Source organism: Microtus pennsylvanicus, chromosome 4 (genome assembly GCF_037038515.1).
Source record: "Microtus pennsylvanicus isolate mMicPen1 chromosome 4, mMicPen1.hap1, whole genome shotgun sequence".
Taxonomy (NCBI): Eukaryota; Metazoa; Chordata; class Mammalia; order Rodentia; family Cricetidae; genus Microtus; species Microtus pennsylvanicus.
In genome coordinates, this window is record NC_134582.1 from 21,304,386 (window position 1) to 21,368,785 (window position 64,400).

At 45.4% G+C, this 64,400-nt stretch overlaps 1 protein-coding gene across 1 annotated transcript; it reads left to right on the top strand.

The window, feature by feature from the left end:
- Window positions 1-5,054: 5,054 nt before the first annotated feature.
- Window positions 5,055-37,653, top strand: Fech (ferrochelatase). The gene is made up of 11 exons (XM_075968482.1): window positions 5,055-5,251; window positions 10,703-10,823; window positions 17,869-17,988; window positions 20,930-21,078; window positions 23,329-23,463; window positions 26,831-26,937; window positions 30,448-30,546; window positions 32,281-32,388; window positions 32,776-32,940; window positions 35,497-35,556; window positions 35,996-37,653. Exons 1-11 carry the CDS (start codon window positions 5,185-5,187, stop codon window positions 36,128-36,130), a joined length of 1,266 nt encoding a protein of 421 aa, XP_075824597.1. The 5' UTR covers window positions 5,055-5,184; the 3' UTR covers window positions 36,131-37,653.
- The last annotated feature ends 26,747 nt before the right edge of the window (window positions 37,654-64,400 follow it).

Genomic DNA, 64,400 nt, shown 5'->3' on the forward strand with positions numbered 1-64,400 from the left:
GCGCGACAGAATTGCGGGAAGGAGTGGAGGTAGCATCAAAGCCAGAGCTATTAGGTTAGAGTTGGGGCTGGGTAAGAACTGACCCCAGTGAAAACACTGAGGGACTTTAAGCGGAGCATCCGTAGACCAGTGCACACATCCTAAGTGTACTGCTCTGCTGCTTACAGGCGAACATATCTTCCAGGGCATCCACATAAAAGCAGGATGGTGGAGCTAGGGGACTCAGATGCCTGGCTCTTCTGTAGAAAATTCCAGAAAGCTGGCTCTCTAGCCCAAAGCAAAAGGAGCTTGGGGTTTGCACAGTTCTGGGAGGGAGTAAAAGCCTCCTGGGAAGAGGGAATTGCAAATTTACACACCTTCAAAGAGCAAGACTGAATTCAGCCAAGAAAATAACATCAGTCTGCTTAAGATTCGGGACATTCCTGGGCTGCTGGCAAGAGGACACAGACAGGCTCTGTGGACACCCTTTTGCCAGTGTGGAAATGGGGACAAAGGCACCTTACAAACAGGAGCTCACAAAAAGTGTTAAGTCGTGGGAAGAAATATTGTGTTTAGTCATGTAGTGTGTGTGGTATGTGTCTTGTTTTGTTTTGTTTCGAGGCATGGTTTCTCTACGTAGCCCTGGCTGTCCTGGAACTAGCTCTGTAGACTAGGCTGGCCACGAACTCCTAAGAGTTCTGCCTGCCTCTGCCTCAGGAGTTCTGGAACTGAAGGTGTGAGCTCCCACCTCCTGGCTTAATGTCAGTCCAGGTGCTCCCATTTTGTCCTTGTGACTGAGAAAAGGAACTCTTAGGAACTCATGTGTGTCAGTGCTGCAGGAAGGCAGTTCAGAAGGCCATGCCAAAGACCCCTCACCACCTGCAAAGTCCTGTTCCATCAAGAAGCCTTGGTTTCACCTCACCTCAAGCCTCACTCTGCTTAGGCCAAAAGACTTCCTTGCAGGTCTCTCATGACCCCTAAAAGAAGCTGATGTCCTAACTCCCAGATCCTGCATGTATGTATGTATTTGGAAATAAGCGTCTTTACCTATGTACTCAAATTGGACTATGGGGTTAGTTGGTTCCAGTATAACAGGTATTCAAAGCCTTGCCAGTCACCCCACCAGAAGATAGGGAGTGACCAGGATGGACAGGGGGCTTGTGGCCCTGTTGATACCTTAATGGAAGGTTTCTAAATTCCAGAGTTAAAAAAAACAAAAACAAAAACAGCAAAATTTTGAGACGTTGTCCCACTGACAAAGGAAACTAATGCAGGCTTCAAAGGGGTCCCCATCCTTGCTGCTCCCTTCCTCATGGAAGCTTCAGAACCCCTGCTCAGGTCTCACTTGCAGAGAGAGGTCTTCCTGTTCCTGTTTCACCTTGGCAGAATTCACGCCAGACTGCGTCTACAGAAAGTTGCAGTTCCGGCCTCTCTGCATTCCTCTGCCTTCTTTGCTTTCTTCCCTGGCCCCTAGCCATGACCTGTCTTTATGTTGTGAATTCTTGTGTTTTTCATAAGACAGCTGCCTCAGTGACCTAGAATGTTCAGAATGTTCGTTCCATGTGGGTTCCGATTATCGTTCCGTTCCGTACATTAGGTGTTTGGCAGTGGCTCTACCTTATCCTTGTCTCGTAAACGAGCTACTTGCACGTACATACAAGTTCCTTTAGAACCTTTTACACTTTTATCCCCCACATTACCTGGGGCAGCACTTTTCTCACTGTGGACACACTCCGTGAGTGTGAGCACAGGTGGACTCCGGACAGTCTTCCTTGTGGTTTAGGCAAAGCGTGCTGCAGTTTGGTCCGGATTCGGTGGCTTAGGTCTTAATTGTGAGGACAATGGCTCAGACTTCCCTGAGTGATGATTCCAGGCTCCCCATTTGTCACGTGGAACTGCTGTTTCTCTCGCGCAGAAGCCCTTCCCCCAGTCTTTTTCTGATTAAGGAGACCGAGTGGAGTTATATAAATTTAGTTTGTGTAGCTCAGAAGTGCCAATCACTGCAAATAATGAATTAGGGGAGTCCCCCCTTCCCTGAAGCACTGAGCTGAAACCAACAAATTCATTTTATTTAGAACTCCAGGCTGAACTCCAGAGTGTTGTCTGTGACAGGCGAGTGCTTATTCACTAATTAAGTCACGGGCTCAGACAAATCTTCTCCCTGGCGGCTTATCTCAGTCAACACAAAGCCTGTATCTTTCAGCCTTCTGTTTGCTAATGGAATTGGTATAGAATTTTGCTTAAAACGCAAGCTGGTGGGGGGAGGGGAAGCATATATATGCAAATCTATGTAAATCTCATTAGGGAGAGGAGAAGTATTCTATATGTATATGCAAATATCTATAAGTCTCACTTCTTTAACCTTTCAAACCCTTTGTGAAATGTTCTGTGTAACCCTGAATCCGGAGTTCACAACTTCTGGGCTAAGAACTATGTATTTTGTTTTTGGTTTCTTGAGACAGGATCTCTCTATATAGCTCTGGCTGTCCTGTCCTGGAATCACTATGTAGACCAGGCTGGCCTCAAACTCACAGAGCTCTGCCTGCCTCTGCTCCCGAGTGCTGGGATTAAAAACGCGTGCACTAGGCCCAGCAGGAACTTTTTGAAGTGTGGTAGTATGTGCTTGTAATCCCAATGCTTAAATGGTGGAAGCCAGAGGACCAATGAGTTCAGGATTGTCTCAGCTACATAGTAAGTTCAAGGCCCACGTGGCCTGGAGGAAGCACTGTCTCAAGAAAATAAAAAAGCAAAATACACCTGCTTTTTTTTTCTGTCAGCCCTGAAACTCTCTCTGTAGATCAGGCTGACCTTGAACTCAAAAGATCCACTTGCCTCTGCCTCCTGAGATCTGGGGATTAAAGGCATGCACCACCACTGCACAGCTTTACATAGAAATCATATGAAGTACATTCATTTTATCTGCTTTTATTTCATCATCATCATCATAATAATAAACCATTCACTTAGAAGCTGTTATATTTGATATAAGGGCAACCTAAAAAAATACTGTTTTTGTTACCAGAGTCAAGAATTAGCAAAAGGGCTCAGCCTGGTGACTCAGGCAGGCCTATAATTCCAGCTACTGGGGATGCCGAGGCAGAAAGGTGACAGGTTCAAGGCCTGCCTAGACACAGATTACAAAAATAGCTGAAGATCACAAAGATTTGCTTGTTTTCTGTTTCTGGTGTGTGTTCTCACTCAGTGCTGTGGTACATGTGTGGAGGACAGAGGACAGCTCTCAGGAGCTGATGTTTCCCTTCCATCGTGGATTCCAGGAATTGGAGGTGCTCGGGTTTGTACAGCCAGCACTTTACCTGCTGAACCGCTTCACACCAGCCCAAGTTTTGCCGTCTTTTTAGAACCCACGAATCCCCAATATGTCCATCAAGAAGCTTTGTGCACAGAAAATTTTGAGTTTTTTAGTCAGTAAACAAATAAAATGAAAGAAATCGTGCTCATTCATTTTTGAAATGATGTTGGATTAATGTCTGGAATAAAACATTTTTGTCAATTCTTTTCTGCTTTCTGGTCGCACATAAAATGTGGCTGTCTCAGCTGGAGATTTTGAGGGAAGTGGCAGCATTTTGTCTCATCACTAATCATTAGTGCGTCTCTGGGAGGGGCCAGAAACCCCTGTTATCTCCATCTAGCAGGAGTGCTCAGCACCCAGGGTGGCGGAATGACTCCTTCAGGGCCTCCCAGAGGTGACAGAGAGACATCTCACAGACCAGACCTGTGGCCTCGCCCTGCGTCATCCAGCACAGCATTTCCGAGTGTGTTGTGGAGCCTCCGTAGTTCATTTTCTAGATGAACTTTAGAGAAGTTCCAGCTTTAGATGACCATAAAGATCACCTTGTAATGATGGGTGTTCAGGGGTTAGGCTAGACTCGATGTTTTCTAAGAGCCCTGGGTACTCCCATTTCTGTTATTGTTTTGTCTAGATGTTTGTTCCTGTGCAGGTATTTTCCCTCACCTCTACCTTCTCATAAGAAAGGAAGCAGCCCCCTCAAGAAACCAGTCTCTGCCTTATCTGCCTCTATCCCCTAAATTTCCCGCAGGCTCTGTACAGGGCAATCTCTAGTACCATTTGATTTTTGAAATCAAAAATTGCCAAAGGACTTGGTCTGATGGCTCAGTATTGCAAGATCAGCTACTGGGGAGGCTGATGCAGGAAGATAGCAAGTTTAAGGCCTGCCCTGGCAACTTACAAAACCTTGACACAAAATGAGATGTAAAAAGAGGCAGGCCACATGCCTAGCGTGTGCGAGGCTCTGGGCTCAGTCCTCAGTCCCAAGGGGGGAATGCACACGGAGGTAATCCTGTCAGTTACATGAATTGTAATACATTTACATTTTACATCCGTCTTAGAAACACAATAAACTAGTAAAGCCAAGAGCTCAGATTTTAGCCACCAGCGGTCAGGTTTATCTGGACTCCTGTCTTCCTTCTTCATTCTCTCTCCTTCCCTTCCTCCCATCCTTCCCCTAAGCCTCCACGAGGACTTGTTCCATCGGCCTTACCCTACTGTTCTCTCTGCCTAGTGCACTCTCAGTCCTTCAAAATGTTCTGTCTGTTCTGCTTATTTTGTCTCCCCACAGCCCCTTCCTAATCGGGTCTGCATCTGCCTTCCTGACCTCCACCCTTCCTAATGCCCTCACACCAGCAATGTTAAGCTGTTCCTTTGTCTTAAACTCTGCTGCAGAAAGGTGATCGAAGAAAGCACACACACACACCCTCCCACACTCTCTCTTTCTGCTCTGGAAACAAGCTGAAAGGGTCTATACTGTGATAAAGTATTGAAGCAACCAAACTGGAAAAGGGAGGCAGAAGCCTAAGGACAGTATGGAAATGTCCAGAAAGTCTTTTTGCTGAGTCGTGGCTGCCGTTCCAGTTTCGTCCAGGATGGCAGACTGCAGACCTAGCGGGTCTCGTGATAGCACGGGGACCTAGAGGGACTCGGGTGCGCTGATCCGTGGTGGCAGGATCCAAGCCACAGTCCCTCGGCTTGTCCCAGCTTTCAGCCAGCAGCACCTGGCCAGTCGGGCCTGCAAGCCCCGCCCCTGACCACACCCCTAGGGCGGACTCCTGGTGGCCCCGCCCCTGTCGCCTGGCGAATGTGCGGGAGCGGTTGCCGAGCGCAGCCCGGTAGGCGCTCGCCGGGCCTAGCTGTTTCGCCGCTGCCGAGGATTCCTGGCCGTCCCGGAAATGCTTTCTGCCGGCGCCAACCTGGCTGCGGCCCTGCGGGCTGCGGGCTCGCTACTCCGCGAGCCGCGTAAGTGGGGTTGTGTCTGCGATCGCAAACGCTAGGAGCGGCCGGGAAGCCGCGGGTTCGAGTCGCCCGGGTCAGCTGGGGTACTCGAGTAGTAGATGGAATTAGTAGTTACCGGAGGGAAGGTCTCTGAAGGACCCGACACCTAGAGATTCAGGAGTCGTTGTCACCATTAATTACTGTTGGCATCTGCCTTGCAGTTCGCTCCCTGCTGGTGACGTTCACGGTGTCCACTGCTGCTCCGCCCAGGCCAATGCCGTGGCTTCTGGGTAGAAGGACCCACTGTGGGGACGTACGGACTAGAGTTTTGCGTGGGATATTTAGAGAATAAGTGAGATCTCAAGTGTTGCTGGTACACCTCGCTAATGTGTGTGCCCACTAGATGAGCTGGTGGGACCCTGGGTGGGACACACTCAGTTGGGCCGAATTGAGCAAGGACACTTTGAGCCAGGGTCCCAATCTCGCCAAACTCGCTTATTTGCTGTGAAGATTAGGACGCGTGTGAACTAGGCAGCAGAGAGCTCCTCGGTTAACTGATGTAAAAGACTTTGGCTTTAGACACTCATTTAACGAATTTGAATGGTGACTAGACCTGACCCATTTCAAAGGAGTTTCCTAATTTGTCAGTTTGGCATCTACTTCAGGTAGAGAAAATATACTCCGAGCATCCACACGTTATTGCAAGTGCCTTTGTTAGAAGACAGTAAGGTACATTGAAGATCAGCTCCCTTAGGACACTGGGAAACAAAAGGTATTATCTTTAAGATAAGGACGGGCCAGTGAAGGAAGTACCAAATTAATCCTTCGCCATCTTTCCTGTGGCCAAGAAAGTCTAGCAGACCCAAGACTGGAGGTCATGAAATAATAGGAGAAAAGAAATTTTTTTTGGTGTAAGTCAGAAGGAACCGAGTGAGAGGATTCAGAGACCACAATTTATCTTGGCTCCAGCTGTGTTACAGGGTCCAATGCTTTGGAAAAAAAAATAGTTTTATTCCTTGAGAACTTCATCTGTGCAAACAATTTATTTTGATCATATTCGCCTCCAGCTCTTTCCCCTAACTCCTTCCAGATTCATGCCCACTCCCCACCAACTTCCTGTCTTCTCTCCCCCACCCTTAACTTGTAAATCCAATTTATGCTACCCAAATACCCATGGGTTTGGAGTCACCCACTAGAGTAGTGGTTCTCAACTTTCCTAACTTTGCGGCCTTTAGTACAGTTCCTTATGCTGGGTGATTCCCCCCCGCCCACCCCACCGTAAAATTATTTTTGTTGCTACTTCATAACTGTAATTTTGCTACTGTTAAGAATTGCAATGTAAATATCTGTTTTCCAATGGTCTTAGGTGACCCCGTGAAAGGGTTGTTTGACTCCCAAGGGGCTGCAACCCACAGATTGAGAACCATTGCATGGTCGACCTATTAGGAGCCATTCCTTAAAAAAGAACCTAAGCCTTCCCTCTCCAGCAGCCATTGATTAGCTCCTTAGCTAGATTGGGGCTCAGGAACCCCTCCACACACCATGATGGACCGTTGACTGGCTTGATCTGGTGCAAATCTTATGCAGCAACCTCAGAGGCAATGAGGTCTGGAGGAGAGCAGTCTTGACCCATCCAGGTTTGGCCCTAGTTCTTTACAGTGTCTGGTTCTTACAGTGCTTCTGCTCCCTCTTCTGCTGTGTCCCCGCAGCTTTTGTGGGTAGGGGCTGAGATGTCACCATTTGTGGCTGTGCACTTTAGCTAGTTGTGAGTTTCTGGGTTAACTGCTCACGCGCCAGTTTTTTAAGACAGTATTACAGTACTTTTTATCATTTTGGTGGACAGGAAAAGATTAATATTAGCTAAGAGAAAACTGTGTTTTTCTGCAACTGAATTCTGAAAATGAAACTGGAAAAAACAGTTTTATGTTCTATGTTTTTACCTTTTAGAAGTAGTAAGATGCTTCCTCCAGTGTGTCATACACCACACACACACACACACACACTCACACACACTCACACACACACACACACACACACAAAGAGAGAGTTCTGTATTTTCTTATTCAAGAATTCTATTAGATTTATGCATGTTTTCTTTTTTTGGTTTTGTAATTTGGGTTTTTAAGATTTTATGCAGAAATTAAACTTTTATCTTTCATGATCACTTCTTATTTTGTCTTGTATATTTTCCAATATACAAAATTGTAGTTTATTATGCATTCAATGATTTGCTGTTCAATTTCATCTGTGTATGGGTAGTGCATATGACTACAGATTGCTGCAGAGGCCATAGGGGTCTGATCCCTTTTGGAGCTGAAGTACAGGTATTTGTGAGCTACCCAATGAGTGCTAACCAATCTTGTGTTCTCTGCAAGAGCAGCAAGTGTGTCAACCACTGAGCCATCTCTCCAAATCCCCATCTTTTTTTTAGGCTTAAGATACACATACACATCCACAACATCTTCTGCTTCTTTTTTGCAATATATATAACAGCAGCCATGCATGGAAATTTTTTCATGATATGCTCAAAGTTTTTTTTTTTTCTTTTCAAGACAGGTTTTCTCTGTTGGTTTTTGAGCCTATCCTGGAACTAGCTCCTGTGGACTAGGCTGGCCTCGAATTTACAGAGATCCGCCTGGCCTCTGCCTCCCGAGTGCTGGGATTAAAGGCATAAACCACCACCGCCTGGCTTTAAAGTTGTTTTTTTTTTTTAAATATTTATTTATTATGTGTACAATATTCTGTCTGTGTATATGCCTGCAGTCTAGAAGAGGGCACCAGACCTCATTTCAGATGGTTGTGAGCCACCATGTGGTTGCTGGGAATTGAACTCAGGACCTTTGGAAGAGCAGGCAATGCTCTTAACTGCTGAGCCATCTCTCCAGCCCCTAAAGTTGTTGTTTTTTAATTGTGTGTGGGGATATGTGCATATGAGGTACCCCAGGCATGAGATTGGAACTGGGGTACAGTTGTTTCTAAGCTACCAGATGTGGGTGCTAGGTACTGAACGCAGGTCCTCTGCAAGAGTAGCCAGTGCTATTAACCCCTGAGTTCTCCAGTCCCAATATATTTAATTTTTAATGGTTCAGAAATTGCATTGTTTCTGTAAGTTCTCCTACCGTGGCCATACAGGACAGTGTTGGGTGGGAGATGGTGACAGTCCTTTTCCTATTCTATTGGGACAACAAAAATCAGAATAACTGTCCACAACTGGAAGGCAAGTCCTCCTACTCCCACAGTCCCTGCTTCTAAGATAGTGTGGGATCCTATTTAATTTTAGTTAGTATATGTAATTTGTGCAGTTTGTATAGGTTTCTCTGTGACATATTCATACAAGCATATAACACCTTGAGCATACTCTCCTCCTCTGTAATCTTCTCTGACCACCTGCTCCTTGTGCCTTCAGTATCTCTAATAGCCCAGTCCAGAGAGGGATGTTTTAAGATGTCCTTGATAGGTATGTTAATCCTGAGTCACAGTAGGAAGGATCCCTTATCAGTACCAAAATTTGGTCAGCCAGAGACGCAAAGGCCTGACTTGTACTAGGAAACCGTAATACACTATCTAGTCCTACCCCGCCTTTCCTTTTGTTAGGTTCACAGAAAAGAATCTTATTTATGACCATCAGTTAGAATTCTATCCTCATACCCCATAGGGTCTGATGGAATTTTGTTCATGCAGGGACTTGGAGACGTTGCACGTGATTGAATCCCTGGTTAAATCTCACCGTGCAGTTCATGATTAAACTTGTCTGAAACAGGGGTGCAGGTTGTTTGAGGCTCATCTGAGTGGAACTGAGCTTCTTAACATCCGTCTTTCCACTCTGCCTTGATTTAGTAAGGCCTCCCCAGCGTAAGCTCGTGTAGTGGGCTCTGCTGGGATTGTGCGCCATCTGCTTTTATTTATTGGTTTTGTGGCAAGATCAGGCTCAAACCCCAAATGGTCTCAAACTAAAGATCCTCCTGCCTCAGCTCGCTGAGTGCTCTGGTTACAGACATGCACCAGCTTGTGAATGTGTACTATCTGGATAGAAAGAAGTCTAGGTGACCTGGGAGTCCCATTTTCTTTTATTTGGTTCCCATTTGGGTGATTTAAAGAAGTTAGAGCAGGCATGCTTGCTTTCTCTAGAAGCTTCCAAATGAAACTATTATACTAATATTGTAGTAGCCCCTGCCACATGGCAGATGCTACAGAGTGCCTCTCTTGATTTTTAAATCCTCTGAGTTCATTGTGATACAGAGGGGGAGATAAGGCTCTATAAGATCATAGTCTGACCCAGGTCACACTGCTACAAAGGGGAGAGCTGAACTTAGGTCAGACCTATTTGATCCAGCCTGAACTTTGCCCTCATCAGGGCGCTTAGAGGAGAATCCAGGCAGAAGATGACTGGTTCCAGACTAGTTTCTCACCCGGTGTTAGGAGACAGAAGGAGGAGGCCACACAGTAGCCACCACTGTCCTTATTATCTTCCTCAGTTCTAACTTGTGGTTTCAGTTTAGTTTTACAATTATGTAAGGACCAATACTTCATGTTACAACTCAGTATGGCACATGTACTTCTTGGTTCAGTTCTTTTCCTGGACTACCGCCTACTCTTGTGGAGCCCAGGTCAAGGGTACACACAGGGCCGTGTGTATTGCACATAGAATAGCAAGTCCTGACCCTAACCAATAGACCCTTCTAACTGCCTGGAGGGATGAAGTCTTGAACTCTCCTAAACCCCTGCAGAGAAGAGACAAATGTTGACCCTCAAGCTTTCCTGCTTCTCTTCCCACCAGCAGCTCTTTCCTATTACCCCTTGGCCACCCTGAAGGCCACCAACTGCTTATCTGGATGGCAACATCTGCCCTATGGAGGAGAGATGCAGGGAGGGAGCTGCAGAGACTCTGGAATTAGCTGTGGAGCTTAGGAGGGAGGAAATGCTTGAGCTATCAGCCCTGGGAACCTGGTCTGTTATGCAGAGTATTGGGTTCTGAGCTATTCTACATCTTGTGGGTGCATTCCTGCCCTTTCTTATTGTCAGAGCACAGGGCGATTCTGGGATTCCCATCGCTCGAGACCGAAATCCCAGAAGGCTTGAAGACAGAAACTGAATCGACAGTTAGTTGGGAACTGGGCTCAGTTTCTACTCTAAATAACCCTATGTTAGTAGTTCCTCACCTTCCCCATGATCAGCTCTGTCCCACGGGTGGAAAGATTCTGAGTGTGCAGAGGTTCAAGGGATGTAGCCAGGGCAGGGTGAGAAGCTGTGTGTGCCTTCTAAAAAGATTACGCCACCCTGGGAGAAGGAACCTGCACCCCAGCCCACTAGAGAAAGGAGTCCTCCGTGTTTTACCTGCCTACAGAGATTCTGGGGAAGTCACCTCTGCCGTGGTACCGTTTTAAAATTTAAAGCTAGCAATTATGCCCTGAGGACCCCTTGAAAAGAAATTACTTTCCAACTAGATTTCATGCTAGCACTTTAATTTTGTCACAGTGGCGCATGGCAGCTCGAGGGCCTGTCAGCCGTGGAGGTGCCAGTCGGGTGCAGCGGCAGCCGCCACAGAGAAAGTGCATCACGCCAAATCTGCAAAACCTCAAGCTCAACCAGAAAAGAGGTAACTTTAGGCTCAGCTAAGGCTTTCTTTTTGTTTTCTATTATGACAAACGCAAGTGGGTTCAAGCAACCTAGGGGGAGAGGAACTGGGAAAGTGCAATGTATTTATTATCAATGTATGTTCTTTTCTTGGTTTCCTTTTAACAGCTGCTAAATAATGGGTTTAAGGACTAATAAAGGACATACAATTAAAGGTAGTCTTCAGTCACATAAGAATGTGGCCCTAGTATATGTCATATATGAAATCAACTGTATGCATACTGAAAACCTGTGTGTATGAACTGAATATATTTATGCCTATAAAATGTATGCCTTGTATAGGACATAAAGTAGCTAACCTATCAAGAACTTCTCGAGGAGATTCTATCATTATTACCTTTTGCTTTTAACATAGTGAGCATATTATCAATGACATTTTATGGTTTGTACTTTATTAAGGAAATAGAGTGTACTTTCCTCTTGGTATTTATGGGTGGGTGGCAGTTCTGTAGCCACGGTGTAGCTGAGTGTTCTCTTCAGCAGCAGAAGCCACAGATGCCTACAGGACCTCGTCTGTGATACAGAAAAGCAGGTTTTATACGGGGAAGTTGTTCGGATCTAAGAAGGAACGTAGCTGTAGTTAGATGATGTCATGACTTTCCTGCCAGACAAGACGCCATTCTGGAACTGTATATTAGTTTATTAGTTACCTTTCTGTTGTGGTGATAAAACACAACTTATAGAAGAATGTATTTGGGCTTACAGTTCCAGAGGGTTACAGAGGCTGGAGCAGCATCAGAGAGCGCACATCCTGCACCACAAACAAGAAGCAGAGAAAGCTAACTGGGAGTAGTGTGAGTCTTTGAACCAGTCTGGAGGCCCAGCTCCAGTGACATACTTCATCCAGCAAAGCTACACCTGCTAAACCTGTCCAAACAGTGCCACCACTTAGGGACCAAGTACCCAAATGCCCCAGCTTATGGGGGACAGTCTCAAACCAGCATGAACAGCTATGTGAATGAATGTTTTCATTTTGTGATTGTTATTTCTCATTGTGATGTCTCAATGTGATATTTTATTGATTGAAGGCTAAGAAACAGGTTGATTTAGGAGATGGAATTAGGGACAGGTCCCAAGTCCCTTCCTCTTATCTCTGTCTTCCTAGAAGATGTCGTCAGTGGGTAGGGTAGGAAGCACAGGCGTCTTGGGCTCGTGGCATGCCAAGCAGGACATGGCACCTTGTGTACTCTGTGGTCCCTCGAGACTTGGAAAACTATTAGTATGAGTGGAAGGATTAATACTCTGTACTAGCTTAGGAGTCCACAGGCTTTTATCAGGAGTTTGGTTGTTACTTTGTTTTTAGGTTTATTTTTTTAGGCAGCACCATCTCCTTTGCTGCTCTTTACCTGGAAGAAAAAATGATTTCATTGCTGGCTTAGGGTTCCTAGTGCTGTGAAGAGACACCATGACCATGGCAGCTCTTATAAAGGAAGAACATTTATTTGGGCGGCTTACAGTTTCAGAGGTTTAGTCCACTATCATCATGGTGCGACATGGTGGCGTGCAGGCAGACGTGGTGCTGGAGAAGTAGCCGAGTGTCCTGCATCTTGACTCTCAGGCCACATGGGCCATGACTTGATATACATGAGACCTCAAAACCTGCCTCTACAGTGGCATTCTTCCTCCAACAAAGCCACACCTTCTAATAGTGACTCTCCCTTTGGGGGGCATTTTCTTTCAAACAACAATTGCTTTATTTTGTAGTGACAAAAGTCAATAATATAAATGGTCTTAATATTATATTAATTGTTAAAATTAAATAAAAGTATAAGGGTTAGGTTCTATTAAGTAACTTTATGTAACATTTATATAAAACAATAGGAAATTCAGGTGGAAGGAGGACATAAAAGTCATAGTAATCTTCCATCTAATGTTTTGTTACCCACTCGTATGTACTTACTGACATGTAAACACTGCTGTGCGTATTATTTTACAGGTTTTTCTACTGTCACCATATATTTATATTTTCTATGTTGTTTTAGTTGTTTTTCTTGTTGCTGTTATAAGATACCTTGCAAAACCAACATAAAGAAGGTTTTCTTCCTGCTCACAGTTTGCGGGTACAGTCCGTCATGGTGGCAGGATTGTGAGGTGGCTGGCCAAATTTTAATCTGCACTCGGGAGGCAGAGAGGGATAAATGCTGCTGGTGCTCAGTTCATTCACTCTGGGATGCATTGAATGGTGCTCCCTATAGTGAGGGTAAATCTTCCCACCTCCCTTAACTCAGTCCAAAGAGCCCCTCTCAGGCATCCTAAAGCTGTCTCCTGACTGATTCTATGTGCTATCCAGGTGACAGTCAAGCTTACCCATCTCCAAGAGCTTAGGAGTAGTTTAGGAAGTCACAGTTTTTTCTCTAAGCCCACCTTCCCGGCATTGGGTATGTCTAGTTTTGGATACTTGAGATGCTGAAGTAAGGAGTATCCTGGGGGACCATTCTGATATTGCTTAGGGCTTCGTTTGAGCTGGACTACAGTACTAGGCTGGCTGCTGTGCTAGGTTAGGAGTCCGCAGGCTTTTTATCAGGAGTTTGGTTGTTATTTCACTTTTAGCTTTTATAGACAGCACCATCTGTCTCCTTTGCTGCTCTTCACCTTTGCTGTTACAGTGTCAAGGCAGCCAAAGATAAGACAGACAGGAGTGGAGCTGCGTTCCCACTGTGTGCGTTCTCTCTGTGTGTCTCTTTCTCTCTCTCCCTTGATCTCCCTCTCTCTCGGTCTGTCTGTCTCTGTTTCTCTCTCTCTGGAGCTGCGTTCCCAATGTGTGCGTTCTCTCTGTGTGTCTCTTTCTCTCTCTCCCTTGATCTCCCTCTCTCTTGGTCTGTCTGTCTCTGTTTCTCTCTCTCTGGAGCTGCGTTCCCACTGTGTGCATTCTCTCTGTGTGTCTCTTTCTCTCTCTCCCTTGATCTCCCTCTCTCTCGGTCTGTCTGTCTCTGTCTGTTTCTCTCTCTCTGGAGCTGCGTTCCCACTGTGTGTGTTCTCTCTTTGTGTCTCTTTCTCTCTCTTTCCCTTGATCTCTCTCTCTCTCTCCCTTGATCTCTCTGTCTCTCTGCCTGCCTGTCTCTGTCTGTTTCTCTCTCTCTCTCTCTCTCTCTCTCTCTCTCTCTCTCTCTCTCTGTATATATGTTTGTGTAAATTTGGTGCAGATTCTATTGTTTACTGGATTCTATTGTACAGGAAGCATAGACCCTTGGGGCACTGGTATCTTGTAGGTTTAGTGGAGAACTGAGATTTTATTTCCTTCCATCAGCATTGCTTAGATAGCGTAGACTAAAATGCCTGTTTGCTGACGGATGACTTTCAGCTCCTATTGTGCACATTTCAAAGGAAAAGCTTCATGCTTTGAAAGTCCCAGCCTGTACCAAATGCAAAGCGTTTAAACTTTTCCCAGCAAGTTTTCAAATCCATGCTGCTGCGCATACTTGCTGTTCAAACAAAGAAAGCCTTGGCCAGTGCGCCCTTGGTCTCAGGTGTGATCTGTCTGAGGGGCCGAGAGACAGGACCCTTGATTAAAGCCTTGCACGCTGTCCTGGACACACTGCAGAGGCCGGCTAATGCAGCGCTCCTCATGCACAACACAGTTTTGAATTAAGTGCCACGCGGACTGGGGCATTTTCAAATCATATGCGACTCTTTCATGTCTAAAACCAACACGGGTTTGCAAAACGTGAGCAGGGCCGAGGGACATCCGCTTTAGAGCCACTCTTGCTCTGAGCTCAGGTGTTATAGACGGAAAGCGCAGTTCTAAATCCCGCTCGCACAGTGATGCCCTTTGTGGCTTAGGTAAGTCGTTTAGCCCGGGCTTCCTTAACCAGTAATCTGCTAACTGGCAGCAATCCATGGGGAAATGCACTTAATTTATTAGGAGTCACAGAGTTTGGAGGGTGAAAGACAAGAACTTGGGGGTGAGACGGGTGGTCTCAGTAGGAAGATTAAGGGGGATTGTAGCTTCACCAGGTGATGATGCATCTGGCGTGTTTGGGTAGCGAGGAAACTCAACAGCCCTGCTGGTGTAATTGTAGCATTTTGGGGTGAAAAACTTTGGTAGGGGCTAGGGAGGTGATTCTGGGTTAAGGGCCTGCTGAGCAGTCGTGAGTTGAAGCCCCTACACCCACATAAAATCTGGGCACAGCTTTGTGTGTCTGTAATCCCAAGGCTGGGGGGTGGGGCAAGAGACTCCTAAGGGCTCACTCTCCAGCCAGTCTAGCTGAACTGATGAGCTCAAAGTAGAAAACCATAGAGGAAGATACCAAACATCAGCCTCCAGCCTCTCTATGTGCACGGCTGGGTACGTGTGCCACCTCCCCACCGCACCCCACACGCATGTGCAGATACACAGGTGCCAAATATCCGCACACAAAGTTCTGTAACTTCTTAAGTATAATTGCTTGGTGTAATCCCCTTAGTAAGAAGAGGGTTAGACCTTCTCTCTCTCAGGTCTGGAGACATCTGTAGTTGTCACAGCTGAAGGGAGGAATTAGCCTGGCTTGGTTCCTGTCGCCGTGACACAACATTGACCAAAAGCAGCTTGGGGAGGAAAGGGTTTATGTGGCTTGCAGGTTGCAGTCCGCCATTGAGGGAACCCAAGGCAGGGATTCAAGGCAGGAACTAAAGCAGAGACCATGGAGGAGTGGCGCTTCCTGGCTTTCTCCCCGTGGTTTGCTCACCTCTCTTATAGGATCTGGAGTCACCTGTGCAGGGCTCACACTACCCCACACCAATATCTAATGGAGAAAATGTCTGGCAGACACGCCCACAGACAGTGTGAGGGAGGCAGTTTCCCGGCTGAGGTCCCCTCTTCCCGAGCGACTCTAATTTGTGGCCGAGTTGATAAAATACTAGCCAGGACAGGTAACACTGCCCCCTCTTCCGCCCCCGCAAGCAGGTGGAGGCTAGGGATATTACCACACACTACATTGTGTAAGAGAGTCCTCGACAGTAAAGGACTATCCCCCCAAGAACGCCTGGGGTACGGAGGCTGAGAAACACTGGCCTCAGACAGGTGAAAGTGGGCCTGCTTTATCTCTACCGTGGGCTCCAGGTGGAACGCCAGTCTCTGTAGCAAGAAAAGGTTTGATGCAGGGCGTGGAAGCATTCATAGTAGTATTGGGGGAAAACTTCTGGCCCGTTATTTCTCTGCTTTTTTTTTTAATTTTAAATCAAGAGTGACTGGAAGGAGGAGGTGGAAATATTGTCAGAGCTAGAGAGTGGAGAGGTACGTTGTGAGACTGTCCAGACTCGGCAGGCCCTTCCACTCACGAGCTTACGCCCACAGTGGCTATGTGTACGAGACCTGCTCGGGATTGTGCTCATTCGTAATCTAGCACAGATGGGAGAGAGGTTCCTGAGGCCCCACCCCTCCCGGAGGAGTAATTGGCAGTTCAAACCAGCGGTTCCTAGGGCAGAGGTTGTCACTTTCTTCACTGGTGTAGCCACTAGCGAGTGCCTGAATGCAAATAAAGCAAACTGAATTGTGTGGGTCACAAACAAACTAAAACCTTGTGGCAATAGGACAGGGACTTCTCAGCAAGAAAAGGGGTTCTGTGGGGTTAGGGGGGATTAAAGCACATCAGATACATATGTGGAATGGCCAAAGATACATAAAAGTGTTTTTTTAAGGTAAATGGTGGAGCTAGCTATAGAGTAGACTGTTACTGAGCAGTCAATGCAATGAAGTGCTGGTTCTTATTGTAACGTGGAGAAACTGTGGACATTCTGCACTAAGTGAAAGAAACCAGACATAGCTGTGAGTCTGTTCTGTAAAATATCCAGAAGAACAGATTACCAAGAATGAGGCGACAGGTCACAGAGGGGTGAGAGCAATGGATGGGAAGTCTCTTTGGGGGGCAGATGAAAACGTCTTAGAGTTGAGAAGTTCACTGCTGCAGTCTGAGTGTAGTACAGAGCGCTGAGGTGTTGGGTTTAACATGGTGACGAGTGTGGCGTATGAATGCTGCTGCCATCCAAGAGAACAAGGACCGAGGAAGCAGTCCCGCTTACTACTGCTCCCACATAGCCCTCCCACCAGGGATCCTGTGAGGCTCAGACCGGCCTAGCTCGCAGTTTCTGTGTGCAGTCTTTCTCCCAGAACTTTTGGAGGAATGGCGTGTGTGGTGAGCTTCTCCTGGCCTCTGACAGGGGCAAGGAGCAGAGACCCCTGGTCTTCCTTGCTTTGCGCTGTCAGACTCCAGAGCCGGGTAGGACACAGAAGTGTTCTTTTTCTCCGCACTTTTGGTTTCGCATTTCCCGGCAGCTGATTGATTTAAGATGCTTGTTAAGGGGTCATTGCCTTAGTTTCCCTCCTTCCCGCTTGCTGTGCTCTATCCTGCAGCCTGCTCTATCTAAACAGCGTGCCTACAGGAGGGGCAGAGCTGTGTGGGGACACTGAAGACAGACTAGTGACATGTAGTGGGAAAGAAAGCAGAGGACTAGAGAGCAATTTAGCTTCGGAATAATTTCCTATGTGCCCGACCGGAGAGACGGGTACAGGCGAAAGTGTGAGCGCAGTCCCACTAGAGTGTTAAAACTAAAGGGAAACCCTGTCCAGGTGACAGAATTCACTCGGTGGGAGAGCGTGTTGAGTCTGTGCTTTATGCACTGAGTTCTAAAAACAATACTGTAAGGTAGAACACTGAACTTTAATTTTAGCAAAAATACTTAGAGACTTAATCTTTGGAAAGTCTGACTGTGTGTACTTATTCATAAAGCCCTGGCTTTACAGGTCCTTTGGCCTCTGAACCATTTTAGGTTTCTAGAATTCTGTGTCTCTGTCCCTGAAGAATTGGGTCTTTGTTCAAGACCGACAGGATAATAGAGAAGTTTTGAGTTCAGTTAATGCCAACTTCAGGGCTGGAGCCTAAAGACAAGGGTCAGTGAAGAAGTGGAGGCCCTCTGTGTCTCCAAGGAGATAGCGCTGTGATGGCAGCAAAGGGCCTCTGGGTTCCAGCTGAAGTAATATCTGCCCCAGAGCAAATGAAAGTGTGGCCAATGAACTGTTTTTTCTTATGCAGGAAGCCAAAAACCGGCATCTTAATGTTAAACATGGGGGGCCCTGAGACCCTTGGAGACGTTCAGGACTTTCTTCAAAGACTCTTCTTGGACCGAGACCTCATGACACTTCCCATTCAAAAGTAAGATATACTGAGTAAACAGAGCGTATGTTCTGTATCTTCTGCATTGCTCTGGCCATGGGCATGGCAACACTGCTGTCTTCTGTTGGAAGGGAGAAGGAAGTGGTGTGTCAACACCTGCAGGGGAAGAGGCAGGCAGTGAGCTTGAGCCTGCTCCTCTCCAGAGCCCTGGGAATCGTGGCTGTCTGAGCACAGCCGAAGTCACTTTAAAGTTTCCAAGGTTTTTAAAGCTGTGTTTGTGCTTGGCGTTCACCTCAGCTGGTCGCTCTCTTGTACTTGAGGGTGGGTTATGGCTTCTCACCTCTTCCTTTTATTCTTATTTCCCTACTCCTTTTTGATAGTTTTCTCTCAAAAGATATTTTGTAATGAAAAATTAATACATGCATATGACTAAATGCAAATAATGTATTTACACTAAAAAGCAAATGTCCCTATCACCTTGAATTCCAGCCCCAGCTAGCCAGATGTCAGTGTTGTTCTGTTTGAAGCAATGCATGCATATGTGCGTGTATATCCACCTGTATATATGTCCCACTTCGTTATACAGATGTGAATGTACTAATGCACCTTACTTGGCCCTTTGCCATTTTTGTTAAAGTATTTTGTTTCATAGCATATTATATAGATCTGCCTCGTTTTCTTCATGACTGTTGAGAATTGCAAAACGATTACTTAACTTATACTTCATTAGTAGACATTGCTTACAGTGTAGCAGTAAAACCTGTTTTGGGTACCTCACAGCCCACATATGCAGCCATAACAGGATTAACCCTCATTTTGTTAAATTAAGAGCAATGCGGACTGTGGAGATGTCTCAAAGTCAGTCCCTGAAACCTATGTCTTTTGTTTTGTTTTGGTTTTTTACAAAAAGCTAGCTGTAAGCCCAGCACTGGGGAGGTGGAAACACCCAGATCCTTGGGTCAGAATGACCAGCCAACCCAGCTTGCTTTGTGAGTCCCAGGCCAGGGAGAGACCCTGTCTTTAAAAGCTGGTTGGCAGAAGAACGATGTCCAAGGTCATTCTGTGGTTTACATGCAATCAAGCACATATGTGTGCACACATATCTGCACCCAAATACACACATGCCTCCCAACACAAGCACACACACACACACACATTAAGAGCAATGTATGACACTGAGAATGTAGCTGTGGTAGAGAAGAAATTATGCTAAAAGTTATTTCAGCTTCGGATTCATAGACTCATTTTGTTTGATGGCTTGCTAGTCAGGTCCCAGGATCTCCTCGCTTTGTCTTTACTCTGTTGTCTTGGAATATTACTCACTCACTTGCCTGCTGAGAAACGACTGAAGTGTTTATTCCCAAATGATCTATGTTGTTCATTTTTTCCTCACTGTTTGGTGGTGTGCCACCGATGTTGGTGAGCGACTGTAAGTGAGTGTCTTTGCAGAGTCCTTCCAAAGCATCCCAGCCACATCCCAGCCACATCCCAGCCACAGCAGCACAGTCGCCTCTGCCTTGGCTTAAAGAGAGCGCCTGGCAGGTTACAAAGTGTTCTAAGGGCACTTTGAGGGTAGAAGGCACTGTCTTTGCAATTATAGATAAACTTACCTTAGCCCTAGCACAGAGTGTACCTGGGTGTTCATGGAACTAAATACATTTCTCTGTGCAATAGTGAGAGAGTTTTTAAAAAGATTTTATTTTAAGCTGAATGGTGGTGACCCCCACCTTTAATTCCAGCACTTGGACAACAAGCAGGCAGATCTCTGTGAGTTTGAGATCACCCTGGTCTATGGAGCAAGTTCCAGGATAGCCAGAGCTACACACAGAGAAACCCTATCTCAGAAAAAAAAAAGATTTTATTTTAAGTTTGTATTTAAGTGTGTGTCTGGGCATGTGTGGGCACAGGGGCTGAGGAATCTGGAGGAGGGCTGTAGAAGTTATAGATGTTTGTGAGCTGCCTAACATGGGTGTTGGGACAGAACTCAAGTCCTCTGCTAGAGCAGTACATGGTCCTAACTGCTAACCATCTTTCCAGTCCAGTAGTGAGGTTTTGATGCCCAGGAATTTTGGAATTTAATCTCTGTTTGATACTACACTTTCTCATCTCTTCACTCCAGTTCTGTCGCTGTTGAGAGATGTTTCTTGTAATATATAATAGCATCTGTGGTTGTTTTAGGAGAGGAAGTAAGAGCCATGTATTATTTTCTAGAGATCTTTAAGATTGTACCCAATATGTAATAGATGTGTCAGAAACTGTTGTTTGAGTCTTAGTCTTTACATTGCTCCACTGAAACCCTTTTCATCACACGAATTTCTTTTTTATATTTAGCGTATGTGTGGGTGTGTACATGCCACGGATGGACCCATATGACAGAAGAGAGCCATTCAACTCCTGCCAGTTGTCCTCTGACCATCATATTTGTGCCAGAGTGCACACACACGTGTACATTTGCATACACACACACGCACACACTAAATAGTAAGCATAACAAAAAATGCTTTTAAAAAGAGCCCTGTGTGAGTTAGACTTGGTGATGCAAGAAACTGGAGAAACAGTATCCAGGGCCAGGCTCAGCAACATTGTGAGTTCAAGGGTAGTCGACATCACATGGTGAGAGTCTGTCTCAAAATTAAAACCAAATCAGGATGGTCCTGGACTTCAGCTCAATGGCAGAATCCTTGACTATTATGGATGAGGACACTGATTCAGTCCCCAGCGTCATCTTGTTAGGTGCAGAGTCAGCACACAGGGTGGTAGTTAGCAGCATCCAGGTCAGGGGTGTCAGGTACGCAGGATGTGCAGGGTGTGTTCCTCGAACACTTGTGGAGTGCAGAGGCGAACTCTCTCGACAGTATTCCTAAAGACAAGTTCTATTAGGCTCTTTAAATTTTCCTCTCTCTTCTTTATCGGGTAGAAAATGTATCTCGGATTACAAAGGTCGAATAAAAGCCATTTACCTATATGTTCAATGATTTAGTAAGCTGGCACCATTCATCGCCAAACGCCGAACCCCCAAAATTCAAGAACAGTATCGCAGGATTGGAGGTGGATCCCCCATCAAGATGTGGACTTCCAAGCAAGGAGAAGGCATGGTGAAGCTGCTGGATGAGCTGTCCCCTGACACAGGTGTGTATTCTCATTACTACAGTGCCAGGTTTGTTAAAGTAGAAATTCAGAGTCAGGCGTGGTGGTGCACGCCTGTAATCCCAGCATGCAGGAGGCAGAGGCAGGATGATTCTCTGCATCAGCAATGTGTGTGTGTGTGTGTGTGTGTGTGCGTGTGTGTTATGTAGTGCATGTGTGCATGTTTGTAACTGTGGGAACACGTGTATGTGCATGTGGAGACCCAAAGTTAGTATGTTTGGTGTCTTCCTCAATTTCCATTTTATATGCTGAGGCAGGGTCTTTCAGTTTTACCCAGAGCTCACCAATCCAGTTAGTCTAAGCTAGCCGGTTTCCCCCGGGATCTCTTACCTCTGTCTCCTACATACTGGTGACTTCCTGACTTGCCCAGCTTTTTATGTGGTTACCAGGGCTCTGAACTCCAGTCGTCATGTGTGTACTGCAAATCCTTTTTCTACTGATCCATCCCCCTGGTCTAGTACTAGCAACTATTGATTTGTGAGTTTCTATAATATATATACTACATGGTCATTTGACTACTGAGTTCTTATGATACTATCCTCCAACTGTAGACCCTTTTAAAATTACTGCAATGTTACAAATACACCAAAAAGTTGGAAAGTGTTTCAAAAGGAAGTTGAGGTGAAGTTGAGCTAGACTGTAAAGAAGAAGCAACACCCCATACACAGAAGATGGGTAAGGCTGTTGCAATGGCCCTTTCTTCTAGTTGGATAGTAATTAGATGAGCATTTGGAAAAGGAGCTAGCCTGTAACTCAAAGTGTGAGTCCCTGAGCAATCTTCCGCCCTGCTTTCGGCTCCACGCTGCCACCACTGTGAGGCTGTGAGTTGCCGTGTTGGCCTAACTCCGATGGCACACACCTGGTAACTGTGAGAACCTCTCCATAGACCGAGACACTAACTGCGGGAATGAGCTACAGGTGCCACATTCATTCCCATCCGAGGTGCACTTGTTTGCAGGACACGTAGTTTCATATAATACTCAAGCATGGGCCAGTGTGAGTGTCCTGGTTTGCTTCCTATCGCTGTGATACCATGCTGACCAGAAGCAGCTTGGGGAGGAAAGGGTTTATTTCATTTTGTATTTCCCTCTAAAATCCATCATTGAGGGAAGCCAAGGCAAGAATTCAAGCAGGAACCCAGAGGCAGCGATTGAAGCAGAGACCATGGAGGAATGCTGCTTTCTTGTTGGTTCTCCGTGGCTTGCCCAGCTTGCTTTCATAGACCTCCTGCCCAGGGTCACTGTCAGTAGTGAGCTTGGCCATCCCATATCAATCAACCATCAAGAAAATGGCCCACCAGTGGGCGTGGGCCTATGGGAGATTGCCAAGTTGTGCGGTGGGCCAGCCCTGCGCAGCGGGCTGGAGTAGTAGCTCAACTGCGTGGGGCAAGAGGAGGGCGGCAGTGGCATGGGCTCAGACTACATTAGGTGCTAAACTGTAGTAGTGCCAAAGACTTCTGCAATAGCCCGGAATGGAGTATAACAAAGGTTTATTTATTTGGGGATAAACTCACAGTAAGATGCAGTCTTCTGCGTGTGCTGGGAACTGGGAACCCAACCCAGCAGAGAAAACCACCCCCCCCCACCTCTCACACACTTTTTGTCTGTATTTGTAGTACATGAGAGCATGCCCAAAGTGAGCCAGTATCTGAAAGGTTATTGAGAAATTTGAAACAGGGTCTCACTATGTTTCTCTGGCTGTCCCAGAACTATATCTATATCTATATCATCTATATCTATATCTATATCTATATCTATATCATCTATATCTATATCTATATCTATATCTATATCTATATCTATATCTATATCTACCAGTCTGGCCTCAAACTCACAGAGATCCCCCTTCTGAGGGCTGGGATTAAATAAAGGCTGTGCCACCTTGTCCAGGTAGGTACTAGTTGTTTTTTTTATTTTTTTCCCCTCCTGATGTTTCTTTAGTCTTTTTATGCCTGGTGAGAACAGATAACTAAGAATAAAAGCTTGCACCTTAAAGATTAAACATTAATAAAAGGTAGGAAGGTAGGACCGCTGATCTCAGAATAACTGAGTGCCCTGTTGCCTGCTAAAAGATGGACAAGATGCCAGGAATACCCTAACTTGCTCGCCGTAGCAGCATTGTAGAAAATTAGGTTAGTCGTTCGTTGTTCTGGCCATTACATTATGTTTGGTGACTCTGAGGAATCTATATAAAGATTAATACTTTCTCCTTCCCACTTGTGCTTCCTAATAGCACCTCACAAATACTATATTGGATTCCGGTACGTCCATCCTTTGACAGAAGAAGCAATCGAAGAGATGGAGAGAGATGGCCTAGAAAGGGCCATTGCTTTCACACAGTACCCACAGTTCAGCTGCTCCACCACAGGTAAGGACAGCTCGAAGGTGTCTATAGCCCTGGCAGAGCTAGCCCAGAAGTCTGAGTATTGAAGGGATTTGCAATTTGAATGGCAGATCTGGTCAAGTGTCTTCTTGACACTTAAGAGTTCAGGTCAGTCACTTTGAAATCGTACGCTTCGTGTGCTTCTGGAATTATTGGCCTGTCTGCTGAGGTTACAAATGGTGGCTGGAAGGTGTGGCTATGCTTGGGTGCTGCTTTAATACAGTTGCTTAAAAGAGCAACAATGAACCTTAATTACTTTCTAGGCTTGTATCTTTAACCTTATTTTTATGTCTACCATGAAATTCTTATTAAGGGAGTAAAGTGGATGACTGTTCTTATTTTGAAAGCAGAAGTATCCATATGGAAATATGGAAATACTGCTATTTTATTTTTGTGTCTATCTTCAGTTATGGGTTAGTTACTGGTTAACTTAAAATCTATCCTGTCCAGTTGGGGTGGCTCACACTTCTAATCCCAGGCAGAGGCAGGCTGTATTTGAGACTAGTTTGATCCATAGAGTGAGTTCCAGGCCAGCCAAGGTTACATGGTAAAAGCCTGTCACAAAAAATAAACAAACAAATAAACAAAAACAAAACAAAAAACCCAAAAAACTAACAACCAAAACACAACAACAAACAAAAACTAACATGAGGGCTCAAATGAACATTTTACAGACTTTCTGTGTTCTTGGTTTTTGGAATGTATTACTCTTTGCTGTTCTCTGCACATTTGACTGAAGATGAAACATAAGTTTGGAAAACTGTATATTCTTTCTTTCTTTGCTTGCTTTTTGCTTTTTTGAGCCAGGTCTCACTATGTAGAGGCTAACCTTGAACTCATGAGATCTGTCTGCCTCTGCCTTCTGAATGCTGAGATCAAAGGCATGTACCACCATACCTTGCTAGGAAGCTGTTTTGAGTACATTTCTTGTGTCTAGACCCCTCCCCCTTTTAAACTTTTGTAGGTTTTATTTGGATGTACACCTACCACATTGGAGTGCCATATGTAGGTGCTGGTGTTTCCCCCTTCCTGATTACCCTCTCCCAAATATACATATAGAAGCTTATAAAAATTACAAATGCTTGGCCAATAGCTCCGGCTTATTACTAACTAGCTCTTATAATTTAACCCATTTCTATCAATCCATGTAGTGCCCCAAGGTTCATGGCCTTTAGCTCTATCCCATTATGTGTGTCTGACTCGTTGAATATCTGGCTGGTGACTCCTTTGACTCTGCTCTTTTTTGACTCCCATCCTTTTTGGTTTGGCTTTCCTGCTTAACCATATCCTGCCCAGCAACTGGTTAGTTAGCTTCTTGATTAAACCAATCAGAGCATAATTTACACAGAGTACAGAAGGATTTTTTCACAGCACTTGATTATAGGTAAAGCTTTATTATTACCCACAAGTATATTTGTATTCTCTCAAGGACTTGGATCAGTGCATTTATATTCCCAGTTTGCCTTTGAATATTAGTGTTATTATGCCTATAAGGAAAAACAAAAGGCTATGGAGGAAACATTCCAAGTGTCGTGTGCCTTAATTGGTGAGGCACACAGACTGTGTGCGTGCATGCATGTGTGTGTGTGTGTGTGTGTGTGTGTGTGTAAAGAGAGAGAGAGCACCTGTTAAAATGCCCAATCTTGCTCATACACCCAGAAATCTGAACTGTGATTTACTGTGGGAACCTACAGTTTTAAAATATCTAGTAATATATTATTGGAGAATGAGTCAGATCTTAGAATTTTCAAGGCATATTTTTATTTTGCTTTGACAATGACCCTTGACTTGGAGCTGTCTGCTCTCCGCAGTTCGTAAGTTGCAGTTGTTATTTGTGTGGCTGCAGATGCGCTCTGCCCACAAATGGTTCCCGCGGTGTGGCCAGGGCTCAGGGCACAAGCAGCCTTTCTCTAGTGCATCTCGTGTGTAAGGACCAAACATCTGTACTTCTGAGCTATGAATATTTTAGGAAACATTTATTCTTGGAGGCCAATAGTCTCCTTTTGCCTGTGTCCTTTGAACAGACACGTGTGTCCTATGTATTTCTCATGGCATCTTTCTCCCTTCTGTCTCCCCCTTCTTAATTACTTCTTCCAGTAGTGCATTGACTGTTGTCCAATGACAGGAGGGAGCTGACATGGCTGTGTGGCTCCCAGAAGCCCTGTTGTGCGTCAGAAACCGATGCCCAGAAGCTCAGCGAGAGCTGCAGTGTGAATACGATGAGATGCTTTGATTTCTTTGGAAATTATTTTTGTCCCTCAAATTTAGATTCTCTTACATCACTGTTTCTACTCATTGAATTAAGCCCGTTGGTTTTTTCTTTTTTAATGCAAGTTGAATATTAGCCTGAACAAACAATTTAAGTTAAACTGTGGCTCTGTCCCGAGTAAGCTTTTTAAAGTGGCAGTTTAATATGATTCCTGTGGTAAGGAGCCCAGGACACTGGCGACAGGCAGCACTCAGGGGTGGCGGAACTTGCTTTGTGTGACACTGAGTACGAAGCCCCTGTTAGGGTTGGTTTGTAGGCTTTCGGGTTTGACCCCAGCGTCAGCGTCCCTGGTCAGGGTGCCAGCCCTCTCCTGGACTTCGGTTGTCATCAGTCACCTTTCACACAGAAACACAGCTTTTGTTAGGTTACCTGCCGGAGTGCAGCGTCTGCTTCCTTCCTTCCAGGGAAGGGTACATTTTGTAAAAATTGATTAAATGTGGGCTTTTCGACCCCTTGCTAGGCGGCTTGCCCTGTGAGTGCGCCTTTAGAAAGGGTGGCTCTGAAGCTTTCAATTGAGAAATAGTTAACTTGTAATACTGACTGGAAATGTCCAAAATGCTCTAGATATGGAATTATGCATATTCTAACCCGAAAACTTGGTAAAATGCAGCAGCTCTAACGGAAAATGCCAGGAAACCGCTGCGAGAGGAGGACACAAGGCAGCATCAGCATGCTGGGATAACAGCCCACTTGTGTCTTTCTTCCTCACCCCTACACTGCCTGTAATGGGGCTGATTCCGGTCATAATGGGAGCGCTTTTCTTCACATGCTCTCAATTTTAAGACTTGGTCCCTGCAAAGTCACAATAGCTGGCGTCTCGTAAACTCCCAGCCGCACATCTCTCCGTGGCAATGGCCTCAATAGTCTTTGAAGGTCTGTTGAAATTGATTGCTCTTTAGTGATCTTCATCTGCAGGGTAGTTAAATCTATATGCATTTTAGAGTATTGAAAAGATCGTAATTAGACTGGGTTTCTGTATAGACACAGCTGCCTACTCTGGACTTACAATTATTGCCCTTACTAGTCTGTTGTATTTTTTACCACAATCAAGTGTGTCTACTAAATGGCTCCCTTGTATTTTAGGCAGCAGCTTAAATGCCATTTACAGATACTATAACGAGATGGGACGGAAGCCCACCATGAAGTGGAGCACAATTGACAGGTGGCCCACGCATCCCCTCCTCATCCAGGTGTGTATGCCCGCCCGCCAGCAGCCTCTGTCCTCACAGCCTCTAGTGCGAGTCAGCTCTGCTCTGCTTGAGGTGGTTTCTGACCCTGCTGGTCGCTTGCTTACCTTCCATGCTGGGAGTTAAAGCCACGCCTTTGGACTTTTTACTTGCCATGAAAAGTGATGCTAAAGTTAAGGCTAAGATGGTGAGACTCTTGTCTCTGCAGATTATACATTGGTACCATTGTTATATTTTGAGTTTTGTATTTTTCAGTGACCAAAAGAGCATTAATGATTATATCAATACACAGTATTTCCATTAACTTACATACTTAGATTGGATGACCAACAAATTTAAATCCTTTAAAATATCAAAAGATTAAAAAGTACAGACAGTAGAGATGCATATTCAGACACAGGAAAGTAAACATTTCAGTGGGGGAAGTCGCATAGATCAAAAGAAAATGCTCATTTATCCTGTACACTTATCTTTGTAATATTTTGTCAATGACTACTTTATTTTAGAAGAATCGGTTAAAAATTACAACTATAAATTCAATAGTTTTGAATTGGTATTATTTTATTCTTTAAAAAAAACCATGAGTGAAGTTGGTTTTTAAAAAGTCCTGAGTCATTCAGATAGAGTGTGTAGAGTCTGTAGAAGTTTCTGCTTTTGCTCTATTTTAGGTCGAGAAATATAGAAGTGGTTTGGACTATAGTTTGATTTATTTTATATTCCTTGACTATTCTGTAATTGGGCAAAATACCTGCAAAGAGCGGCGGCACTTCACACCTGTGACCACTAGATGGTGCTAGACGGCATTAAAATCAGGCCGGCTTTCCCCAGAGCGGTGTCCTGTGGGTAGGGAAAGGGTTAACACTTGTGTTGGAGTAGAAACTAGAAAGCGGTCCCCTAGGGATGGGTGTCGCTGTGGGCTGTGTGTGTGTCCAGCGGTCGTCCTTCTCCCGGGTCCAGCCAGGGGTAACTGGAGTGCCTAAGGCCCCGACCGCTGCTGCGGCTGGGAAGGAGGGGGTATTTCAGGTCTGCACTGACATGTGGCACGGGAAGAGGGGTCTGCACAGCATCTGCCTGCCCTGATCGAGGGAGTAATTAGATTTGCATTAAAATTCAGCCCTTTGAAAAGGGGGAAGCAGAAAGATGGAAAGGTCTCTTAACCGAGGAAGTCTCTGTTCATAAAATGAAAGGGAATTTTAGAGGCATTTATCTGCCCTCCTGGATGGTGTGATTGAAGGCTCTGAGAGGCCGTGCTGCTTTCATTCTGCACGGGGGCTGTGCACAGAAAATCCTGCAGATGGGTTTAGGTGATTTAAGTAGCACTTCTATTTGTCCGTGCCGCTTGAGTTTTGAAGATGGCTTAGTGACTCTCGCAAGCCCCAAGGAACTGTGTTCTTACTTGCAATTTTACAAGCCCAGGAAAGGGAAGGAAGGGGGGACAAACCCCTAAAAATCTAGTCTCAATGCAACTAAAACCATGGCCTTAAATCCACATTTCTGCATGTTAGCAGCACTACCTACTCAAAATAGTCATAGTATTACCATTTCTTTAATACCGCTCTTTATGTGGCCGCTGGAGTAGTTGCGGTAAATGTATGTTCCAGGCTCCTACGTAAACTTTACAGTGGCTACTTTATGTAGGCTGTTCTCTAAAAATAATCCTGAGAAGACCTGCTCTCTAAACATTATGAACACTATAAAACCACAGCTTTTGTTTGTACCAAATATTGTCACACTTACAATATGGAGATGAGGGAAAAGGGGAGAGAGGCAAAACAGTATTAGATACTGTTTCTAGGTATCATTTTGTAGCGTATTTGCTTACCAAATTTGTGAGTTCTGGAATGGTAAATATCTCAGTATTCTTAGGGACTGGTTTGGAACCTTCAGTTCATCAGCTCCAAGTTGCTGTGATTCTGTCGAGTTGTTCTTTAAATTTTATTTGTACATGCAAAGTAATTGCAAGAGTAATAGTTAGAAGGATTATGTGACGGGAGAGAAGGCTCCCTGGTTAAGAGCACATACCACTACTCCAGTTCCGTTCCCAGCACCCTCCTCAGGTGGCTCTCAGCCGCTGCAGCTCCAGCTCCAGGGGATCTGGATGTTCTCCTCTGGATCTGCAGGCATCCTCACACACACGCACATATGCCACCCCATACACAAATATACATAATTAAAAATAAAGTAAAGGCAGGAGAGATGGCTCTGTGGTTTAGAGCACTGGCTGCTCTTGCATAGGACTCACAGTCTGAGTTCCAGTACCCACATGGGCAGCTCACAACCATTAGTAACTCCAGTCCCAGGGGATCTGATGGCCTCCTCTGGCTTCCATGTACCAAGTATTCACGTGGTGCACAGCCATACATGCAGATGAATGCACAAAATAAGTAAAATCTTTTAAAAATGATATAATTAATTGCTATCTATTCTTCACCCATATTCATGTGTTAACATTTGTTTCATTTAACCTATCATTTACATGCTCTCTGTATGTGTATATATATATGTTCACATATATTTTTTTCTGAACTGCCTAAGAACAGATAAACACACACACATACACACACCTTAAGATCAGGGCTATTCTTTTTTAAGATAACCATAATACATAATTCCACCGCAGTTTGTTTTAACACTTGATATTCAACTCCTGTCTAATTTCCCGTCACATTCCAGTTTTCTCAGTTGACCGACTTCTGTCTCTTGGTACATTTTCCTTATGAACCAAATGGCCAGGAATGATTCAAGTGTAAGATGAAAGAAAGTCCTTTGAGATCTGGTGTTTCAGCACCTACCCATGAGACTCAGCAAGTGCCAAGGAGAAGCGAGAGGGAGCCGGTCTGGCGGACAGAGGTCTGAAGGCAGCAGGACCTGGATTCTAGTCCGCATTCACACATATGGCTGGGCAGCCCTCCCATGACCACATCTTGTCCCCCTCTGTGTATTTAATGGGGCTGTACAGCCTGTCATCCGTCAAGAAGCTTGTGAGAAGGATTGCTTTGGTGCAGACCCTGGACTCGTATGAAAGATGTCATAAAAAATAGACGAGTATTTTCTAATTTCTCTCCTATTTCTGGCTAATGTGTTTTAGTGTGATAAGCCCGAGAGCCAAAGTAAGGAAGATTTAGAAAGACCCCGTAAGCTGTTTTCCTGCTAACAGAGCAAATGTGAGATCTTAAAACAACTTCTCCTTCCCATCTGTGTTTCCTTTCCATCTGGAAGTGTGCCCTGCTCTTCCCGAGGGGAAGCAACCTCGGCATTCGTTTGCAGAGAGCCATTAGTGAGCGTTAGAAGTTTCCCATCAAATTCCCTAGGCCCCCTAAACTATTGCCATCCATTCTGAAGCCGAACCAAATCAAAGAGACTGTACTGTTTGCATTTTTTCAAAAAGAGGTAGAGTTCCAGATTTGGAAGATTACCCTGAGATATTTGGTATCGCTCTCATTTTTGAGATGCTTCCTTCTTCCCTCCTTTCCCTTCTCACTGCCTTCTCCCCCATTCTTGGGCTTCCTACAGTGCTTTGCAGACCACATTCTGAAAGAACTGGACCATTTTCCACGCGAGAAGAGAAGCGAGGTGGTCATTCTGTTTTCTGCCCACTCCCTGCCAATGTCTGTAAGTAAGAACGTTTTGTTAGGTGACCTAGCAGTAAAAGATAGGGTTGTTTTACTTTCTAAGCGTGTAAAATGGACCTGGCTCCATTTTGCCCTCAACTCAGTGCAAGAATGAATTCTAAAATCCCAGCCGTAGCTTGCTCATAGATTCATTTTCTGAAACCTCCCAGCAATTAATTCGATGCACAATATTACAAACATCTCTTATTAATAGCCATTAATGTTAGCTGGAAGGTTCATTCATATGTAAGGATTTCCATCAAGTGTACCCGCTAAGCCTTGTGCTTTTGCCTGCTGTGTGGAAGGAGAACAATGTGCAGTTTCTGTATGCGGAACTGTGTAGCCAGCTCCATTCCCACTAACCCCAATTCTCTCTTCAAGACTTAGCAGAGGCCTGTGCTTTCTAGGGAACCAATCTGGTTTCGAATTCATTAACACTAGGGACCACAGTGTGACCAGAGAATACACAGCACAGAGCTTGTGACCCTTGGTTCATCATATTATAGCAGGTTGTTCACTGAAATGTCACCTCCTCTGCCATGGTGGTTGCATTTCAGGAAACATGGCAATACCAGGCTAGTAGGGTGTTTGAAAGATCTTGGACTCAGTGCCCAGTTTCATCTGTTCAGAACCATGATCCTGTCCCATGAACACCATTTTCCGTGCCATAGAGGTGGGAGATTACATTTGCCATTGGTCTGAACCACATGATTAACGGCACCAACCAACGTAGGTGGAGGGTACCATGTTGTTCCTGGATGATCACCGGAGTCAAGCCCTGTGCCCCTCACTTGCAAGATGCAGCCACATCAGTGACAAGTGGCTTTAGGGGAAATCGCTCCCTTTGGAAGCCTGTCTCTTTCGTTTCCGTGGCATCACAACTCCTTTTTAGTGTCATGCAAAGCCTTTCAAGGATCCATCCTAGGTAGCAGAGGGAAGCTCCAGAGAGGGCAGACGAATGCTTACACTGGAACATCCCAGGAGCCGCCTCACAGTGGATCCTGCCTGTGGCAGTTATTGTTATACGGTGCCAAAGGCAGCTTTGTATTTCTTTCATCCTTCTACATTTATGTTTCTAATGATTATATGGCCACCAGTAATATCATAATGTATTTTCTTAGTTATTCCATTTCCTCAGTACAGTATTTATCGGGCACTTATTATATATATCATATGTGGGGATGATGTAAACAGGCAAAACCTTTGTTCATGTACAGTAACAGGGAAAGATAATTAACATAATATGAAGGAAAATACCATGGTGGAACAGGCGGTAATAAACACCATAAAGCAGAGGGCTGGAGTCAGTGTCCCACGAAGGATGAAAAGAGTTAGAATAAAAATGTGTGCTGAATATCTCAAAGGTTTCCAGTAGGCTTTCCCGTGGGGAGCGCGCGCCTCACTGCTCAGTCATCTTGCTGCTGTCAGCTGTCAAGGAAGGGAGGAGAGATACTGAGTAGAAGACATAGATCGTATCGGTTCATAGCTGAACCAGTAGACCTTGTCCATCTTCCACAAACGACATCTTCTTTGGGATCTTGTAGCTGACCAAATTCCTTTGCCAATGAATAGCGGAACCAAAGAACTTTCCCAACAGTACTCAGATTCGATTGTCATTAGTATTCAGGGGACAGCAAGGAGGGGGTGTGGTTCATGCTCATCTTGTCTCTGTACTACCAACGGTTCTTGGCACCCTTCACCGTGTCGGTGACGCATGTTACTGTCTCCACTGCAGGTTGTCAACAGAGGGGACCCCTATCCCCAAGAAGTAGGTGCCACTGTCCACAAAGTCATGGAAGAGCTAGGCTACCCGAACCCCTACCGACTGGTATGGCAGTCCAAGGTAGGTACCTTTCATACATTTTTAGACTATCATCTCTTGAAAATATGCTTTATCATTTATTTATAAATGGGAATTTGAGCTCTTCCATGCCAGCAAGCTGTTCTGTAAGTCAACTGCTCACTGTAGATAGAAGGGTGAATTGAGCCACTGGGGAGTTCCATCAGCTAATATCTGACTTTTAGCATTAGTGGAAGAAACTGTTTATTTGTACCATTGGCCTCTGGAAGGATTCAAGCTTCAGTGTGAAAATGACTCAAGCCCATTCAAGGAGGTGTAGGAGGGGCTCTCACCTGGATGGACACGTGTGTGCTCTGTGTGTGTTGGGGGTGGGGGCCGTGGCAGTAATATGTTATTGACCATGTCTGCATTGGTCCTCCTTTCTCATAGGTTGGCCCAGTACCCTGGTTGGGTCCTCAAACAGATGAAGCTATCAAAGGGCTTTGTGAGAGGGGGAGGAAGAATATCCTTTTGGTCCCAATAGCGTTTACCAGTGATCATATTGAGACGCTTTATGAACTGGATATTGAGTATTCCCAAGTGTTGGCCAAGAAGGTGAGTGTACCCATATGGCTTCTTAGTCCCGCCATGATGTTTTAACAGGACGTTTTCTCTTCAGTTATCAATTTAAAAAAATTACTGTTATGGGAATGGGTGTGGTGTAACAGTCCTTTAATCCCAGTGCTAGAAGACAGAGGCAAGCAGATCTCTGTGAATTCAAGGCCAGTCTTCTACTTAGTGAGCTCCAGGCCAACCAAAGCTAGAGAGACCATCTTAAAAAAGCAAACAAAGGAAGCAGGAAGAGGAGGAAGGGAGGGAGGGAGGGAGGGAGGGGGACAGAGAGAAAGAAGAAGGAAGGGAAGGAAAGGGAGGAAGGAAGGAAAAAAAAGAAAAAAACTTTTAATATGTTTGTATGTACTGAGTTCTCATCATTTTGAATAATACTTCATAAATTAATTCTACATCAGCCCTAGAATAGGATGTTTTGCCTTTATTAAACCATGTTGCTCAATATCATTGAAACTAATGCTTTTTTCAATGTGAAGTTGGAATCTTCAGTGAAAAGCAATTGCATATCTTACCAGTTCTGAGGGGATGTTTATTAGTCTGTAATTCATTCCCTGCACTCAGTACTGTTGTGGTTCTTGGGCTGTTACCCTGTTTCTGGTTGGGTTGGAGGACATGTGTGTCCTTGCCATTTCAGAGAGGTACATAGAACAAACTCAGAAGCAGTGTGTGTTGGGATTCCCCTGACCTCTTCTGGGCCTTCACTTCCTTAGCTGTTTGCTAACAGGTTGTGATCAGTCTGACTATTGAAATAATAAATACCACTGCTGGCATAAGATGGATGTGGTATGTCACTCAGGGTGGAGAAAAACTGTTGCTTACCTGTCTTGTAGCTTCTGAGGGCTAGCCTGAAACCTTCGGTGGCTTATTGCTGGGTTTCTGTGGGAAGCTGGAAGCATGGGAACTCAGGAAGTCCTTTTCCCCTCTAATCTTGGGTGAGAACTCATGGCCTTCCCACTTGTGATTGGTGGAAATTTGGCTCCACAGGGCACTACACCCCTTCGGGGACTGGATGGCGGTGAGGGGCAGAGTGCAGGGTGAGGAGGGGCAGAACCGGAACCAGCTGTCCACCCCTGCAATTTGTGTGCCTATGCCAGTCACCAGTCAAATACGGATGTTTGAACATAAGGGTTTTTTATGTGTTGAGTGATGGTTTCTATTCATTTGTATTACAAGCAGTGGCTGTTAATAGTAACCAAGAGGATTTTTAGTGATTGATAAATTAATCCCTGTAGGGAGTAAAGGAAACCATGTAGCTATCATTATTTTGATATGAAAATGTAACATGCTTGTAACAACTAACTTTAAAAGTTTAAAACATTTTATTCCACAGTGGAAATGACTTTTTTTGCCTTGTGCTGATAAAAATAATAAAGTTCTCAGATGGTGCCGAGAAGGTGCTGTCAAGAGTGGGGCTCGCTCAAACCATGACCCTAAAATAGGCTTTTCTGCATTTATGAAACATTATCCATATTTTTGTAATCCCCATTTTCTTTTTGTAAATACATATTTTGGATATAAATGAGTAAATATAATTAAATGCCTATAGCCATTTTTAGCAATTCCTTGATTAATAGTCATGTGAGGTTTTTAATTTTAACTATCATATGCTATGTCACTGTCATTGGCTACGTGACTGTCATATGCTATGCAGCTATGCTTTCACTTTTCCGATGATGTTCTGCGGACAGATTCATTGATGCTGCATCTTCCTAGCCCCGCCCCCCCATTACTAATGCTGCTTATTCTGCTGCCATGGTTTGTAGAACTTCCTCCATGTTGAGGTCTAGCTGTTTGCTGAATACATTGTGCTTCCCGAGTGGGCGCCTCGTTTAAATGCCAGTGTAAAGGATAAAGCAACTGACCATGTCTCAACATGGATGGAGAGAGAAGATCCTAGCTATGGAATAAATCCTATATCGTTCTCCATTATCTGAGAGCAGTTGGCTGTATCTGTTGTTGTTTGTTTCTGTTGTTTGTTTTGTTTTTTAAGATGGGAAAAGAATGTACTGAACAATACTCAGATTTTTTTCTTAGTTTTTTCTCTGTAAAAGCTTATTTTAAAACCCAGTTCTACCCTGGATTCTATTTAGACTCAGTATGACTTAGAGTCCACAAATTAATTTCCTTCTCTTGGCTCTTACTTGGGATCAAAGCAAGTAGGAAATTTTACTTAATTACAGCAACATTTCCTTAGACAGGGTCGGTAGAGTTTGGATTAGAGAGGTGGAATAGGAACAAGAATGATACGTGGACGGGAATCACTCTTGAGAATTCCATCCAGTGTAACTCAAGCATGGTTTGGAATCCCATCACTGTGGGGACCAGAAGAACAGCTTCTGGCAACTGCTCAGCCTGCCCAACCACCCCACGACCCACCTTCACGAGCAGTCTGTGACCATTCAAGGCCAGGCTGCGGCGTTGTGTGCGTGTATTTCTGTGCGTTTGATCTTTTGTGGCACTTAGTGTCTTAAAAAAAAAAAGAAAAAGAAGGAAAGGAAAATAAAATGTGTCTGTGTTTTCTTCCCTTCTCACTTGATTCAGTGTGGAGCTGAAAACATCAGAAGAGCGGAGTCTCTTAATGGAAATCCATTGTTCTCTAAGGTACCGCGGTGTTACAACCATTTTAGTAGAACATAGTGCAGAGTAGTCCTTGGAGAAACTACTGCACGATATTGGTTTTCTCACATATTAGTACATTTGGAGTTCCAATTAATTACAAAACTAAGAGCGAATTCCTTCTCTGCTCCTCCTTTGTCCTTTCGGTAGCCCCAGCCTCCTTATTTTGCCCACCTAGAGCTGCCTAGTTTTAGATCTGCTTCTCAGGGGAAAGGAGCAGTGGGTGGGGTAAGAGGGTCCCTTTCTAAAGTCTCCGTTTGGACTCTGCCTAAGCTGACAGTCTCCTGGAAGGACTATATTTTACAGTTCTGGAACTCAGTTGAAAAGAAACCCTAACCAGAGCTGTTTTCCCCGGGATGCACGGAGGGCGTGCACGCGGCCCAGCAGACTTGCGCCGCTGATGGCCCTGTGCTCTGTCTTGCAGGCCTTGGCTGATTTGGTGTACTCACACATCCAGTCAAACAAGCTGTGCTCCACGCAGCTGACGCTGAGCTGCCCGCTCTGTGTAAATCCCGTCTGCAGGGAGACTAAATCCTTCTTCAGCAGCCAGCAGCTGTGACCCTGCCTGAGGACCCATGGGACTCGCCGAAGCACAACCTCCAGGCGCCTCCAGTGGGGACCGAAGCCACATTAGCCTGTGCACAGCCTTCAGGCACAAACCACGATTTCTTTCTTGCCTTTATTTTGTTGTACTTTATTTTTTGCTTCCCTCTGTGGTCCACGCTGGCCTCCAGTGGACTTCCTGCTTCCATTTCCTGAACGCTAGCATCACAGACACACAAAATTATGTTGCTCGGGGAACAGACTTTGAAATTCTTACTGAGGTTTCTGTCTTCATATACATGCAGGGGAATACTTACACCCCTTTCTGGGGTCAATTTACTCACCTGGAGCGTCTGTTGTGACTTTCTAGGAGTGAGCTTTAAGTTTTTATCTTATGAAACTCACACAGATTCTGCACTTATTGCCCTAAGCAACCTCCTAACATAGTATGGCGGGTCCCCTCTGTATGCTTCAGTGGTGAGTGAGCCTGCAGCCTCATGGATATAGCTTAAGGGAATGTAGTTAATTTATGAAATACAATTTGTGAAAGAATTGGACTTGGGAGGTAGCTTAGTGACTGTGTGCTTGCCTAGCGTGCATGAGGCTCCTAGTCTGGTCCCCCACACTGCACGCAGATAGCACATTACCTGCTCTCTCCTACCGGAACGCTGGGGAATCAGAGTGGCCACCTAGCATTCAGCCACCGTTCATCATGGTGTCTGTGGAGGAGTCTCATTTTCCTTCCCTGAACCCGAAACAAGTGCATGTCTCCAAAGTGCTCTGAGATTCCCCGGGCACATAGCCTGGTAAACGTGTGGGAATTCAGTTCTTGCTGTGTATGCCTTAGTTTGAGTCCATGGTACCTCAGAGAAGATGGGACTCTGCTTCCTGTCTCCTAGGACGGTGCCACCAGGAAACGCTACTGATGGATTTCATCCTCCCCACCGTCACCCTGCTCTCGGCCGAGTGCCTCTATTTTCTGCTCACTTGTTTGAAAATTATTTTATAAAGTTGACTATGTCTGATAACCTGGAGTTTTCTTCATTAATAAGTTTTTATTATGAAATATAGTCATAGAATAGGCCATTTGTAAAACACAGAGAAGGAGAAAATGACCACTCTAATGTAATATTATCATTTTATTACAGCCTTTTCCTGTGGATATTATATATATATGTGTGTTTGTATATATATGTATTGATACTTTGGGAATTTCAGTATATTCCATCTTAGTCACCTTGCTTTCCCCTCCTAACTTGTTCCTGCCTGAATGTATAATGCAGAGTTGTTCTAAAAGTGTGAAAATGATATCAGAGCAGAATCTGATCTTCTGCATTTGGATTTAAATGGATTTTAAAGTCTTTGGGATCCTTGAAGGATTTCTAATAATCACTTTCTCTAAAACTTTGTTCTTCAAAAAGAATATCTCTTTGAGCATTTTTATTTTTAGATAGAAAAACAGTTCATAAAGTGGAAAATTAGGAGGATGCATAGATAGTCTATACGAGGATTTACTATTAATAAACATCATAGCTTTAGTCTGTTTGATTTGTGCTGTCTTCTAAAGCTGATTCAGAATGACTAACTGTGGGGCGTTCACTTTGTAATCCAGCAAAGCTTTCTGCTGGCTCCAAGACTGCTTATACCCATAATGACTTTCAAATTTGACTAGCGTCTCCTTTTGTTCCTAATTTGGCTTTGTCTTCATTAGTAGGTGGTTTCTAGAGAAAGATCGAAGGTCTGGGTACTCTGGGATGTCCCTGTGTCCATTTCATCACCTTCTGGGGACGAGCCCCCCAGTGAACGGGCATCTCAGGGCATCTCAGGGTGGGCGGCCCCTGTTGGCAGGCACTGACGCTCACAGCCGTTACCCCTTTCTCCCACAGTGACCGGGCATCTCAGGGTGGGCGGCCCCTGTTGGCAGGCACTGATGCTCACAGCTGTTACCCTCCTCAGGGAACTTGCTTGTCAGCAGTCTTGGCTCTTTGGCAGTTTTTCAGATGAAAACACCTTGGCCCGGAGATATTGCTGGAAGTTCAGAAGTCCTTGCTAGAATATCCAAAGTTCCGCTCCCTTCTGCCCCTGACTTGGAAAGCAAACTCTTGATAAGGAATTGTGTCTGGAATTGTATCATTGGTACTGAACTGGAAGCAGAGTGCCCTTTAAGATGCATTTGTGGGAATCACTGCCTATGGTACCTTTGACTCTCAAGTGTTTCCCCTGACTGTTTACCACAGGTGAGGGTCACATACCTGGGTAGCATTTGGCAGGATGGAAATCTTTTTTAGAACTGATGAGTCTTTGAGAGCCGTTATCCTGTTTGTCAGCTTTGAAGTACAGATGTTTGCCCTGGTAACAGGCAATGAACTGCCAGTGCTATCTGGAGCTGCTCTGTGTACAGACCTGGCTCTAACTGATCCAGAAGATCAGTGGGTGCTGAGAAGGTTCAGCTGCTGGTGTAATTTGCTGGAAGCTAGGAGGATGCTCTCCAGCAGGCCTGTGGAAAGGAGTCTGCTTCAGAAGTGAACTCGGTGTTAACTGCAACCTCACGTCAGGGCCGAGTTAGTGTTGGCTGGAGAAACCAACGCCTTTGATCCTGATGCTGTTTCAAAGTGTGTGTGCTTACTCATGTGACCCCATCAGCTGAGTGTAATGTTACTTTGGACTCCCACTATTTTCATTGTGCCTGAATTAGCAGTGATCACTTATATGAAGAAAAAGTGGGCCGGGCGGTGGTGGCGCACGCCTTTAATCCCAGCACTCAGGAGGCAGAGGCAGGCGGATCTCTGTGAGTTTGAGGCCAGCCTGATCTACAAGAGCTAGTTCCAGGACAGCTAGGGCTTTTGATCAGCTGCCTTTGTCTAGCCATTCTGCCCAGGGGTAAAGAGCACCAACCATGCCGCGCTTCTGCCACACGCTCTCTGACCATGCCCAGAGAGAGCACGAGAGCAAGAAAACCTATCAGCCTTTAAACAGTCGTCCAGACAAGACCACATCATAGGGCTTATAACCCCCAAAAACCATTGGCTAAAGGGATGGAAATCCCACATCACAGCCATTAAAAAATGAACAAAGGTACATACCATGTTCATCTTTCTGGGTCTCAGGATGGTGTTTTCTAGGTCCATCCATTTGCAAATTTAAAGATGTCATTGTTTTTTTTTTTTACCACTGAGTAATTTTTTTCTATTTAAATTTAAATCGTGTAAATGTACCACATATATTCTTTATCCATTCTTCGGTTGAGGGGCATAAAGGTTGTTTCCAGGTTCTGGCTATTATAAATAATGCTGCTATGAACATAGTTGAACAAATGTTCTTGTAGTATGATTGAGTATCCTTTGGGTATATGCCCAAGAGTGGTATTGCTGGGTCCTGAGGTAGGTTGATTCCCAATTTTCTGAGACACTACCATACTGATTTCCGGAGTGGTTGTGCAAGTTTGCACTCCCACCAGCAATGGAGGAGTGGAGCACTGGGCTGAGCTCCCAAAGTCCAGTTGAAGAGTGGGAGGAGTGAGAATATGAGCAGAGAGGTCAAGACCATGATGGGGACACCCATTGAAACAGCTTACCCAAGCTAATGAGAGCTCACCGACTCTGGCTAGACAGGGAAGGAACCAGCATAGGAACAAGCTAGATCCTCTGAATGTGGGTGACAGTTGTATGGCTAGGGAAGACTGCAGGGCCACTGGCAGTGGCACCAGGATCTGTCCCTGCTGCCTGTACTGGCATTTTGGAACCTATTCTCTTTGTATGGCTACCTTGCTCAGCCTGGCTATAGTAGGGAAGGCCTTGGTCCATCTTCAAAGCAATGTTCCTTGCCTTTTCTGGGGAGGGGATGGGATGGGGGGAGGGAAGGTAGAGGGGATGAGAGCAGGGGAAGGAGTGGGAACTGGGATTGGTATGCAAAATGAAAAAAAAATGATTGTTTTCTTTTTTTAAAAAAAGGAAAACAAAGATGAGCAAGGGTATGTGTATCCTCTCATTGCTCTGGACCATGGGTGTGATCCCCGCCTTGGCTTCCACTCAGTAATGTACTGTGACCTGGAATTGAAAGCCAAACAATGCCTTTCTCTCCAAAGTCGCCTTTTGTCTGGGTGTTTTGTTGCAGCAACAGAAACCGAGAGAAGCATGCATCTGTGCTCTGTGCATGGGCACAGACACCTCTGACTGCATCGTCGGGTCTCTGTGCAAATCCTGAAGACAGCACAGACTGGTGCATCCCAGTCTGGAGGAAAAGGGAAACTTACTAACAAGACCCAGCTGGCACTGTGGCTTTCCTCACAGTCCTTCTGTTTTTCAGTTGTACTAGCAAAAGGGGAGGCATTTCTCACAGTCAGGCTCGTACGAACATTGCTTTCACTTGTCTAAGGTTATGTCCCGGAAGAACTTCATGACTATCATTCCCAGAACCCACCTTCCAGTTTCCTCCTCACTGAGATGCCCTGGGAGCCCGTCTCCCCCTTGTGACTCCTCCCAGTCCAGGAGGCTTTCAGTGACACCCACATTACTTTTACAGAGGCCAGACCCACAAAATTTCTGAGTGGCACCTGGAAAGTTCTGATGCTTAACCAGCTTCCTCCAGCTGCTCACCTGTGTGCCTCTTTTCAAAATGCATTTCTTTAGGAAATTAGAAACGGTGGGAAGTTACACAGCACTGCGCCGAGAGCTGGACGCCCTTGAGAAGCAGCTTGCTGCGGCTGCCACTTGCGATGCAGCTTGTGAAGAGGGACTCAGGGAGGTGTTTGCCTCTTGAGAACACAGCTGTAACATTTTAGGGTCCTAGGAGAGGGTGGAATGCCTTTTTCTTTTGATGTGGAAGCCTCTCTAGAGGGAAAGGGTGAAGAAAAGGATTGTCCACTGGGGTAATCAATTTTGTACAATTTTCTTTGATAATACCGTGCGGTTGATTCTAGCTATCAGCCTCCATTTTTAGTACACCAAATTAGTCTATAGTAGGCCATCATGATAGGATGTTGGAATTATTTTTTAAGCATTTATTTTTGTGATTTTTAATTGTGTGCGTGTGTGTGCATGCACACACATGTGTGTACGTTCGTGCATGACTGCAGGTTCCCACAGGGGCCAAAGGTGTTTGATCCCATGGAGCTGGAGTTTTAATGTAAGCAGCCTGATGTCAGTTCTTGGAATCAAGCTTGGGTCTTCTGGAAAAATCATTACTTTTAGCCACTGAGCTATTTCTCCAGCCCTGGATGTTGAAATTAAAAACGTTTGTGCTGGGGCGATGGCTCAGTTGATCAGCACCTGCTACTCAAACATGATAACCTGGGTTCAGATTCCCAACTCCCATAGCAGAGACGGGTATGGCTGTGCATGCTGAAACAGCTGCGTTGGACCTAGGATAGAGACAGGCAAATCCTAAGGGCTTATTGGCTAGCCAGTCCAACTAAATCATTACACTCTGATTTCAATGAGAGGCATTGTTTCAAAAAGCAAGGTGGAGGATTGAGGATGGTATCTCATTGCCAACCTCAGGGCTACAATGGATGACTGCATAGAAAAAACATGTATACAACACACACACACACACACACACACACACACACACACACGAGCAAGGGGGGGAGTTTTAGAATAAAGCTTGGTTTGAGCCTTTATTATAAACCTGTGTTTAGGTCCTAGTTCTCTTGCAACTTACCACTCGGATGTTCTGTTTCCAGACCTTAGTGGGCTGCTTCTGTGCCCAGACAGCTCAGACTGTCCCCCTCCAGTCTCCCCTGTGATCCAATGTCTGCCTTCCCACCATGTGAAGACAATAGGGCTGGGGTGTTTCTCAGCTGTAGAGTGGAACCTGGGGTGTACAAGGAAGGCTCTGTCCTCTATCCCCAACACTGAAGAAAATGAACAAAAGGAAGAGGCTTTCATGGATCTGACCCTGAGAACTCATAATATATCGTGTACTTTTTTTTCATTTTGTTCATTTGAAAGCACATTGATGTAAGGAATAAAAGTGGCCGCCCATGTCGGCGTAGAGCCAGTTGCTGCGGTCTCAGTTTGAGCAGTCATCTATGACCTACAGTTAGTTCAAGAGTAGCAAAGAAAAGGTGACATTCAGATCCCATCACTCCTTATGTATTTTGCCACCTCATTCTTTTGTTCTTTATCTAGACTTAAGAAAGTAATGGAGAAAATCATAACACAGTTTAAAGTTAATCCTGTAGCCACCTCATTGATTCTTACAGACACATGAAGAAATGTTCTCCAGTTGTCTGAAAAGTATCATCCAGTTTACCCAACTGGGCATTTTGACATATAAGGTATCTTACACTTGCCTTACTTGTTAATGAGAGCAAAACCACCAGCATTGGGACTGGAGAGCTGGCTTAATGTGTAAGAGCCCTGGCTGCTCTTCCTGACAAACAGGGTTCTATTCCTAGCATCCTCCTGGTGACTCACAACTGTCTATCACTCCAGTCTCAGGGGACCTGAAGCCTTCTCTCCTCCTTGGGCACTAGGCATGTACATAATACACAGACATGCAAATAAAACACATGTACACATAAAATAATAATAAAAAAACCCAGAACATCAGCACTAAAGTCAGATCAGTTGCAAGCCAGTTGACCACAGATACAAAATCTTGGTAACAATGAGCAATGGTGGGCTGGTGAGATGGCTCAGTGGGTGTAAGCGCTTATTGCCAACGGAAAAACCTGAGTTTGACTCTGGAACCTGCATTAAGGTGGAAGTAGAGAACCAATTTCACCAAGTTGTCTTCTGGCCTCTAGCCCCGCCCACTCACCCTGCTCTCCCAGGTCACATCACTCACATGAACAATAAATTTAATGAGCAAAAGAATGCATTTAGACACGTTGCATTTATGATAATGGTGCAAAGACTGTGGTGTTGTCTTTTCTCCCCCAGATTGCTAGGTATGACTATTTCCCAGTATCCTCTGCTTTGTGGTCCGATAGGGTATTTTTCCAGCATGCCGGGAATGACGTATATGTACTTCCTGGTCCTTCATGCTCTCTAGGTTTCAGTTCCTAGAGGAGTAGCTCTCCTGTCAGCGCCTCTTTGGAGTGAAAGCCGCTCTGGGTGACTGGTTCCTATCTTTCTGGTATCTTTTTGTTTCCAGCACAAGCCCGTGGGCCCTTTAGGGAATTCCTGGAAAGCGGATCTCAGAGCAGTTTGAGCCAGGGCTGTGAAGGAGAGCTTTCACATAGCAAGGTTTGTCTGAAATGCAGCCTTTGCTTTCCTCCCATTTCATTTGGTCCTAGAAAACTGCCGTGGGGGAACACATGCAGGTGGACCTCGTCCCGGGGGATGTGAATGCTCCTTCTTAAGATGAAGCCATGACTCTGTGTCCTGCTTTTGTCCCTTTCTCTGAAGAAGCAAGCCTTGCCCTGCCTCCCTCAGCTAAGATGAAGTTAAAGGACCACTGAGACAGGGGCTGCTGGGTTCTAGTTGGCTCATGAAGGCAGTCCAGCTGTTCTCTGATTCCAGAGGGACCTTCTCCATCATTTTGCCGTCATACTCAAGGGCCTCTGCTTCTGTGGTTCCTGTTTTGCCTGAAGCAAAGCCATCCTTTCCCACAGCTAGCCTCTGCAGGAAGTATTTTTTTTCCTTATCTGTGTCTTCTCGTGTTTGTGACGTGACAGAAGAGAAAGAATTGTATCACACATGCTGAGGTGTGGCTCAGGTGGCAGAGCGCTTGCTTGGCAAGAGTCCCTGGCTTCAATTGCCGGCGTGTGGAGGGCACCAGACAGCAGCATGTTTATGTCCCTCATGACTTGGCCAAATTAGAGAACCCTGCAGCCTCCTCACGCTTCTTCTCAGCTTCCCCGCAGGAGCTGAGACTCCTGCACTTCTGAAGCGCTTTCTTTTGTTTTCTGAAACAGGGTTCTCCTTCACTGCAATCCACTGATCCTCTGGAGCTAGGACTGTTTCCAGGGTTTTATGCCCAATCTCTTCCATATCCCATAAAGACCAAGTACCAAATTTGAGCCATTATGATGTCCAGTAGAAAAGTTTCGCCTGGCATCACCTGCCCAAAAGTCAATTGTCTCTTCAGGAACCTAATCAGACATTTTGTAGCAACTGTGGAGTATGAGGTACAATCTCTTTTTGAAATACTTCAATGGGTTCCTCTCCCCCCAGTCTAAGGCCACACACAGTCACATTCACACCTTCTGGACCAAACTGTCTCTCCATCATGTTGACCTCCCAGCTGTGTTATTCACAAGTCCAGAAGATCTAGAGATGTTTGTCCAGGAAAGAGGGCTCCCAGGACTGGACAGCTTCAGGACGGGAGTAAACAAACCTCCGAGTTCTGCACCTGAGCAGTCTCAGCGAGGTGCAAGACGGGAAATACCCTGACCCAGATGTGGGTGTCTGCCCCTGGTACCCAGAACTCAGTTATCTGCTTCAACTGTGGCTCAGAGCCGTCAAGTTTGAACATAGAATAGGTGTTCTTGACAATCTAAGGTGGCAGAGGCTCCCTCTTTCTGGGACAGAGAAAAAAAAATAGAACCCTGATGTGTAGTGTTTGCTGATTTCTGTCAGTTAAATACCCACACTACAGCTACTCTAGGTCACCAGAGTTGGGATGAGAGGTCATATTGGCTTTATGAGCCAACACACGCTAAGCCCAGCTTGCTGTTGACTCAGTCCCTCATCAATAGCCCTTCTTTGTGTCCTTGAATGTTCTAGCATGTCATTGCCTTGCTCTCCTAAACAGAGAGGAACACTGAGGAACTGCAGACTAGTGGGGGGTGGGGTCTAGAGAAGGAATAAGGCAAGCTGCTTTCAGAAATGGTCACGCTGTATCCTTATACATATTTGTATATACTTTATACATGCTTTACATACCATATACAAACTGTACCTATGAACATTCAGACACATTCCTGGTCATAATTTAAAAATATATGAGTCTTAGTTTATACATAATTTTATACATACTTTAAACTTATAAAACTGTTTATCTTCTTCTAAAGTATATATTTCTCATTGAATAATACCTCTTGGACATAATAATTTTCTTTCTTTCTCTCTCTTTCTTTCTTTCTTTTCTTTTCTTTCTTTGAGACAGGGTTTTTCTGTATAGTTTTGATTTCTGTCCTGGAACTTGCTGGCCTCAAATTCACAGAGATCCACCTGTCTCTGCCTCCTGAGTGCTGGGATTAAAGGTGTGCACCACCACCGCCCGGCACTACAATACATTTTTCATGGCTACAGCAACATTACATGAATATGACTCAGTTACTAAGACTGCTTATTATTATTCTTGTTTTCACTTATTACTAAGTAGTGGCTTGATAAACATCCACATTGACAAAATCTCTAGGTATATCCACAGTGATTTCCAGAGGGAAAATTCCTGAAGGTGAGTTTTCTGGATCAAAGGATATACTTGCAAATTTTTTTGCAGAAGATTGAACTATGTGGTATTTGAAATGTGTGTGTGTGTGTGTGTGTCTGTGTGTCTGTGTGTGTCTGTGCATGTGCCTCCTTCTGTACGTGTGTGCGTGTATGTATGCAGTAATAACACAACAAATAAACAAGACCAGTGATCTCTTTTATTAATTTGGCTAGTGGACTGCTGTAGTTTCCAGTGATGACTGTTCCAGAAGGTGAAATTCTTTGGTTTTAAGAACAATTAGGAAGAGCCTGGAGTCAGGATGCTCTAAGTTGAGTACGCTTGCGGAGCTCCCGGCAACCTCGAGATCAATTCTTTAGTCTTGCCCTTTCGGTTCCTGTTGCCGCTTCCTTTGCTCACTTGCCCTGGCTGGGTCACAGGCAGAACTAAAGACTCTAATGCTGTCAGTCTTTATTCATCAGTAAATTTGTGAAGATTTTAAACGCTGGGAGAGGTTGGAAATTCAGGTTGGGAAATTTGGGGAAATTGTGTGTTGTTTTCACTTACCCTTTACAAATCTGCAGGTCCCCACGCATCGCCTGTGTGTGTCCCTAATGCCCTTCTGCCCCCGTGGGGCTCTGAGCCGTCCATCACAGCCAGGCATGCCTTGGTTCAGGTAACTACTGTATTAACACAATTGTCCCCTTACAGAAGGTCAGCAGGGAACATGTTCCTTCCTGTTTCTGCACTCCTGAAGGTTTTCATGTCCATGCTAATCCACAGCGGGCTTGGGCCAAGGCCAAGTTGCCCATCAATATTTTAAAGCAGGAGTTATAAAATTTATGGAAGACGCACAAAGGACAATTCCCCGAAGTGATGAGCCCGCTGAGCAGGGATATTGGCTAAAAGGAGATTTCCTACTTTGAAACAGTGTGAGATCAAGTACCATGCTGAAGAGGCCCTTTCTATGCATGGGGCTCAGAGCTTGGTGTAGGGCCTGACCTGGTTTCCAATCCCACCTACAACTGTTAATTTATTTGGTTATCTATTAACGGTCTCCTGGCAGCTTACTTTTATGTTTAAAATTAAGTGCTTGATTGATTATTTTCTAGAAGCGTGATGGGCTGTTGTTCTATACTTAAGCCAATCCATTAGTGGGCTTCTCTCATTACTGATCTTTCTTTCCTTCCTAAGTTCATTGTGCTTGTGTGTGTGTGTGTGTGTGTGTGTGTGTGTACATGTGAAGGTGGTGGGGCTAGGATGGAGGGCAGAGTAAAGATTTCTCCATTCTCACAGTAGAAGAAAGTGTAGCTTTTATTTTAAAATCTCAATGGAGTTTTCAATAATCAAGGAGTAATGTTCATAGGAGGAAGCAGTGTGCCAGAGAACTTTATATTATCATGATTTCATTTATCAAAATTCCTAGCATAAGTTTCTATTCTCTTGCTCTCTCTTGTGCATGTGTGCGTGCATGCGTGTGTGTGTGTGTGTGTGTGTGTGTGTGTGTGTGTGGTTTTGTTATACAGCCAAGGCTAGCCTCAAATTTGTGATTCTCCTGCCTCAGTCTCATGAATACTGAGACTACAGGTATATATCACACCTGGTTGTACATTTTTATCTTTAAAAACCTCTATTGTCTCTTGTCAGTATTGGAAGCAGGTGATGAATTCCTGTCTTTCCAGATTTTGATCCAAAGATAGAAGGTTCATTACATTTTTTAAATTTGGGGCTTACTAGATATCAAATAGAGAGAAGAAAAGCCCACGACATTAGGCAGAGCTCCTGACTCTGCATTTGGGTAGAATTCCCAGTAACTTGAGGGCTTCTTGGTTGCCTGTAGCCCTTGGGACTGTGAAGAATGGCACAATGTCCCGTGAGCTCCAAGGCAGGTCATCTCTGACCACTCAGAACAACACCATCACAAAATAGGATGGAACCCACATTCTGCCTGGAAAAGTCTGGGAACACTGGGATACCAGGTAAAGATAGTAATCAAGTATATGTTAACAGGTCTTTCTTTGGATTGCCAGTTCTTAAATAATGACACGGAGACTTCTTATGAAATATGAAAGCTTGGCCTTGTCTTAGCCTCATTCCCAGCTAGCTCTTAAAACTTAAACTAATGTATTTATATTAATCTACATTCTGCCATGTGTCTTGTTATCTCTCCTCCATACCATATGTTCTATTTCCTCTGTGTCTCAATGGCAAATCTCTGCCCCTCAAATACCTTTCCAGAGTTCCTATCTCTTCCAGGAAGTCCCACCTATTCTCTCTCGCCTATCTATTGGGCATTCAGCTCTTTATTAAGCCAACCAGAAGGTGCCTTAGGCAGATGAGATAAAACAGAGATACATCTTCACACAGTGAAGATCAAATATCCCACAACAATCTGTTCCCCAGTTCACAGCAAATGAGTGGATGCCAAATGTCACTTTAGGCAGTAAGTGCTTCTCTTCAGAGTGTTGGCTGATTACCTCTTGTTTGGCTCATCTATACAGGGAAGCTGTGGGTAGACACCACCATCTACATTCTTAGGCTGGGCTTCCAGTATCAAATGAGCAAGGGAGTCATAATTCAGTCCATCAACGTGAAGTATAGAGACATTCTTCTCTCCCATCTGCCTGCTGACGGTCTTTCTTGGAGCCAGCAGGGCTCTTTGAGGAAGTTCACCTTTGTCTCACAGTCCAAAGGCTCTTCAGGAGCAAACATGCCTATGTGTCAGGGCGTGTTCCTAAAATGGCCATGGAAATGGAAGCTGTATCACTCTTGTTACGTGGACTTGGGTTTGGGAGGAGAAGGGATTTATAGGAAAACTTTATAAAAATGACAAATCTTTCCCTGGGCTGGGCTTTTTCTGGGGAGATAGTTTAGTCAATAAAGTACTTGCTATTCAAGCAGAAGGACCTCTGCAATGCCAAGAACCCATATACAGAGCTGGATGTGGTGGTATCTGCTTGTCAGCCCAGGGCTGAGGAAGAAAGAAATAGGTTCCTGAAGTTTGTTGCCTCAGAACTGTAGGTTCAGGTCCCATTGAGAGACCTAGTCTCAAAAAACAAGGAAGAATGGCACCTAAGGTTGACTTTAGACATTTGTGTGTGTGTGCGCGCGCGCACACACACACACACACACCCCTATACAAAAAAAGCACAAACAACACACTCTTCACTCAGCAAGTTTGTGAAAATAGATTCTAGTCTTGGGCTAGAACATCACAGAATAATTGCCAAGCTCATTATTACTGTACGTGTCTGACTTTTCATTTCTGCATCAAAGACCTCAAAGAGTCAGCCGACAGGAGGGGAATTATTTCAGTTGGGCATTGCAGAGGGGCTGGCTCTGTTACCATGAGTTCGAGACAAAGCAGACAGCCATGGTGAAAGAGGAGGTTGTTTACCTCGTGACAGTCAGAGCTGGAAGACAGACAGGAAGAGGCTAAATATACCTCACCTTCAAGTTTTCAGGCCCTCCTCAAATAACACCAGGTCATCAGTACAAGAGGCTTTTGGGGTACTCATCTTACATCGAAAAAGGGGGTTCCATGAGGCAAGGCCCATCTTTTCCCAGAAACTCTGTTAATGGTAAGGATGGGCTCCAGCTGGAGCTGGTGCCAATTTACTAGGTGGCCTTTCTGTTTCTCTTACTGGGAGCGGGAAGATTTATGGTTCCAGGGCCAGAAGCTGAGGAAACTTAACTCCTCACACCTGACAGAGACGGCGATGATGAAGCTCTTGCTGGAGTCGGCTGTGTCCAGACCAGCACCTAAATGTGCACGTGACCGTTCTGAAGGCGGACCCACTCCCCACGCTGGTTTTGTTCTCTAGGGCAGCTGTGATAAAGAACCGTGGAGTTCGTGGTTTAAACCAGCGTGTGTTTGCTCCTCCCAGTTTGGGAGGCCGAAAATATAAACGGAGCGGTCAGTAGGGTCACATTCAGCTTTGCGGCTCTGGGTAAAAATACTCTATTTTAGTCACCTTCCTGATGCTGTGATAAGTCACCACAGGTAAGAGAACTTAGAGAAAGGACGTCTTATTTGAACTCCTGGTTCCAGAGAGATAAGGTCTGTCATGGTTGGAAAGCGTTTCAGCAAGAAGCAGGCTGGAGCAGCGACTGAGGGCAACTGCAAGCCGGAAGCAGAGAGAGAGCAAACTAGAAAGGGTGTGTGGCTTTCAACTCTCAAAAGTATGTACAGTGACATACTGTCTCCATCACGACCATACCTCCTAATCCCACCCAAACAGTGCCACCAACTGGGGACCAAGTATGCAAACATCTTAGCCCACGGGGGTCGTTCTCTTTCCAACCACCACACCTTCCTATGACGCTGAAGGAAGCTTAAACAAAAGAGACCTCAAAGATTCACCGCCACAGTGACGCACTTCCTCCAACAAGGCCACACCTCCCAGCGGTGTCACTCCCTGTGAGCTTATGGGGGGCCAGTTACTTTCAAACTAGTGCACCCTCCTTTGGACGGAACAGTTTCTCAGCCTCCCGTCACTCTGCCCCCTACCTGCACCTGGCAGAGCCTCTTCTTTCGCATCAGCAATGGCACAATTCATCTATGTTCCTGAGACCAGGCTTCCAAAACAGCACGGAATAATCTTTCAAATTTTTCCAGAATCAGATGTGTTTCCTGGGTATTGCCGAAGAAAATGCTTCTTCCAGGAGATTACTTTCGATCTCTGAGAATGAGAAAGACAGTCAAGTCTCCCAGTGAACAAACGGGTATAGAGAAGGAACCTTTTAATCCATTCTCTTGAATCTCACCACCGTGCTTCTGAAACACAGATGTGACAGGTAAGTCCTACAGGAGGCGGTGTGTCCCGGGACCTGGACCGCCTGTGCAGAGGAGCCCCCACCCTCAAACCGAGTGCAAATGAATGCACAAATGGAGGCAGGAAATTTCAGGAAGATGAAGTGACTTTTCCCTAAGGTCACACAGAGGCGAGCTTTGGATGCTAAAGGTTCTTTAAGATTTTTATTTCTTTTGATACTATTCTAGTGCCTCGCTATTTGGCGCACCTTTAAAAAATATTATTTTGTGTGCACGAGTATTTTATTGGCAGTATGTCTGTGCACCACTTGTGTACCTGGTCCCCACAGAAGCCAGAAGAGGGTGTCAGATCCTTCGGAACTGTAGTTCCAGATGGTTGTGAGTCCCCATGTGAGTCCTGGGAATTGAACTCAGGTTCTCTGGACGAGCAGCCAGTGCTCTTAACTGCTGAATCATTAGATACCATAATGCTGCTTTTCGGGCACCATTACAAATATAGTCATTGTTTCAGCCACATAAAATGGGGCAAACTTGAAAGGAGGAGATTGGAGGAGACAAGGAAGTAAAAGTTTTTCCAGTGTAACACCTGCAATGAGGGTTTAGGTCTCAGACACACTGTTCTGGTTCATTGTAGACAAAGCTTGTGTTTTGTTTGCATACTCAGTCTCTGTGAAGAACAACTTTTTCTTTCATAAACTATGTGACAAAATTCGAAGGTCCATTTCCTGTCATCAAACATCTCACCTAGGGATCTAGATACACACACTAAAGTATTTCTTTTAAGAAATGAAACAAAACAGATGGACATGGTCATGAAAAATAGGAGTTTGCCCTATTTAGCTCCCCAGCGATTCGAATAGTAAGGCTCATCAATTCAGAAGTTAGGCTGACCTTTGCCCTGGGAGCATGTGTGCTAGGTATTAAGGACAATTGTGAGATAATCTGTGTAGTACGGGAAGTGACATCTGTTCAGCAGAATGAGGTTTTCGGGGCCTCATGTATCTAAGGCTGGCTTCAAACTCTTGTAGCTGAGACGATGAAGTTCTGATCATCCTGCTGGCTGCCACCTCCCAAGTGCTGAGATTACAGGTATGTTCAACACACCCAGTTTATATCGTCTTAAATATCTAATCCAAGGTTTCATGACTGCTAGGCCAGTACTCCACCAACTGAGCTAATCCCCAAACCTCATTTTCCTTATGGCTTGTTTGAGCCTCTGCTTTTCAACCTATCACTGAAGGCTCTGGTAGAAACAAGCAGCCATCAAAACCTTCCTATACCTGTCCATAACAAGTTTGGCTCCCAGACAGACCTTCCGGCAAGCTTGGTTTCCTGGTGGTGGTGCGATATCGGTATGTGTGTACACACGTCTGCTAGTGTGTTCATGGGGGCAAAGAAGGGGAGGGAAACACTTATAAATCACTTCTTGCAAATCCTTCTATTCTGAGCCAGTTGCAAACTAATTTCTCTGCTTTTCTCAAGCTTTGATTTATGTATTGGGCTCCTGGGGTTTGGGTCCCATCTCATGGCTGTAGCTTTGGATTTAGCCGGGTGCACCATAAAAATGTTAGACGATTTGCATGCTGTGTGCTGATTGAGTTGCATTCTTTATGGGATCATTTTGAGATGGATTGTCTCTGTGGGCCTCTGTTCTTTTGTTTGCTGGGGTTCAGAGGTTACATCAAAAACCTCCAGGCCTGCTGCCTGATGTGACCTTTGAACTCTAAAGGGCACAAGATCAGGAGGCTATAAAACAAGGCCCAAACACTAAAGGTGTCATTCTGATGGTCCCCAAAGGACAGGAGTTTAAGGCTTGGTCACATGACAGAATAGAGCAATTCAAGCAAGCAGGAAGCCAGAATTAGCACATCTTAATCTCGGTTTCTACACAGGGAGATAGAGAAGAGCCTCTGGCACTAGACACCGGGAGAATCGCTAACTATGTTGGTTGTGTCTTTGTATGGCTGAGTTTGATAAAAACGTCCAGCAAAGCTCAGTCTATTAACCTGCAGTCTGTGTGGCCTTATTTTCCTGTGTCACCATAAGCAGGGTCATTTTTCTATCTGCTGCAGTGAGCAGCACCAAGGCGGCAGAGGTTTCAAGGAGGGACTGTGTGTGGCCACCTTAGGGTTCAGGCTCACAGGAAGGACAGCAGAGTGAAGCTGAAACCTGAGAGCCGCGGCCACCGTGGCTTGGGAGAGCGCTATATTTGCTCCTGTATTTTTTTTTTTTTATTTTTAAGGGGAAGAAGTGCTGGCTGCGAGTCAAACCTCCAAAGAGCATGTCATTAGGAAAGGAAGATCTATTCTGAATAATGATAAAAGTCTCCTTGTGCTTGGCTAGCACTACCTTGGCCAAACAAAACAAACGTGTGGAGAAAATGCAGCCAACCCTTGCAAGAACCGAGGTAGAACATTAAAGGCTTGGGTTTAGGATCCTTTGCACCAAATAAATGATCCAGAATATTCCCAAACCATAAATGAACTCCTACTGATTTAGGCAGAGGTTTCCAAGGTCTTTCAGAAATGCATTGTGAGGACATTTGCACTCCCTGGTAGCATGGAAAATGGTCCACTGCAGCAGAAAAGAGGCTAAGCCAAGTCAGACTGAAAGCCTTCAGGGACAGATAAACTGTGGTGTGTGGGGTGGGGGGGGGGAGCCACAAACAGGACCTGATATGGAGGAGGAGTAGCCTTGGAGAGAAGCCAGAGACCCCTGAGGATGGCACACGGGGAAATGGAGTCCCATATAGGGTGACTTGGACACATCTATCCTCAGATGCTGCTCTCATACCCAATTTGAGTGGAAAGAAAAGACATATTTTTTTAAAGATGTATTTCATGCATGTGTGTGTGTATACCACATGTTTGCCAGTGCCCACAGAGGTCAGAAGAGGGTGAGGGGTCCCCTGGAGCTGGAATTATAAGTGTTTTGTAAGCCAATGGACATGAGCCCTGAGAATCAAGCTCAGGCCCTCTGAAAGAGTAAGGAGCAGCATTCTTGGTTGCTGACCATCTCCACAGCCCCAGGAAAGGGCACAGCTAAGGGTGAAGCACATACACAGAGACCTGAGCTCCCCGAGGACGGGATTCTCTCCACTGGACACTTAGACCCAAGGCTGTGCTTCGAAGGCCTCAGCATGGCCCACTAGAGAGTCATGAATTTTAGGCCAAACGCTTGAGGGTCAATGGCAACTGGAGACTAGGAGTCTGAGTAGGGATAGAAGAAGGGTTGGGGAGTGAGGGAGTCTGGGTAGGGATAGAAGAAGGGATGGGAGAATAAGGGAGTCTGGGTAGGGATAGAAGAGGGATGGGGAGGTGAGGGAGTCAGACTCAGAGAAAGACAGCTGGTACTTCTCAAGCCAGGGGGAGATTTCTCAACGTGGGGATAGAACAAAGGAAGGGTTTTTTATTCAGAATGACTGGGTTTTGCATAGCATAGGTCCTCAGGACTCAGAACTAGATCCTGAAAAGGGCTGAGCACGTGGGCAAAGCTGTTGCCTACCTTAAAGGAGGGGCCCAGTATATGGGTTGCCTGCGGGTTTCCAGTGTTTTATGTACCCATTGTGGAATGGTGACATTGTGGCAGAGATGCACCCATGATGTCTTTCATCACCTTCCTCTTTTGTCTCTAAGTAGTCCAGGGACCCTTCCTGAGTTTTTATGCCTGTTTTTACTTGAGCTGGTGGTCGTTTAGGTCCTTTGTTTTTTTATCTTCATAATGAGAAAGGAGGATGAGCCCCAAGACAGGGTCTCTCCATATGAGGAAGCTTGGGTGTATCTGGCTGTCAGCATCCCAGTGCCTTGTGGGAAAGAAATTAAGGGAAAACCTTTATGGAGCGGGGAGGCAGAGTTCCTAAAGGAGAACATTTACAAAGCCAATTAAAGATTCTCTTTTCCTTCATGACTCTAAAGAGCTGGTTTGTCCACCCAAGGATCTGTGATACCCTGCCTGCATTCTCCACTCATTTGAACTTAGTTATCTTTGACAGATGCGATTAATCCTGCCATCTCCAGAAAGTCTTTCTGGATCCGCCCATCCCAGAAGGGCCTTCCCTTTGGGTCCTGTAGAGTGCCATTCATCTGGCATGTCTTGTGAGACTTCCGGTTGCTACCAAACAGCAGGCACTGGTGCATGTGCATTTATATATTTAGATGTCTACCACGCTGTCCAAATGCCCTCTCCAGCTAAATTAGAAACGCTGTCCTTCCATTCATCTCCTTCACTAAAAATATTTCTTGCTTAATTGATATATTGGCTTCTTGGGTTCTTTGCTCATCTTCTTTTGATGGACATTCATTATATTAGAAGTTTAGTTGGAGAATGTTGATGAAATGTGCCCCCAACCCCCACCATGTCACGTTCCATGCATCTGTGAATGTGTAGACCATCTATAATCATTTCATCACCATCACTTGTACATGGCCAAATAAGACAGTTCAGAGGTTGTGTTGGGGGAGGGGAGATGGGACCAGCCCAAGAGAATTCAGTTTTGAGGGATAGGAAGGTTGAGACAGTCTAAGCAAAACCATGACAACCCCAGTAGAGACTCCAAAGAAAGGTGCCTGAATTGAAACCCTGACTTAAAAACTCCGAAGTAGCTGGACTGTGGAGCAGGCTTGGGGTCATAGGTCTGTGTGATAAAGGCAGGCTGACACCTGATTCATGTGGCCTCTGAATCTCAGCCCCTAATTAACGGAGTGGGAAATCTGATTGGCTGAACTGGGTACCAGGTGGACACATCAGGAGCATGAATGATGAACCTGGCTATTGAAAAGTCTACCCCTTTGTATTTGTGGGGTATTTCTCAAGAGTGAGACAATTGTGTTTGGCAGTCATTCCCAAAGGTGACTGGAATAATTCCTCATGCCATCATGATACCAAACCCTACTGCAATTGTTTTCAGGTCTCTGACCTCTTTAAAAGCAGAGATGATCATTTTTCTGAAACACTATATATTAATCTCGTCTCTTGCTTTCTATACTTTATGATGCTTAGACATGTTGGGGCCTTGTGGACCCTGGGAGGAATAGTCCCTGCCAGGTTTAGCATGCACTAGAGATACCTAGTAGTTTATCTGCAGGAATGACTTGGGTATGCAAACAAGCCCCTCTCCACCCTCACCCACCACCCTTTCAGCAAGTTCAAGTAGCTCTGACTACATCCTCCAGCCCCAACCACCTAGGGAAGCTGCTTCTAGGCAACTAGACCACTCCTTTAAGCCAGAGTCCACCGAAACTCTTCAAATGTTCTATTCCTAAGCACGCTCAGTGACAACTGCCTGATGCATCTTTCCCTGTAAATCCCCACAGCAAAGGTTCCTGCTCTGGCTTTTCCCATCTGTCTCCCACCTCCAGAATCACCCTGCTACTTCCTGGTGTGGCTCGTTGTGACTCCTTTCCTTATAGTTGGGACTATAAACGAAGAACTAGCACACTCACACACCCTTCCGTTTTGACAAGGTCTTGTGTACGTCAGACTGACCTGAGATCTGTGATATAGCCGAGGATAACCCTGAACTTCTTCTGACCACCCCCCCCCCCTCCAGCTCTTCTTGAGAACTGGAATTACAAATGTATGGCATCACACGCCATTTCTGCAGTGTTAGGAATCAAACCCAGGGCCTCGTGCATGCAAGTTAGGCAAGCACTCCTCTTAACAACTGGGGTACATTCTTAGCCCCTGGGCTAGCGTTTCAGGGCTTATGTCCTAATTTTTTGGTCGTTCTCTACCTGAACGCAAGCAAAATTCCAGGTTTATTAAAAACAAAATCAAAAAAACCCCAACAACTTAACACCTGACACAGAATCTACCATATACAAGGCAAGGGACAAATATTTACTAAACTAAATAAATGATGGCGGAGATGAGTGGGTGATTGACGGGATGCGTGGATGGGCAGGTAGATGGATAGATGGATGAACGGAAGGATGGACAAATAGATCTTTGAGAAGTTAGTAGGGGAAAGGTGTGATGTTGTACATTTGATTCAAGCCTGGATGTTGGGTGCCTGGGCCTCATCCCACACTCCTTCCTCTGTTATAGAGAGAGTCATGGACAATTACAGGAAAGCAACAGAAAGGGAAAACCATATGACTCCCTGAAAAAATAGCAACCAGATTGAAGACTCGAGACAGAAGAAAGCGTGAGTTCCCCACCCCCGCCTTTGTGAGAGCCCTTCCTAGTGTTTGTAAATAGAGATGATGAATGACAGGCTTGGACATTTTTGTCACCACGCCGGACCTTCTCTCCTCTTTTCTACACATCCACGCTGTCTCTCGAGTGCAAAAAGACCGAGTAACAAAGAACTGTCCCTTCTAGTCAAAACTCGGGGAAACTGACAAACTCGATACTGGTTCATTAGACCCAGAGATGAATTATGGGACATGGAGGGAAATCGTGCTTGGCACACATGTAATGAACCCAGGATCTCTAGTGATGGATGGATGGATGGAGGTGAACATTAATCTACTCTCACTGGCTCGATGATGTCATTTTTAACCAACGGTAAACTTCACCCAGAAGCCAATCTGGAGACAGAGCAGCTGTAATGGCGAGTGAGGTTGCTGAGGGAGGCATGCAGGGCCAGAGTCCAGGATCCTGACAGTCAGTGCTGCTACAAGTTCATTTCGATGCTCCGTTTAGCTCCTGCTTGAATTAAAACAAGACAGGGCTAAAACTTTAATCAATCCAGTTCAGCCGCCACACTCAGGCACGGGCAGGGAATAAAGTGAAGGTCACAAGAGAAGACCAGGAGAAAGAAGCTGACAGTCTCTGCAGATGAATGGGGCTGTGCCAAACGGCTTGGAGATGAAAAGGAGGCTGGAGCCATAGTTCATTTAGAACTGGAATGGCCATCTGTCTACGGCTGGTGCCAGATTCCTGATCCCTGTGTTTCCCGGGGGGTTGGGAGATATATGTGTACTCACCTACCAGAGTGTAAAAACAAGTAAAGGAAAAACCTCCTGTCCATTCAATCAGCTAGGGCCTTGCTTGGGTTAGTTCATGACTGACATCTGCAGAGAGTTCTTTTAAGATGAGTGTAAATGTCACTTTGCACAATGGTACTTTGGTCTCAGTTCTTGAGCTTCGGGAAATGGTAGGGGCTGAACTTAGCTCACATGCCAGTGGCCGTAAGTTGCAGTGAGGGGACAAACACGGGAGAAGGTATTATAGACATGGATGAGAGCACCCACCTGGAACCTTAGGGCTCTCTCATGGATAGCGAATGAAACAGAGACAATGTATTAAGGAGAAAGGAACTCTCAAAAATAGAAGTGGGCTAGAGGGCTGGTGCAGATCCCAAGCTCAAGAATGTTATGATCTTTTCTAGGTCATCTACCCAGAAGTGCTTTCTGGTGTTTGGAGATCATGGGACTTTTTGTGCATGCTCTGTTTTGTGACATGTAGCCTATAAAGGACTGTTCCAGTCTTCCTCCTGCATTGATTGCTTGTATATGTTAGTCTCAATGCCTTGCCTCTTCCCCCACACCCTACTATCCTGGCCCAAAAGGAGTAAAGGGGTCCAAGATCAACTTCTCCTCCCAGATTTTCTTTGTATCCTGTAGGCAACCGCCACAGGATCCAGAGAAGGCTACTGCTCACTATGGTCTGTGTGCTCAGAGGTCAGCAGAGAGGGAGGTAGCTAGCAAGAGAACTGGGTCCCTATGAAGTCAGTTCTGACACTCCCCCTGAACACACACCTTACTATCATTCCTTGGCTTGGAAAACCTAAAGAAAGATCAATGTTAGCTATGGCCACCTCCACCCTTCCTGCCCAGGCTGCCTGCCCCCTGGTATCCTGCTCTCCTGTCTTCTCTTCCTTTTCATAGGTGCTGTCACACTGGCCCCATTACAGACCTTATTCCAAGCCACCTGGCTTTCTCCAGGCCTTCGTGCCTCACTTCCTGAGATGCTCTGTGCTGAAATATATCCCTGGCTCCTTTCCCGCTTCTCGGGTCAGTGTCCAGAGAGGCCTTCCCTGACCTTATTTAAAGAAACACTGCCATCCCTCAATCGTCCTGTTAAATTGTCCTCTAAGTACTTGCCACCACTGATGTTATGTATGTCTGTATGGATGCGCACACACTTGCGCAGGTGCACACACACATATACACACATACATGTTCAAGGGTGATTCCAGGATCCTGTACAGATATTCAAATCCCCAGATGCTCAAGTCTCATATAAAATAGTCTCATTCTTGCATGCAACCTGTGCAGAGCTTTCATACAGTTTAACTCAGTTCCAGGCCACATCTAGAATAATACCTAACAATACAATGTAAGTGCTTCATAAACACCTGTTATGTTATAGTACTTAGGTGATAATGGTAAGCAAAATTCTGCACACACCCAATCCAAATGTACTCCCCTCCCTCAGCACACAATGTTTTTGGTTTCTGGCTAGTTGGTTCGTTTCACAGATATGAGGCATCCCGGTGGCCTTACGTTGCAGTGAGGGGACAAACACACAGATCTGAGTCCAGGGAGCACTCACTGGGACTCAGAGAACCGCACATGTATTTGTTACCGGTTTCCCCATCACAGTGCTGGTCCACAGAAGCCCTGCTAGGTCTTTTCTCAGTCCTGCTGTATCCAGAGTGCTCTTCACAGTCTGTCTTAGAGTCATGCACAGCCCTCTTAGGGTCGTGGGAGAGCATAGGGAGCGCAGCTTCGGTCTGCCCTTCCCAGCTCCTATGGCATCCCCTGCTTCCCAGCTCCTCTGATTCTCAACAGCCTCTGTCTAGAGCAACTTCATCTAGCCCGAGGCGGAGTGGCCTGACTCAGACCTATCAAGTATTCCTCCAAATCTATTATTAATGCCTAAGTCGTTTGCCCGGAGTCCTCCAGCCCTGAGGCTTCTTATGCTCAAATGCCAGGCTGTGAAGCAACAAGACCTTCTCCTCCTCTTTATATTCTGTCTCTGCCGGCCTTCCAGAACCCTGTCGTGTAATGTAGAAGGGAAAGCTTGATTCTTTTTTATTGCATTTTGCGATGTCATCACTTCCTTAAGGCAGGAAGTATGAATATCCCTGCAGCTGCCTAAGGGTGAAGAAGGGAGGGGCTGGTGGGTCAAAATACTATCTGCCATGCACTTTGTAGTAAAGGAACTCCCACCAAGCCCTGCAGTGTGGATGTCCTCCGTGAAATAGCCTTAAGAGCACTTCTAATGGGTGCCATAGCATTAACAAAGAAAACCTGAGCTCAGTGTTGCCGGGATGGAGGCCCTGCAGACACGGCTGAGGTTGTGCTCATTTGCCCTGGGTTCCTGGAGAGCAGTGTGTCCGTGGGGAACCGAGAGATATGAAACAGTTCATCCTCCCCAGATAATGCTTTAGTAATCCCCCCTGGCAATTATCCTCAGGGAATGTGAGTATAAGCCGGAGGAGCAAATGAAACCCTGTAACGAGCCCAGCGATAATTACGGAGTTATTTAGGAACAACAAGACTATCGAAGACAGGAAAGCCGTTGTTAAACAGAGTGTGGTCTGATGGGTTGGTGGATACGGCTTTGGTCTCACCTGGAGCATAGCTGCGCCAGCAGCCTCAGACTTTGGCTGCGTCATGTGATAGTCGAGTCCTTGCCCACATCACCATTCAGTGTGAATCCTTGGGGAAAGGGATTTCTTCCCTTCCCCCTTGTCACTCAGGGATCCATGTTTCCCTTCTGAACCTGACAGCGTGTGGGGAGAGAGAGGGAGAGCTGGGAAGATGCAAGAACATTTTCCAGAACCAGAGCCGCAAATCTGGGGGACAGTGGCTTGTCTACCTACACTGTCGGAGCAAGAAGCCGGTTTCCTGTCACACCCGACTGCGGAGGCCTGGGATGAAGAGGGAATGAGCTGAAGAATTTCCAGCAGTGACGGGTTGACATGGTACTAACATGATGTGCATGTTGGCTATATCAACACATGGGGATTTAAATATTAAATACGCTAAGCAGGAAAGGCAGAACACAGAGCACTAACTGGGGCTACTACCTAATAACCTTGTAATCATAATTATATATACTGACCAAGTCAGAAGTGATTTTAGGTTCTTTCAGACTCTGTTATTGTTTGGGTTATTTTTGTTTTTCCTCCTGTGAGAGGAAAAGGTGTGATGAAGGTGGAGAGTGGAGCAGTTGTAAACATCACTGGACTGGAGGTTGAACTCCATGTTAATTTACTTTTTTGAGATTTTCTTTTTCATTAACAATATGAATGCTTATTTGAGAGCCTATGGATGAACCTGAGGATATGATGCTGCCTGAAGTAAACCTGACCAATATTGTGTGGTTCCACTTTCATGCAGCTTCTGCGAGAGGGGAGCGGTAGTTGCAGGGCCTGGGGTAAGCTGAGAGCAATGGGGGTAAGCTGCTTGAAAGGGCGCATGCTCTTCAGCTCTGAAATGAGTAAGTCTTGGGATTCTAGCACCGTGCTGATGGGCTGTGTCAATTACTTTGATTATGGTAATCACTGTGTGATGTGTACATAAATGTCACGTTATACGCATCCAATAAATTTCATCTTTGCTGTCAATTTTATTGACTGTTTATTTTTAAGCTTTTATTTATTTATTGTGTGTGTGTATGTATGCGGGGAAGGGACATATGCACGCTGCGGCATGTTTGTGGAGGTAAGAGGCCAACTCTTGTGAGTCACCTCGTGGGATCTGGGATCAAATTTAAGCTATCAGACTGGGCAGCAGCAGGATAACCAAGAGGAGTCCCAGTGAGGCCCCAGCATCGACAGGGTAGGGGAAACCAGAGGCCTCGAACAGACCTGTGATGCGCTGCAATGAACACTTGCAAGTAAAGATAAGTGGATAAAAGCATTTACTGCGTGACTCACTGTGTCACAGTACAGCTTCCAGGATGAGACTGACGCTTTCCTTCTTTTATTTTCTCTCTTAAATTTTATTTTACTTCATTTTGGGGGAGGTCACGAGGGCAGAGGGTGGATACGAAGGGATGGGGAAATGAATAGGAAGGAGATGCATGATGTGAAAGACACAAAAGATTTAATAAAAAATTAAGCTATCAGATCAGCCCACAAGGGCCTCTATTTGCTAAACCATCTATCCAGTCCTATCAATTAAACATTTTAAATTAAAATAAAAGTGATGTTGATGTGAAAAAATTCCCTGAAGTTCTTATTTTTATTATAAAGCAATACCTCTTGTACAAAATTAGATTTTTTTGGGGGGGGGGTAGTTTTTGAGACAGGGTTTCTCTGTGTAACATTCCTGCTTTCCCGGCAGTCCTGGAACTTGCTTTGTAGACCAGGCTGGCCTCGAACTCACTGAGCTCCACCTGCCTCTGCTTCCCAAGTGCTGGGATTAAAGGCGTGCGCCACCACTGATGGACCAAAATTAGAGATAAAAATCTATTGCTACTTTACTCATTGATGACCACCTCACTTCGCCGGTTTCCCCCCTAAGCGCGTGCTCGTACGTTTGCACTCCTGAGATGTCTTACACTATGTGCCTTGTTGTGGCCAGCACCTCTCCTTTACCACTGTCCTAACGGGTAGTTCTTACCACTAACGTTACAGTATCTTTACGCTAGTCCATGGTAGCCACCTAGGACATCCTACATCACTCTCTTGGCCAATCATGACTCCATATTGATCTAACCTGCTCTCTGAGATCTCCTACAAACGTCTCAAACCGTATTTCTGGTTGCTTTTTAGGATAAAGTCCTTAACGAGGAATTGGCGGGTGAGGCAGCGAGAGCTCTTCCAGGCTGTGCAGCCCAGCCAGGCTGCCGTGGGGAAGGACTCATTGTTTACGTTCCTCTCTCACTTCACCTCTCTGCTGTCTGCTGCTGTCGATATTTCTCTTCCTCTTTTTCACCAATCTGATAATCAGGAAGCTGTATCTGGTGGCTTTATGTCTAATTTCCTTCTTAGATGTGCTCGTCATACACGCCTCTTTTCTGTTTTGTAAATTATCCATTCATAGCCCCAACCAATTTTTTTTTCTATTTCTGTCACTTATTGATTTGTAGCGATGCCTTACATAGTAAGAATATTAACCTTTGGCCAGCCAGGTGTGTGGATAATATTTTTTTTTCAGTCTCTTGTCTGCTTATATTTATTTATTTAGTTAACATCTAGATGTTTCAAATCTTTGGGTGCTCTGCTATTTTGCTCTGTGCTTCCTTTGTTATTTTATGCTTTCAACGCACGGGTCAGGTAAACATTGAGCTGCATTTTTGTGATCATTTTCTCCCTTTTAAGGTATTATAATTTTGATATGCTTGGAGTTTATTTCATCTTATGAGATGAGGCCTGGGGTATTTCTCACCCCCAGCGGGCACACAGTCAAATGATTCTCTCCTCACTGACGGATGAAGCTTCCCTCGTGACTGGTGGGCGCTTACTGATGCAGAATTTAGAATCCGAAAGACAGAAATCGCCACCTCTTCCTGACTAGCTAGAGGTCTCACTGAAATAGAATGTGATAGACTCCCCGTCTGTGTGAACCTGCATCCAAGTCTGAAACACCCAGCAAGACCTTTGGTGGCCAACGAGAGAAGGGAAAGAGGAAGTGCATGCCAAGGTGATTGCCACTTTCTTTAAGGCCACGTGAATGAGGATGCAGCTGGGGTTGATCTCCTTGGTTCTGAGCTAATGGGAGAGTCGCAAGTCTTTCTGTTTACCTTGTCCTATTTTATAATTGTGTCCTTGCTCGTACTCACATTCCTGGCTGTTCCCCCCCCCCCAAGTCTTCTAAATATAGGGAAGGAACTGATTTCTTTTACCAGGATGGGGTAGGTATAGGGTAAATGGTACTGAAAACAATGAACAGAAATTAAACCAAGGCATTATTTAGAAGTTTCTGTTTCTGCTTACAAGCCGTCTCCAGATGAGATATGGCCATGTTGGAATGAACCGAACAGTGGTTTGGGGAGGTTCTGCTGAGGGGGCGACTCACATGGGAAGGCTGTGCCCATAAGGAAGCCCTGTGAGCTAGGTAGGCCACACGAGCCAAAGACCACAGCGGGGGACAATGGAGGGTCAGTGTGAATCCTGAGCTCCAGATGAGGGGAAGGTGAAGGCAAAACCATGAATTCATACCACCTTTCTGAGGAACAGAAAGGAGGAGACATCCACATGGACATTCTGGTAGCCCTGTATTTCCTTCTACAGAGCTGGGTTGTTGTCTCTCTGACTAACTTCCCCTGTCACTTCCCTGGGATTTTACTTCACTCCAATAGAGAGACACCTTGTTTCTCTTTGCCCATGGCTCTGACTCTGTCTGCAGAGGTGACGTCTTGGTGCACAGTCTTCCTATTGTCCTGGCTTTGTCTCTTCTAGTTTGAAACAAAGCAGTCATATCACTCGATATTCAGAGGGCTATGTGTTTAGACAGGAGATTATTAAGTGGGCTTTTTTATTTTTATTTCTCCAGCAGCGAAAGGGCTGAGCCCCATTCCATATAGCCCTGAGTGATATTTTTTCCTGTCATCTTTAAGGATGATGCGCAATGTGTGAATATGGCCCACAATTGAGGCTAATTATGACTGTCCAGCGGTCGGGCTGCGTTGTGAGGAAGTCTTAACGAGCACTTAAGCAGTAATGCCTCTGAGCACGCTGCTGTGGAGCTGACAGAGCCTTGATTCCTGAGCCAGGAGCAGCCTCCTCCCACGGCTCTCCCACAAGCGTTTTTAGCACCAAGTTATTAGACCATTATGGTCAGCAATTGTCTTTGCCGCCTTTGCTTTTTTTTTCTCTCTCTCTCTCCTGTTGTCACACATGAGGAAAGCAATGTGTAATATGATTCCAAATGCCCTTGTTTGTTTTAATCCACCGTTTTAATATATTATGGCTTCCTGCCATTCTCCTTCTCCTGCAGGACCCTAGGGCCCCTTGGAGACAGCTGTGGCCTGGAGTGTGCTGGGCACTTTGGGGCTTTAGAGCAAGGCAGGCATGCGTTCTCTTGCCAGGTAGGGACTCAGACCCAGGAATGGACCCAGAGGCCTTGGTAGTCTGGAATAAAAGAGCGCCCTAGGGACTGACCACATGGATGTGGCCTTCCAAGCTTTCCTCTTGTGAAGTCCCAAGTTCCAGGAAGTATTCGTGTGGGACTGGAGAACAAGCCCATTTTCTGTGGCCATAATGGAACACCACAGACTGGGTGTCTTAGAAAGATGGTAAGCACATTTCTCATCGTTCTGGGAGCTAAGATGCCCAGTGTCTAGG

What these genes read in the sequence shown, in the direction of transcription:
- Fech (XM_075968482.1), top strand. Translation starts at nt 5,185, where the DNA reads ATGCTTTCTGCCGGCGCCAACCTGGCTGCGGCCCTGCGGGCTGCGGGC. An exon ending in CCCACTCCCTGCCAATGTCT is followed by an intron (nt 30,547 to 32,280) that starts GTAAGTAAGAAC and finishes TCTCCACTGCAG; the next exon opens with GTTGTCAACAGAGGGGACCC. An exon ending in GAAATCCATTGTTCTCTAAG is followed by an intron (nt 35,557 to 35,995) that starts GTACCGCGGTGT and finishes TCTGTCTTGCAG; the next exon opens with GCCTTGGCTGATTTGGTGTA.